Genomic DNA, 72,089 nt, shown 5'->3' with positions numbered 1-72,089 from the left:
CACTCAAAAGAAGGAAGAAAGTTCTCTGAAATAACCAGGAGTACAACAGGTGGCAAATTTCTTGCTGTTCCGATCTATTGATCAAGAAACACTTGGAGGCTGATGAAGGGATTAGAAATATGCTATGAAACAGTTGAATACATGGAGTTGCCAAACAGGAAGCCTGTTAATAGATTACAAATTAGATGTTAAATTTAAACAACAAAGCTAAACAAGCACCTATTTTCCTAATTTCCAAACTAGTTCAAGAGGAAACATTTAGCTGGGGATAGAGTCAGGGATGCAGCCAAATGATATAACAAAGAAAAACAGCTATCAACCTGGGTTGGAGGAATCCTAGTTATAAATGGATGGCTGAAGAATTTAAAATAAAAGTCAAGGACCAAGTACTCTAAAAAGGCCAGTAAATTAAGTTTACCTGTGGATGCTCAAAGTTTATGACAGCTAATCTGCAGCAAAGGGAATCAAAAGCAGGTGATATGAAAGCAATATCATTATTCCCCAGAGAAAGAAAGGAAAGAATGGGATCTATCTATCTATCTATCTATCTATCTATCTATCTATCTATCTATCTATCTATCTATCTATCTATCTATCTGTTTCTCAAGAGACAAATAAGATGGTCTGGTACTCCCATCTCTTTAAGAATTTGCCACAATTTGTTGTGATCCACACAATCAAAGGCTTTAGCATAGTCAATGAAGCAGAAGTAGATGTTTTCCTGGAACTCCCTAGCTTTCTCCATGATCCAGCGTATGTTGGCAATTTGATCTTTAGTTCCTCTGCCTCTTCGAAATCCTGCCTGTACTTCTGGTAGTTCTCGATACACACACTGCTGGAGCCTAGCTTGTAGGATTTTTCAGCATAACTTTACTAGCATGTGATATGAGTGCAGATGTGAAATGCTCCCCATTTGGACCGGATCACTCGATCCGGTAGCAATGGTGGCAGGTGGTTCGGAGAACCAGTAGTAAAAATCCCTGCCCCCCCCCACCCATGCCCAGTTGAGCCACACGATGATCAGAGGTTGTTTTTTTTTAACTTTTAAAAGCAAACATTCTCCCGGAAAATCATCAATCCCTCTGGCATCAGCCATCTGAAGCCTACTCCCTTCTGGTACAATTTGCTTGACAAAAAGTAATATTTCTTTCTCATTTCACGTACCTGTCTGGGAATCTGCCTCAGAATGGCTATCTCCCTGCCCCTATAAGTCAGTGCCCCACTCCTATGTTTTCTAAGAATTTCATCTCTCGTCTCTCTTCTCACAAATTTGACATGAACCTCTCTAGGAACTGCATGCGTGCGTGCATATTTTGAATTAACTCTATAAGCTCGATCCACATCCCAATTCATAAAGTCAACACCTCTCCCAAGAAATTCTCCCAACAGTTTAGTCACAACATCTCTCAAGTCTTCTTGGTCCACTTCTTCCAGATTTTGAAACCTAAGGAAATAAGACATTTTATCCATCTGTAGTCCAAGCACAGCATTGCCTGTCGTCTCCTCTCTTTTCTGCACTGCCCGCATCTCTCCTCAGACCTTCCACTTTCTGCTTGTTTTCTGCTGAGACTTGTTGAGTGTCCTTTAAATCCTTTTGGATAGTCACAATTTCTGCTCTTATTTCATCCAGTTTCTTGTCCATATTAGATAACTTTTCCAAAATTCTCTCCATTTCTCCAGCAGTTGGTCTCTGACCTTTGCCATTTAAAATTTTAAAATCCTCAGGCAAGCACAGTATCCTTGTAATTTCCTCCGGATCCACCAGGGGCACTCACAGGAGCAACGAGTCCAGAGTACAGTTAGTCAACCAGGAAGCCGAAGGAAGTGATGTCATCAAGATTCTCATAGTGAAGGCGGAAGCTGGACGCCACCATTGTTCCCCAGAGGGAGGGGGGGCCTCAAACCCTCCCTCCTAAATTTCTCCATCACCTCTTCTCTCCCGAGCTCCACAAAACCGGTAATCTTGTTATTTTAAGTTCTCCTCTCTCCAAAGTGATTCGTGCTCCTTCCTGTCGCGGGAGAGAAACCCCCGCACTCCGGAGCACTCCACTCACATTTGCCGATATCTCCTTCCCTTCTCCCTTCCTCAATTCTTCTCCGTTCCCTGTTCGCCACCAGGCTGCTGCAATTATAATTACAATTGCGGAGGCTGCGGCCTACGTGGAGGAACACAAAGCCCTCCTGGAATTAGATGACCCAGGAGTTGAAGAAGGGGAGGTTATAGACCATGGGGAGGAGGCGGCTGCCGCTGTTGCGGCCCTGGAGTTGGGTCAGGCTGAACCCAGAGTTCTGAGATCAAAAACTAGGAAGTGACAATGATATTTGGTATTGTGTTGGTTTTCCTTATTCTCCTTTGTATGATATTCTGATTATTCTTGACCCTTCTTTATTGCGTATGTAAGATTGATAAACTTAGCTACTTCGTATCACCTGCTTGCCATATGGCTGTTGTATGTGTTTAAAATTTTGAGTAAAATTCTTATCTTGTATAAGAAAAATGAAAATTTACCATACCTGATATGTATTTGTATAAACCTTTTTTGACCAATAAAAACTTTTTGGATAAAAAAAAAAAATTAAAAGCAAACATTCTGCCCCCATCCGGAGGAATCCAGGGGCTGGTTAACCTCTTTCTCAATAGCTTCTTCAGGCAAACCTAGGCAGAAAACTGGTAGCTTGGTTGACCTTGGCTTGTAGGGAAGCCCTGGTGAAATTGATGAACTAAATCAGGGCATGTACTCTGCATTTTACCACGAGTGATCTGCAAAAAATAGCCTTTCCAATGAATCAAGAACTGAATCCCTTTGCTTCTTTTTCTAGAGTCTAGAATTGTTTCCACCTCGTATTGTGATTCTCCCTCTACCATGACTGGTGATAGAGGGGGACTCTGTGATTGTATTGTGCTTGGGGGAACATCTTCAAAGATTAATGCTTGATGAAATACCGTATGCACCTCCTTTGAAGGGGATAATGGGATGTGGAAGGTTACAGGGTTGATTTGTCAGAGAACTTTGAACTGTTCAACAAATTTATCATCTGGTTTCATGGAAGCTCTTGAAGAAGCTTAAAACTCGGTAGAAAGTCAAGAACTTTGTCTCTTATTGCTATGCTGATCCCTCCTGCTGATGGGCATTTGCTGCCTTGTAAATCTGTTTTGCTTGGTTGAGCTGCTGTTTCCAAAGATCTTGGGCTGCAATTTGCTCCTATAAGAAATCAACCACTCCTGGGACAGTTAACTCCAGTGCAGGGTGATCTGGCAACATTTTAGGGTATGTGCATTATACAGCTTTAAATGGTGTTATTGAAGTTAGTGAGTGAAGCGAATTGGGGGAGATTGTCTTTGTCAGGAACAATCGTTTGCTTTGGCAGCCACTCCCCCAGCTTTGGAAACCCTCAGCCTTGACTCATGTTTCTGTCTGTGCCCTGCCTTGTGCCCTTGACTTGTGAACTTGCCTTGCCCTGTGGATTTTCCTTTTGCCTCATGGACTCACCTTGCTGAGTGGACCTTGACTCTGGACCTTGCCCCATGAGCTTGCCCTTGTCTTTGTACTTTCTCTCTGCCTTTCAAATTGGTTTGTTGCTTACTGGCTTTTGTTTGTGGGACTGTGGGTGGCTGCCTTCTGGGAAGTGTGCAGTGGAGCCTTACTGGCCATTGCAGGGCTGTTTGTTGTTCCATTTAACAGAGCAATAATAGAGACTATTGAAGCCTGCCCCTCCTAGGTGACCTGGGTCATAACAATATGTATAAGGTCTTCTGCATATGGTATATATAATCCATATTTTTGGACTTGGCTTTGATGCATGGATATACCAAGTGGCTTTTTCAAATAACTTTCTTGTCAGCTTGTGGTTAACCAATAGTTTCTTTGAGCAATAATGTGGTTAGCTCATTTCACTTTCAGACTGTTAGCAATTTCTTGTCCCTTTCCTTTCCTATTCAACATCTGAAGCAAAGCAATTCTTCTGTCCTACATTCTAATGCGAGGTCCACTCCTTGTGGTTAATAGTTCCCACATTTACTCTGGTAATAACATTCAGAATTCCCCAAATGCAGTCCAGTTTGGAATATTTCCAAAGGAATATATTCATTTCCAAAGGATATAAATAAATTTTTCTTGACCTGAGGAGGACAACAGGAGGTGATAAGCAGCTTGGAAAATGAGTGTGATTTGAAGATGTGAGATATAAGACCCAAATATTTTAATCCTCACAGTGCATAAACAAGTATGGTTCACAAAATCAAAGGTTTATTGGAGATAAAATGAAGAAAATAAAACGAAAAAAAAAAAAGCGGTTGCAAGCGTGGCCTCTTAGACCCTTCCCAAATGGATGGAGTTCAACAAACACAAGAAGCAGTTTTCAAGCTACACATTTTATACTCCTACACAATGCACGCCACACCTAAGAAACTCCCCCCTAAACCCTTTATTCTACTAAGAATACTTTATTCTACTTTATTCTACTAAGTCATTTCTTTAAGTCATTTCATTCTCTAAAGGGTCATCATGACAATTTCTTTGGAGAAACAGATATCTTATCTTGTTTACTAGTAGCTTCCTCCTGGGTGAATGTTCCCATCCAAGCCTTGCCTTGGATGTATGTTCCAGTCTCCAAAGAAAGATTTTTAGCAAGTCATCACATACTGTTTCACTGAATATGATTTCACAAATTTCACTGAATTTGTGGTCATTTTACAACAGTAAGAACATCATAGTTTTTTAATACATTACACTTCATACAAGAGTAACTTACTATTCATTTCCTTCAAAGAGAAATAGGATTAACTCGTGAAGAGGTGATTGAAAGGAGGATGGAAATGAATGAGTTAAAGTCCTTTCAATCATGGTTCAAACTAAAGCAAGGGGTGGAAGTGCAGCTTCCCTTGTCTTATTAGATCTCTTGGGGACTTTTGATACTATCAATCCTAATATGGTTCTGGGCTCCTATGAAAATTACTATTTGAGGGCATGACATTGTAGGTGTCTACTTAATATGTGAGCTTTTTAATTTTTATTTTATTTAAAAGATTAAAATACAAAATCCAAAAAAAATGCAACAAAACAAAACAGGACAAGAACATTAAAAATGTGAATTAAAAGGTAAAAAAACCTAAAAACACGTATTATCCACTCAGCTGAACATTGGCAGATATACTGCAAAAAAAAATCATCCCTTTTTGTAAAAAAAGTCCAAAATTTATAGACTTCTACATCTATTTGAAACCTAATTTGACTTGTCATACATTATATATGAGAAAGAATAGTTAACAGGTTAAACAATAGTAACATTAAACTTCAAGGTTTCTGTTAACCATGTGACCTGTAAAGTTCTCAATTTTTCCTTCTTGGTGATACAAAAATACGAAACTAAACTCACAGTTTAATCGAATCTATTCGGCCATGGAAAGGTTGTCTTTTTAGGGGATATACTGTAATTAAATTTTGTTTAGTAGAGATTACCAAGATATATTCTGTAGGTTAATAAAGAACTGAAAGGTGAAATTTGAGATGCTATTTTATTTATGACAGAGAAACAATAATTTCTATTACAATGAATCATCTTTCTTCATTTTTCATAATATTTCATTATCATTATAATAAGCTGTGCCCACGCGAAGGAAGGAAGGAAAGAAGGAAGGAAGGAAGGAAGGAAGGAAGGGAGGGAGGGAGGGAGGGAGGAAGGAAGGAAGGAAGGAAGGAAGGAAGGAAGGAAGGAAGGAAGGAAAAATGTTCTTTGAAATAACCTGAAATAGCAAGTATCTTGCTGTTTTCATCTCTTGATCAAGAAACATTTCTGAAGCTGATGAAGGGATCAGAAGATGCTGGAGGTTTACATGGAGTTGCCAAACCACTTTCATCAATGGGAAAACCTGTAAACGGATTACAAATTAGATGTTAACTTTACAAATTAGAGGTTAACATTTAACAACAATACAAAAGTAGCTAAACAAGTATCTATGTTTCTCATTACCAAACTAGTTCAAGAAGAAACATTTTGTTGGAGACAGCATCAAGGAAGCAGCCAAATGACATAATAAAGAAAAACGTCTGTCAGCCTAGGTTGGAGGAACTCTAGTTTTCAATGGATGGCTGAAGAACTTAAAATAAGTGTTCAGGACCAGCTGCTACAGGAAGACTGATGAAGTGCAACAATGCCAGCAAATTAGGTTTGTATGTGGTTGATCCAAGTTTCTGGTAGCTAATCTGAAGCAAAAGAATCAAAGGCAGGTGAAGTGAAAGCAATACCTGTATTCACCCAAGAAAGAAAGAAGGAAAGAAGGAAGGAAGGAAGGAAGGAAAGAAAGAAAGAAAGAAAGAAAGAAAGAAAGAAAGAAAGAAAGAAAGAAAGAAAGAAAGAAAGAATGGGGAGAAGATTAGGCTACAGGGCTAAAGGCAAGGGAGTATGGAGCATATTCCCTTTTTTTTCAAGACTATGATAATATGGAATCCAGAGCACGCTTGAGAAGAAAGTACTACCTGAATCCTGGAGTTTCTTATGCTGGGTCCACACAGCGCATTGCACAACAATAGTCACAACATTTCTTTTTTTTTTTACAACCATAATCTGTCCGGCATTCATTAGGCTGAGGTCCAGAGCAATCACAGATATCGATTGGACACACTCCTGGCTTCTGCTTAACTGGACCTTCTGGTAATGGCAGAGGGGAATCAGGGGAGGAATGTTGTCGAATTATTACATTATATGAGTTCATATCATATTATCAAATTATTATTATTATTATTATATTAATTATATTAATTACATTTATTATTACATTAATTACTTTTAATATCTATATAAACATATATATACACACACACAGGATAGGAAGGCCTGGAGGAACGTTGTCCATGGGGTCGCAATGGGTCAGACATGACTTTGCAACTAACAACAACAACAACAACAACAACACACACACACACACACACACACATAAATATCATGATTTTTTCCAATTCTTTTTTTTTTCAACTCAGGCATCTCTTGGTACTACAATGTCAGTAAATTGTGTGTTTCGTTTTTCAAGAACTGGCATGTTGTGTTCAAAATGACGATCCGTCTGTATTCGAAAGTCCCACAAGATCTTCACCTTCTTATTTTTGATAACTTTTTCCACTTTATGTTCCCATGACTTTTTGGATACAGGTAAGTCGTATTTTTTTTTCATAATAACCAGTGGATTAATTTAGCAACTTGGTCGTGTCTAGCTTTGTAATCAGTTTATGCAATTTTGCTGCATTCACATATTAAATGTGAAAGAGTTTCGACTTTGTTGTTGCAAAGTCGGTAGTTTGGATTGTCAGTGGATTTTTGTATCTTCGCTTTCATGGCATTAGTTTGTAGTGCTTGTTCCTGAGCAGCAAGTATTACATCTTCCGTTTCTTTCTTTCTTTCTTTTTTTAAAGTTTTATTTCCATGTTCCAACAACATATTCAGTGTACAGTCTATTATTCAACATTAATCATTCACTTTCATTTGTTACTAATTTGGGGCTGCTCAGCTACCACTTCCTTCCTTAACCCAACCTTTCCTCTTCCCTTCTTTACCTTCTTCTATTTTCTCCATCCTTCCTCTCCTTCACTTTTCTACTTCCTCTCTTCCTTCCCCACTTCTCTCTTCCTCCACCCTTTCTAACCCTCTCTCTTTCCCCTTTCTTCTTCCTCTCCTTTCCCCCTCTTCTACCTTTCTCTTTCCCTACCTACTTTCTTCCTTCACTCTCTCTACTCCTCTCTCCCTTTCCATTCCTTTCTAAAATGGCAGCTGAGCAGCCCCGAATTCATTTCAAATTATTCAAATTATTTCTATTTTTTAAATTACATATCTTCAATCATTCGTGTATATTATGATCTGAGATCGACAGATGGACAGACGCCAGGCTAAACAACTAACCTTTATTAACTGGCAATACACAAAACTGTAAACAACTCCCGAGCTTGCCAGAGACTTTCTGACAAGCAGAGCTCGCACTGACAGCTAAAAGAACCCGGCTGTCAGGGAGGAACCAATGGGCGCGCTTCCCACTTCCTGCTTTTCTTGTTGCCTGCGCCGCAGCCAATCAGAGCATTTTCTCTATTCTGGCTGCGGCAGACAGGTCGTAAGGGCGAGGACTTAACAGTGTACATTAATAATCCTTCATCTTCCACCCTCTCCCCCCTTCCCCCCGAGACCCAGAACAAAGTACAGGGTATAAAATTAACAATCATAAATTAAAATACAACATAAGTCATAATCCATAGTCACTCCTCATCCTTTGTACCCTCAACTCCTCTCCCAATTAAACATATAAACTAGTATAAAATTCCTAAATTCACTCATAAGCTATTTGGTACTTTTTAGTCTGATACTTATTTTGAATATAATCAATCCACATTCTCCATTCCGATACATATTTCTCTTGTGTATAGTCTTCCAAATACGCAGAGATTTTAGCCATCTCTGCCAAATTTGATACTTTAAGTGTCCATTCTTCAATTGTAGGCAAATCTTCTTTCTTCCAATACGGTGCAATCAAAAGTCTTGCGGCTGTTACTAAATTTAAAATCAATTTAGTCTCTATCACTGTACAGCCCGTGATTATTTCCAATAGAAACAACCGTGGAGTAAATTGAATCTTCTTTTTCAAAATATCCATTTCTTTCTTCTCTCCGTTCCTCTCTTAAGCCATGCCCATGTCAAGTTGTTATCACACTTTGCTCCAATGTTTTTCAAGTGTTTTCCATGCAGGGCTTTGGTTTTCCATCCATTTAATCTGTCATCCACCTGTTTTTCCTTACATTCTGCCTTTGTTTCTGTTGTATGTAAAGTGTGGTACATATTCAAGTTTGCATGTTTTCCGGTCCAGGTTTTCCAGTTCAGTCAAAGTCCAGTTGATGATTCCAGCTGAGTAGCATATCACTGGAACTGCCCATGTATTAATGGCTTTAATTATGTTTCCAGCATTCAGCTTTGATTTTAATATTTTGTGGACCCTCCCGATGTATTTCTTTTGCATTGACTCTTTCACTTTTCCATTCAAGATATTATCTGCTTCCAATATGCCTAGGAATTTGTAACCATCATCCTTTGCTAATGCTTTTACTGTACTATGCTTCCATTTCCCAGTTCTATTCCTTCTATTTTTCCATTTTTCCTTGCTGCATGGATAATATAGCCCATTTTGAAAGTCCAAAGTTCATTTTGATGTCATTGCTGAAAAGTTGAACTGTGTTGAGTATTGATTTAAGTTCAGTGGGGCTTTTTGCATATATTTTTAAGTCATCCATGTATAGTAGATGATTTATCTTGCCATGTTGGCTTGAGATTTGGTATCCCAGTTTTGTTTTTCGTAGAATTATTGTCAGCAGAATTAATGTGATGTTGAACAGTAGTGGTGAAACTGAATCCCCCGGAAGGTTCCTTGTCTGATGTTGACTTCCCCAGTGTTCTCCCCATTTGCTGTTAGAACTGTTTTTCATTTTTTCATGTTTGCTTTCAAAAATGTACAAATATTTTTGCTGATAACAAAGTTTTCCAGACATGTGTTAATCCAGCTGTGGGGTAATGAGTCAAATGCCTTCTTGTAATCAATCCATGCCGTATTTAAATTCGTTTTTCTTTGTTTTGCATTTTTAGTACCATTTTGTCAGTGAGAAGCTGATCTTTTGTTTCTCTTGATTTTTTTTTATAATTTCCTTTTTCTTCTACCGGATACAAACTGTTTTCCATCAGATGATTGAATACTGAATTTGCCAGTATTCTTGTAAAAAGTTTGAACGTTGTTGAGAGACAAGTAATTGGGCGATAGTTGCTTGGTTCTGTGACCTTTTTTTGATCTTTCATTATTAAATATGTTCGACCAGCTGTTAACCATTCTTTGCGTGTTGTATTTTGAAGCATTTGATCAAATTAAGTGGCTGTGCGATGATAGAGGCTGGTCATGTGCTTTAGCCAATATCCATGCAGTTCGTCCAGGCCAGGTGTACTCCAGTTCTTGACCTTCTTTGCTTATTTTGCAACCATGTCAGTTGTTATTACAATATTTTCCATTTTGTTTCATATTGTTTGTTGCTAAATATCTTTGATCCAGGAGGCAGTTTTGTTGTGTTCCATTGGGTTTTCCCACAGTTCTTTCCAAAAGTTCAAAGTTTTTTCTTTACATGGGTGAACATTAGTTTGGACTCAATTTTCATCAAGGGACCGGTAGAAGAGGTGTTGGTTTCTTCTGAGCTGGACATTTTCATGATATTGTTTAATTCGTCCTTTGTATCTTTCCATTTTCTTTGCTGTTGCTATTACACATTGTTTTAGTTCTTCCATGATTTCCGTTATTGTTTTTTCCTCCAGGTTGTATTTTTTGTGTAAACTATTTTTCAGCTTTCTGTTATTTAGTTTTCCTTCTTTCAAGTACTTCAGGTTGCTGACATCCCATTGTAGTTATTTTATTTTCAAGTCGAATTTTCCACTTTGGTGTTCCAGTGGGTTTCTTTTTTGTCATTTTATAACCCAGTTCTGCAGTTATAACGGCGGCTGTGCTATACATTAGTTGGTTGGTTTCATATGGTGTGCTGGATGGGATGGACATTAAAATGTTGTTCATGGCAGTTAACAGATCTTTCACTCCTTTGCTATGCACTTTGCGAATGGTAGGTAGTCTTTTTCTTTCTATGTTTTCTTTGATATGGTTTTCAATCTTTTCTTTCAGCATTTTTGCTAGATCACTTAGCTCTACACTTCCGAGTTGTTGCACAGGAGGATTTTCATCCTGTATGTTGGTTTCTTCCACTGGCTGGTCAGTTTGTTGAGGTGTTGGAGCAGTTTCTTCAGCTTGTTCATCATTACTTGTGGTTTTCTTTTTAATCAATATTTCTAGATATTGCATATCCACATCTGTGAAAACTTTATTATGGATGATGAAGCTTCTTTGATCCATTAATCTTTGTTCAGTTACGTCACTTTCTAGGTGTTTTTCCTTCCACAGTTGCATCATTCTTTTTTTAAATCCCCTGGCTGTTGGTTCTGCCTGGTAATAATATTTGATGATTTCTCAATTTTCTTCAGTCGTCCAAGTTTTGCATTTTTGTTTCAGTCACTTTGCAGTTGCACACCCTGGTTCTCTAGCAGTAACAACTGAGCCCTGTAGCCCCTTTTTCGACAGATGTCCAGGAGCCATAGCATCTGACATGGTCCTTATTGACTGGGGCGACGATCGATCCAGTGTGGAATTTTGTTGATTTCTTCTCATCATTAGTGATGGTAGGTGCCTAGGTTGGCTCATGGTGGCTAAGCCACTACTGATCAAAAGATGATAATCCCATAACCGTAGGAACTGCACTGGATAGCTGTCCAGGGCCAGCCATGGCAGTCTAACTTCCTGTTTAGTGGCAGTAAGGCAGGATAAGGAATGGGGGGAAGGAAAGCAACCTACCTGCCTGTTTGGTAGCAGAAATGCAGGATCAGGAAAGGGGGGGGAGAGAGGAAGTAGGCCTAACTGCCTGTTTGGTATTATTATTATTATTTACTCTATTCATTAAACATGAAACTCAGTCAACTTAACATTCAAAAATGCATCACAATTACCATTGACTGGTGCTAATGGTTGATACGGGTTGCTGCCAGTATCCTAGGTATCAACCAAGTACCTTCTTAAGAAGTACGATGTTCTAAGTAGCGCAGCTTTTTGCAGTTCTGCTGGTGTTATTGCAGGAAGCTGTAATTTGTTGATGTATCTTATCTTATTCTGACGTATCTTATAAAATGCTTGGACATGGTACCAAGTGCCCCGATGGCAATGGGTATCACTGTTACAAGTTTCATCCATATCCATGTAGTTTCGGTGGCCAGGTTGTGATATTTCATGATTTTTTCCAGTTCTTTTTCTTCAACTCTGGCATCTCCTGGTACCACGATGTCAATAAATTGTACATTTCGGTTTTCGACAACTGTGATATCTGGTGTGTTCTGTTCTGGGTGACGATCCATCTGTATTCGAAAGTCCCACAAAATCTTTACCACCACCACCACCTCCTCCTCCTCCTCCTCCTCCTCCTCCTCCTCCTCCTCCTCCTCCTCCTCCTCATTATTATTATTATTATTATTATTATTATTATTATTATTATTATTATTTCTTTTATTATTATTATTATTATTATTTTTATTCATTAAAAATGAAACTCAGTCAACTGGACATTTAAAAATGTGTCACAAATACCATTGACTGATGCTAATGGTTAATACCTGTATCCTGGTAGGTATCAACTAAGTATCTTCTTAAAATAATGTTAAAATGTTCTGAGTAGCACAGTTTTCTGCAGTTCTGCTGGTGTAATTGCAGAAAGCTGCAATTTCTTGATGTGTTTTGTAAAATTCTTGGACATTTATTACCACTACTACTACTACTACTATTATTATTATTATTATTATTATTATTATTATTATTATTATTATTACAATCAATACTAATGTAATGAACACTGTATTGATTACTATTTCCTAAAACTATCTGTACCCAGAAAACAAACTGTTTAATTGAAAATGGATTTTTTATATTTCATAATCCACTGGAGGATTAGTTGGTGAACTTGACAAGAAGCAGCAGGAAATTTCCCCAAGAGATATTGTTCAACATATTCTCAGTAGGATTCCTAAATTTAGCTTTGTTTCAAAGGCCAATTCAATCCACTAATTTTTTCAGGCTTCCAACTGCATATTTCACTTAAATCTTATCAACATGAATTGTAATTTTCTCTAACCTCAAAGGCCTGCAATATGTTATAGGTTAACAAAAAGTGTCAAAACAACCAATGTGAAGCTGGTTAAATAATCAGTTTCAACTTTAGAGTTCTTTATCATTCTTATTTCTTTTCAAATGTTATAAAATTAATATAGATTGATTGGAAATCTGCACCTTCAATTTATTGAGAGACAATGGAGATTATAGTTGAACAGGTTGCTATCTAGAGATGCAGCTAATATCTCTAGCATTGAGTACACTGAGTTTGAAATTTCTGATATATATAAACAAATGATATATATATATAAACATTGGCAACCTTTCTTTTCAAATATAATCTCCATTTACCCTCAATTATACGCACACACATATACATACACATATACATAAAATAAAACACAGATTGGTTTAATAATATCAACAATACAGTAAATTGTATGAAGAACTTCTCCAATAAAATTTAAATATGTGCATTTCTGAAAGTGCATTAGAGGTTAACATATGTTATCATATTTTCCCTAATAATAATGGTAGTAAAAGCTATATAAATTAATATTCAATCAGCTACATCAAATAGACAATTTAAAGGTACAGATGAAAGCCTAAAACTCAGTGAGGCTTCCTTCTCTTTCCTCCATCATCTCTCTTCACGAGACAGCTACTTTTATGTCTCACCTGTTGGGAGGTGGCTCCCGGTTGTGGAGGGGAATCCCATCCAAAGAGCTAGAAGGCCCACAAGGAGAAAGGTGGCGAACAGCTTCATGCTGTCCTCTAGATTCAGCAAATGACTTAGAATGATAAAAAAAAAATACTGCTGGGCAGAGCAGTGTAGGAACAGAAATGTGGTTAGGGCTCCACTTGCACAGAACTGCTATCAGAGTTCTGCCAAACTGGTTTGTATGCTTCAATTCTTTCTCCTCCCCCAAAACGTAAGCAATTCTTCTCATTTTTGTTGAAACAGAAGCTAGGGTTGCAACAGGTAGCAGCATTAGTAACTGCAACATTACTGTTTATTTCCAAAGGTTATAAACAAATTTTCCTGGGCCTGAGGAGGAAAACCTGGCAACTCCAAATCTCAACCAGCAAATGCTCTGTCTTACACATTGGGAAAACGAATCCAAACACTAAATATAAACTCGATGGACATTACCTTACATATGACCCCCACCCAGTCAAAGACCTTGGAGTCTTCATATCCAATGACCTAAGTGCCAAAGCCCACTGCAACTACATCGCAAAAAGGCATTAAGAGTTGTTAACCTAATCTTACATAGCTTCTTCTCCAGAAACACTACACTACTAACCAGAGCATATAAAACATTTGCTAGACCAATTCTTGAATACAGTTCGCCTGTCTGGAACCCATACCACATTTCAAACATCAATACAATTGAACGTGTCCAGAAATATTTTATAAGAAGATTTCTCCACTCCTCTGAATATAACAAAATACCTTATGCCACCAGACTTGAAATCTTGAGTTTAGAAAACTTAGAACTCCGCCGCCTTCGACAGGACCTATGTTTAACTCATAGAATCATCTATTGCAATGTCCTTCCTGTTGAGGATTACTGCAGCTTCAATCACAACAATACAAGAGCAAACAATAGAGTTAAACTTAATGTTAACCGCTTCAATCTTGACTGCAGAAAATATGACTTCAATAACAGACTTATTAATGCTTGGAATACACTACCTGACTCTGTGGTATCTACTCAAAATCCCCAAAACTTTAACCAAAAACTGTCTACTATTGACCTCACCCCATTCCTAAGAGGTCTGTAAGGGGCGTGTGTAAAAGCACAAATGTGCCTACCATTCCTGTCCTACTGTTTCCTTTCACTATATCCAATTTATATAGTTATTACATACTTATACTCATATATATGTTTATATATTATATAGTTAATTCATGCTTATGCTTATAAATACTGTTGTGGCAAAATAAAAAAATAAAAAAATAAAAATTAAAATAGAATTACCTGCATTAGGAGTACATCATTAGCAACCAAAAGCCAATATTATTAATGGCAAAATTACTAAAGTTTGTTAAAAAGATGAGCTGTGCTCATTTTCCTGGAGACTAACAAAGAGGAGATTAATTAGCTTCTGTGTTTCTTGCACATTTTCAGGGCTACCTCAAAAAGATTTCTAAGAAGGATGCTTTGAACAATTTCTCTTTCCTGAGTTCCTGTGGTACAACTACTACTTTATTCATTGAATACCTTGTTTTTATTTAGAATGTGATTTTTTTTCTTTGATACTTAGAAAGCATTTCTGACTCATATAAGAGTCACAATCAGCACTGAACAGCAAGAAATTTTGTCACAGCTATTGTTCAACACTTTCTCTGTGAAATTCCTGACCCTATCTTCCTTACAAAGGCCAATCTAATCCCGCTACTTTTTCAGACTTCTGACTTACATCTATGCAAATAAAATGGTGACATTTGAAAATGTTGCCATCTACAAATGTAGCTAATGTGTATAGAATGGAGTACACTAAGTTTGAAATTCCCAACATAGCCATGAGTTGAACTGATGTGTCTTAAATCAAATTCTACTGAACAAGTGGAAAAATTCTGAGGGTCCTCAGGTTGGTTGAATACTATAAGGACCACAATACATTGCATGAAGAGCGTCTCCAACAAAATACAAATATATATATATACATATATATACCAGCCATTTGGAAACCCGCCCTTATTGACAAACGAGTCCCTAACACGAGGAATGACACCAGACCCACACTCACGAGGTCCACACAGGATGTCACCACCGCACATCCACCCAGAAAGCAGACCCAAACCCACACTGATCATGAAGCACGACCAAGGACCAGAAGCCAGACCGCAGCTGCAACATTAGCCATTTCAAACCCCTCCAATCCATACATGCAGCAGACTGACACCCACTATGAAGATGTAGCACCACCACAAAGCCAAACAACAGCTATGCAGCTCACCAGCTCAAATCCCCCTGCAACACAGACTAAATTGAGCACAACCAAACCCCCACCCAAACAGGACACACCCCCAGCCAATCAGAGCACAAAAAACCCTCCATCCTATCAGAGCACAGCCAAGCTCCCACCCAGTCAGTTCAAACCCCCACTAGCAGTTAAAAGGAAGAAACAGCTGCGATCACACATTGCTCCCAGAAGCACGAAGCTGAAGCCTGAAGATGACGAATGAGACTTCATTGAAACGTTGCCAAGACATTTCCAATTTTACACGGGAGAAAAGCCGAACAACCAAAGACCTACATACAAACACCCGTGAAAACCTCAGAAAACAAATATATATATATATATATGTGTCTGTGTGTAGGTCTTTGGTTATTCGGGTTTTCTCCCGCGTAAAATTGGAAGTGTCTTGGCGACGTTTCGACGAAGTCTCATTCGTCATCTTCAGGCTTCAGCTTCGTGCTTCTGGGAACAATGTGTGATTGAATATATACAAATTATATATGCAAATCATAGATTAAAATATATTAATAGATTTCCTATAACAAAAATTGTAATAAATACAGCAACACAGAAATCAATATTTAATCGTACACAGAAAATAGATGATATTTCAATAAATATGTAGGCATAAAAATCAATAAGACCTCCTACTCTTTCCTTCATCCTGTTTTCTCACAAACAGCAAGTTTCATGTCTTACCTGTTGGGAAGTCCCTTCCAATTACAGAGGAAACTCCCATCCAAATTGCCAGAAGGCAAATTGCAAGGGGAAAGATATTCAGCATGTTGTCCTCCAGATTCAGGAAAAATTAAAAATAATCAAGAACTATAACTGAGCAAAGCCAATACATAAACAGAGATGTTCTAAGGAATGTAGTTGCAGTTAACTGCAATCAATAGTGTTGCAAAAGATCTTTATATGGTTTCACCCCACCTCATCCCACCCCACCTCACCCCAAACTTAAGCAATTGCCTTGGTCTAATTTCCACAGAATATATGCTGGGTTAAAAGATAGCCAGGGAACTGGTAGATACATCCATAACTACAATATTCTAGTGAGGTGCAGAATATAGTCACCCTTCTCTGTCCTGAGACCTGGGGTTCCCTCACCTCCAGCAAAAGCAGGAGATGTCCTCCTTTTTTTCCTCATATTCGGTCAATATTGTCCAGCCTCTTGCTATTTAATGAAAGTTTTTTGTTTTTTTTTACAAAACTGGTCACTCAAACTTTTGTGTACCTTGTAACTTGTCTACTTGTAACTTACTTCTTCCCACCCACCTCATCTGACAACAGACTAGGCAGCCAAAATATACCTTATTTAATATATTTTTTGATTCTTCAATTCTATGATCACTGTAAATCAGGAGTCTCCAACCTTGGTCCCTTTAAGACTTGTGGACTTCAACTCCCAGAGTTCCGAGTGACTCTGGGAGTTGAAGCCTACAAGTCTTAAAGGGACCAAGGCTGGAGACTCCTGCTGTAAATCACATGATATATCTATATCTATATCTATATCTATATCTATATCTATATCTATATCTATATCTATATCTATATCTATATCTATATCTATATCTATATCTATATCTATATCTATATCTATATCTATATCTATATCTATCTTGCTTAAAAGTCTGTGCTGAACAATTGGCCCGCATCTTCACCCGAATCTTCAATAAATCGCTAGAGATGTGTCATGTTCTTTGTTGCTTCAAACGCTCCACTATCATCATAGTGCCAAAGAAGCCCTCCATCAAGGAACTGAATGACTACGGACCAGTTGCTCTAACATCTGTAGTTATGAAAACCTTTGAAAGGCTAGTGATGTCCCACCTGAAAACCATCACGGATCAGCTCTTAGACCCCTTGCAATTTGCATACTGAGCAAATAGATTGACAGATGATGCTGTCAATATGGCTTTGCACTACATTCTACAACATCTTGAGTCTCCAAAGACCTATGCAAGGTTCCTCTTTGTAGACTTTAGTTCAGCATTCAATACCATCATTCCAGACATTCTTCTAACTAAACTAAATCAGCTAGCGGTTCCTGAACACACTTGTAAGTGGGTCACAAGCTTCCTAACAGACAGGAAGCAGCAGGTGAAGCTAAGCAGAATCACATTTGTACAATTAGCGCAGGGCCCCCACAAGGCTGTGTGCTTTCCCCACTTCTCTTCTCTCTATATAGCAATGACTGCATCTCAAATGATCCATCTGTTAAACTACTGAAGTTTGCAGATGACACAGCAGTGATCAATCTCATTCAAGACAATCATGAATCCACATACAGATGGGAAGTTGAACAACTAGCCTCATGGTATGACCAGAACAATCTGGAACTGAACACACTCAAAACTGTAGAAATGGTGGTAGACTTTAGGAGAAACCCTCCCATACTACCACCTCTTACAATACTAGACAACACAGTATCAACAGTAGAGACCTTCAAATGTCTAGGTTCTATCATATCTCAAGACCTAAAATGGACACCTAACATCAAAAACATCATCAAAAAAAGACAACAAAGATGTTCTTTCTGCGCCAACTCAGGAAGCTCAAACTGCCCAAGGAGCTGCTGATACAGTTCTTCAGAGGAACTACTGAGTATGTCATCTGCACGTCTATAACTGTCTAGTTTGGTTCTGCAACTAAAGCTGCATTACTATTGCTATTGGTCTTCTCATCGTTCCTGTTGCCCATCTCCTCCCACTTGTGATTGCATGACTTGTTAAAATAGAATAGAATAGAATTCTTTATTGGCCAAGTGTGATTGGTCACACAAGGAATTTGTCTTGGTGCATATGCTCTCAGTGTACATAAAAGAAAAGATACATCTATCAAGAATCATAAGGTACAACACTTAATGATAGTCATAGGGTACAAATAAGTAATCAAATCATATTAGGAAACAGTCAATATAAATCGTAAGGATACCAGCAACAAAGTTACTGTCATACAGTCATAAGTGTGAGGAGATGGGTGATAGGAACTATGACAAGATTAATAGTAGTGCAGACTTAGTAACTAGTTAGACAGTGTTGAGGGAATTATTTGTTTAGCAGAGTGATGGCATTCGGGAAAAAACTGTTCTTGTTTCTAATAGTTCTGGTGTGCAGTGCTCTATAGCGTTGTTTTGAGGGTAGGAGTTGAAACAATTTAGGTCCAGGATGTGAGTGGTCTGTAAATATTTTCACAGCCCTCTTTTTGACTTGTGCAGTATACAGGTCTTCAATGGAAGGCAGGCTGGTAGTAATTGGTAGGAAACTGGTAGCTTGGTTGACTTTGGCTTGTTAGGGAAGTGCTGGTGAAATTGATGAACTAAATCAGGGCATGTACTCTGCATTTTCCCAGGAGTGATCTGCAAAAAAATAGCCTTTCCAATGAATCAAGTACCAAATACCTTTGCTTCTTTTCCTAGGATTACTTCCATCTCATATTCTGGTTCTCCCTCTACTATAACTGGTGGTGTAAGGGGCTCTGTGATTGTATTGTGCTAGGGGAAACATCTTTGGAGATTAATGCTTAGTGAAATACTGGATGCACCTTCTCTGAAGGGGGTAATGGGATGTGGAAAGCTACAGGGTTGATTTGTCAATCAAATGCCGATGGGCATTTGCTGCCTTATAAATCTGTTTTAGTTGGTTGAGCTGCTGTTTCCAAAGTTTTTGGGCTACAATTTGCTCCTATAAGAAGTCAAACACTCCTGGAACAGTTGACTCCAGTGCAGGGTGATCTGGCAACATTTTAGGGTGTATGCATTATATGGCTTGAAATGGCATCATTGAAGTCAATGAGTGCAATGAATTGGGAAGAGTGCCTCTGTTATGAATAATTGTTTGCTTTGGCAGCCATTCCCCTGGCTTTGGAAAAACTCAGCCTTTACTCGTGTTTCTGTCTGTGCCTTGCCTTGTGCCTTTGACTTGTCAACTTGCCTTGCCCTTTGGATTTTCTTTTGCCTCATGGACTTGCCTTGCTGAATGGACCTTAACTCTGGACCTTGCCCCATGAGCTTGCACCTTGTCTTTGGACTTTCTCTCTGCCTTTCAAATTGGTTTGTTGCTTACTGGCTATTGTTTGTGGGTCTGTGGGTGGCTGCCTTCTGGAAGTGTGCAGTGGAGCCTTACTGGCCGTTGCAGGGCTGTTTGTTGTTCCATTTAACAGAGCAATAAGGGACTCTATTGAAACCTGCCTCTCCTAGGCGACCTGGGTCATAATAATATGTATAGGGTCTTCTGTATATGGTATATATAATCCATATGTTTGGACTTGCATTTGACGCATGGATATACCAAGTGCCTTTTTCTAATTAACTTTCTTTTCAGTTTGTGGTTAACCCATAGTTTCTTTGAGCAATAATGTGGTTAGCTCATTTCACTTTCAGGCTGTTAGCAATTTCATAACATAACATTAACATAACATCAGAGTTGGAAGGGACCTTGGAGGCCTTCTAGTCCAACCCCCTGCCCAGGCAGGAAACCCTACACCATCTCAGTCAGATGGTTATCCAACATTTTCTTAAAAATTTCCAGTGTTGGAGCATTCACAACTTCTGAAGGCAAGTCATTCCACTTATTAATTGTTCTAACTGTCAGGAAATTTCTCCTTAGTTCTAAGTTGCTTCTTTCTTTGACCAGTTTCCACCCATTGCTTCTTGTTCTACCCTCAGGTGCTTTGGTGAACAGCCTGACTCCCTCTTCTTTGTGGCAGCCCCTAAGATATTGGAACACAGCTATCATGTCTCCCTTAGTCCTTCTTTTTGTTAAACTAGACATACCCAGTTCCTGCAACCGTTCTTCATATGTTTTATCCTCCAGTCCCTAATCATCTTTGTTGTTCTTCTCTGCACTCTTTCTAGAGTCTCAACATCTTTTTTACATCGTGGCGACCAAAACTGGATGCAGGATTCCAAGTGTGGCCTTACCAAGGCATTATAAAGTGGTACTAACACTTCACGTGATCTTGATTCTATCCCTCTGTTTATGCAGCCCAGAACTGTGTTGGCTTTTTCAGCAGCTGCTGCACTGCTGGCTCATATCTAAATGGTTATCCACTAGGACTCCAAGATCCCTCTCACAGGTACTACTATTGAGCAAGGTACCACATATACGGTACTGGTGCATTTTGTTTTTTTGGCCTAAATGTAGAACCTTACTTTTTTCACTGTTGAATTTCATTTTGTTAGATAGTGCCCAATGTTCAAGTCTGTCAAGATCTTTCTGTAACTTGAGCCTATCTTCTGGAGTGTTGGCTATTCCTGCCAGCTTGGTGTCATCTGCAAATTTGATGAGTTCCCCATCTATCCCCTCGCCCAAGTCATTGATGAAGATGTTGAAGAGTACTGGGCCTAAAACAGAGCCTTGGGGTACTCCACTGCATACTTCCCTCCATGTGATGTAGTTCCGTTGAGGACTACACGTTGAGTGCGGTTGGTCAGCCAGTTACGAATCCATCTGGTGGTGGTGCTGTCTAACCCACATTTTTCTACTTTATCTAGTAGTAGGTTATGGTCTTCCTAATCAAATGCTTTACTGAAGTCCAAGTAAATTATATCGACAGCATTCCTCTGGTCTACTAATTTTGTCATTTTGTCAAAGAATGCGATAAGATTAGTCTGGCATGATCTGTTTTTGACAAACCCATGTTGGCTTTTGGTTATTACTTTGTTTGCTTCTAGGTGTTTGGTGATTCGTTGCTTGATTATCTTTTCCAGAATCTTCCCCGGTATTGAGGTCAGACTGATAGGTCTGTAGTTTCCTGGATCTGTTTTTTCCTTTTTGAAGATGGGAACTACATCAGCTCTTTTCCAGTCCTCTGGCAGCTCCCTGTGCTCCAGGATCTTTGAAAGATATAGTTCAGTGGTTCTGAGATCACGTCTGCCAGTTCCTTCAGAACCTTGGGGTGTAATCCATCCGGTCCTGGTGATTTGAACTCGTCTAGGGTAGACAGGTGTTCACTTACCATTTTCTTCCTATTTTAACTTGTGTTTCTAATCTGTTTTTGTAGTGCTGTTTTGATAGGTTGGATTGTTTTTCCTTTTGTGTAAAGACAGATGCAAAATATGAGTTAAGTAGATCTGCTTTCTCCTGTTGCTTGTCATCTTCTTGCCACTTTCTCCCAGCAATGGGCCAATTGTTTCCTTGACTTTTTCTTGTTTTTAACATGTTGGAAGAAGCTTTTTGTTATTTTTACTTTTGTCGCTAGCCTTTGTTCATTGTGAGCCTTAGCTTTCCTCACTTCATCTTTACAGGCTCGGGCTGTTGCTGATATTCTGCCTTAGTTATTTGCCCCTCTTTCCACTTTTTATATTTGTCCTTTTGTCTTTCAATTTGTCAGATAGTTCTTTATGCATCCATGCTGGTTTCTTTTGAGATCTACTATTTTTCTTCTTCATTGGTATTGTGTTAGACTGTGCTTTCATAATCTCACTTTTCAAAATTTCCCAAGCTTGTTGAGTTGTTTTCCCCCTGAGGATTCTCATCCATTGAATCCTTCTCAAGCTCTCTCTAAGTTTATTGAAATTAGCTCTCTTAAAGTCCAAGACTCTAGTTTGACTTTGTTCTACTACTTGTATTTGCTTAATGTCGAATTCCAATATTGCGTGGTCACTTGCCCCCAAGGTTCCTGTAGCTTCAACACCTTCTATCATTTCATCTCTGTTAGTGAGAATTAAGTCCAATATAGCTGATCCCCTTGTCGCCTTCTCTATGTTTTGGGAAACAAAGTTGTCTGCTAGGTTTGTTAGGAACCTGTTGGATCTTCCACTTGGCGCAGAGTTTGTTTCCCAGTTGATGTCAGGGTAGTTAAAATCCCCCATTACTACTGTGATGTGCTTCCTACATACCTTAGTTAACTGACTAGCAAAAAGTTCATCTACTTCCTCTGTTTGGTTGGGTGGCCTATAATATAGACCTATGGCAATATCGTTTTTCACCCCTTTTATATTGACCCAAATACATTCAAGATGATTTTCATCATTGTTGTGCTCTATTTCTGTAGAGATGTAGTTATTTCTTATATATAGTGCAACTCCACCTCCTCTTTTATTTGGTCTATTTCTTTTAAATAATTTATATCCCTCTAGCTGTATGTTCCATTTGTCAGTTTCATCCCACCAAGTTTCCGTAATGGCAACAATATCATATCTACCCTCATTTACTTGGATTTCTAATTCACCCTGTTTATTCCTCATACTCTGTGCATTGGTGTATAGACATTTGAGTCCATTGAGCAAATTTCTTGTCCCTTTCCTTTCTCATTCTACATCTCAAGCAAAGCAAATCTTCTTTCCTACATTTTAATGTAAAGTCCAGTTGGAAGAACCTAACAACATAGTAAAGATCTCCTTGTGGTTAATAGTTCCCATTTTTATTTTGGTAATAACATTGAGAATTCCCCAAATTCAGTGCAGTTTGGAATATCATAAAATTTTCAAAGTAATATACAAACTTTCCTGGACCTGAGGAGGACAACAGGAGGTGATATGCACTTTGGGAAATAAGTGTGATTTGAAGAGAAACAGGATTAACTGGGGAAGAGCTGATTGAAAGGAGAATGGAAATGAATGAGTTAAAGTCCTTTCAATCATGGTTCAAACTGAAGCAAGGGGTGGAACTATATATGGTTGCTCTTGTGAATGACCTCAGTTGAAACTTAGGTGCTTGGAGTACAGCTTTTCTTCTCTTATTAAATCTCTTGGGAACTTTTGATACTATCAACTCTAATATGGTTCTGGGCTCCTATGAAAGTTACAATTTGAGGGCACAGCATTGTAGGTGTCTACTTAAAATGTGAGCTTTTTAATTTTTATTTTATTTAAAAGATTAAAATACAAAATCCCAAAAAATGCAACAACAAAACAAAACACTACAGGACAAAAACATTAAAAAATGTGAATTAAAAGGACAAAAAACCAAAAGCACATATTATCCACTCAGCTGAACATTGACAGATATACTGCAAAAATAACATCTCCTTTTGTAAAAAAAGTTCAAAATTTATAGACTTCTACATCTATTTGAAACCTAATATGACTTGTCATACATTATATATGAAAAAGAATAGTTAACAGGTTAAACAATAGCAACATTAGACTTCAAGACCTCTGTTCAAAATGTGACCTGTAAAGTTCTCAATTTTTTCTTCTTGGTGATACAAAAATATGAGACCAAGCTCACAGTTTAGTGGAATCTATTCTGCCATGGGTAGATTGTCTTCTTAGTGGAAATATTGTAAATAAACTTTGTTTACTACAGATAACCAAGATGTATTCTGTAGCAGTGGTGGGATTCAAAACTTTTTACAATCAGTTCTGTGGTGGGCATGGCAGAGGAAGGATACTGTAAAATCTTCGTTCCCACCCCACTCCAGGGGAAGGATACTGTAAAATATCCATTCCCTCCCCAATCCAGGGGAAGGTTACTGTAAAATCCCCATTCCTTCCAGATCAGCTGGACTTGGGAGGCAGAGAATAGATGGGGGCGGGGCTAGTCAGAATTTTTACTACCAGTTCGCTGAACCACTCAAAATTTTGACTACCGGTTCTCCAGAACTGGTGAGAACCTGCTGAAACCCACCTCTGTTCTGTAGGTAAATAAAGAACTGAAAAGTGAAATTTGAGATACTATTTTATTTATGATAGAGAAACAATAATTTCCATTATAATGAATCATCTTTCTTCATTTTTCATAATATTTCATTATCATTATAATAAGCTGTGCCCACCCAAAAGAAGGAAGGAAGGAAGGAAGGAAGGAAGGAAGGAAAAGAAGAAAGAAGGAAAGAAAGAAAGGAAAGTTCTCTGAAATAATCAGGAGTAAAACAGTGTAGCAAATATCTTGCTGTTTTCATCTCTTGATCAAGAAACACTTCTGAGGCTGATGAAAGGATCATAAGATGCTGTAAAATTGTTGAAGTTTTACACAGAGTTGTCAAACCATTTTCATCAATAGGGAAGCCTGTAAATGGATTACAAATTAAATGTTAAACTTAACAATGCAGAAGTAGGTAAACAAGCATCTATGTTTTCATTACCAAACTAGTTCAAGATGAAATGTTTTGCTGGAGACAGCATCAAGGAAGCAGCCAAATAGTATAATAAAGAAAAACTTCTGTCAGCCTAGGTTGGAGGAACTCTAGTTGTTGATGGGTGGCTGAAGAACTTAAAATAAGTGTTCAGGACCAGCTGCTACAGGAAGATTGATGAAGTACAGTAATGCCAGCAAATTAGGTTTGCATGTGGTTGATCCAAGTTTCTGGTAGCTAATCTGAAGCAAAGGAGTCAAAGGCAGGTGAAGTGGAAGCAATACCTCTATTCATTTATTTTTATTTTATTTATTTTATTTTGTCACAACAGTATATATAAGCATAAGCATAAAACAATTATACAACATATAAGCGTATATATAATGAAAGGAAACAATAGGACAGGAATGGTAGGCACTTTTGTGCGCTTATGCACACCCCTTATAGTCCTCTTAGGAATTGGGTGAGGTCGATAGTAGACAGTTTTTGGTTAAAGCTTTTGGGAGTTTGAGAAGAGACCATAGAGTCAGGTAGAGTGTTCCAAGCGTTAACAACTCTGTTACAAAAGCCATATTTTCTGCAATCAAGATTGAAGTGGTTAACCTTAAGTTTGAATGTATTGTTTGCTCTTGTATTATTGCGATTGAAGCTGAAATAGTCTTTAACAGGAAGGACATTGCAATAGATGATTCTGTGTGTTAAACACAGGTCTTGTCAGAGTCGGCGGAGTTCTAAGTTTTATAATCCCAGGATTTCAAGTCTGGTGGTATAAGGTATTTTGTTGTTTACAGAGGAGCCAATTTTCACTATTTTATATTTTATATTTTATATTTATATTTATATATATTTATATTTATTTATTTATATTTTTTATATTTTTATATTATTTATATAAATAAATAATAAATTATTTATATTTATTTTATATATATATATATATATATATATATATATATATATATATATATATATATATATATATATATATATATATATATATATATATATATATATATATATATATATATATATATACATATATATATACATATTTATATTATATTTTATATTTTATATCAATATTCACCCAAGAAAGAAAGAAAGGAAAGAATAGGGAGAAGATTAGGCTACAGGGCTAAAGTTAAGGGAGCATGGGGGATATTTCCTTTTTCATCAAGACTATGATAATATGGAATCCAGAGCACCCTTGAGAAGAAAATACTACCTGAATCCCGGAACTTCTTATTTTGGGTCCACACAGCGCATTGCACAACAAGAGTAACAACATTTCTTCTTTTTTTCACAACCATAATCTGTCTCGCACTCATTAGGCTGAGGACCAGTGCATCTGCAGCGATCGATTGGACACACCCCTGGCTTCTGTTTAATTGGACCTTCTGATAATGGCAGAGGGGAAATGGGAGGAATATTGTCAAATTATTACATTATATTAGATCATATCATATAATCATGTCATTATTACATTAATTATATTGTATTAATTATATTAATTACTATATATATGTGTGTGTGTGTGTGTGTGTGTGTGTGTGTGTGTAGGTCTTTGGTTATTCGGGTTTTCTCCCACGTAAAATTGGAAGTGTCTTGGCGACGTTTCAATGAAGTCTCATTTGTCATCTTCAGGCTTCAGCTTCGTGCTTCTGGGAGCAATGTGTGACTTTAAGCCAGATGTCTTTCTGTTGGGAATTATACCTGAGATATATACTAGAGATGCAAAATATTTGATTGTGAACATTATTACAGAAGCTAGGATTGTGTTTGCTAAAAATTGGAAAAATGAGAAGTTACCTTCGCAAGATGAAATAATTAGAAAAATGATGGAATGTGCAGAGATGCGTAAATTAACATTTGAAATTAGAGAGCAAGAAGACAAGCAATACTATAAAATATGGAATTTATTTTATTTTTGGTTAGATGGAAAGATACGTTAGAAAAGACAATATAAAATATATGTATGAAAGAGATGTTTATTCTGTGAATGCACAAGAAGATATAACCCTAACCCATGCAGCACATTGTAATTGAATTGATATGATGAGTTTTTTCTCAAAAAAAAAAGAAAGAAAGAAAGGATTTCAATCTGCTGCTTGATAACAGAGAAGGGAAACTCTGAACAATTCCTCCTTCCTAAGTGAAGCCAGAACAATTGGAAAAAAGTCATGGAAGACTATTTCAATATATGATAATTATTGCAAGCTTAATATATGCACAGAGAAAGATTCAATGTTACCCATTTTGGAGGAATAGTTGGTGAACTTGAGAAGAAGCAACAGGAAATTTCCCCAGAGATATTGTTCAACATATTCTCCGTAGGATTCCTAATTCTACCTTTGTTTCAAAGGCTAATTCAATCCACTAACTTTTTTCAGGCTTCTAACTACATATTTCACTTAAACCTTGTCAAAATGAATTGTAATTTTCTCCAACCTCAAAGGCCTGCAATACGTTATAGGTTAACAAAGTGTCAAAACAACCAATATGAAGTTGTTTAAGTAATCAATTTCAATTTTAGAGTTCTTTATCATTCTTATTTCTTTTCAAGTGTTATAAAATTAATACAGATTGATTGGAAATCTGCACCTTCAACTTACTGAGAGAAAATGGAGATTATATCTTTTCAAATATAATCTCCATTTTCTCTCAATTAGATACACACACAAACACACATACATATATATATATACAGTAAAACACAATTTGGTTGAATAACTTTATTGCTATCCTCATAAACATCAACTTTACAGTCAATTGTATGAAGAGCATTTCCAACAAAATTTAAATATTTGCATTTCTGAAACTGCATTACAGTTTAACATATGTTATCGTATTTTCCCTGATAATAATGGGAGTAAAAGCTATATAAATTAATATTCAATCAGCTACATCAAAGAGACAATTTAAAGGTAAAGATGCAGGCATAAAACTCGGTCAGGCTTTGCTCTCTTTCCTCCATCATCTCTTCACCAAACAGCTACTTTTATGTCTCACCTGTTGGGAGGTGGCTCCCAGTTGTGGAGGGGAATCCCATCCAAAGAGCTAGAAGGCCCCCAAGGAGAAAGGTGGCGAACAGCTTCATGCTGTCCTCTAGATTCAGCAAATGACTTAGAATGATTAAAAAAAAAAACTACTACTGCTGGACAGAGCAGTGTAGGAACAGAAATGTGGTTAGGGCTCCACTTGCACAGAACTGCTATCGGAGTTCTGCCAAACTGGTTTGTATGCTTCAATTCTTTCTCCTCCCCCAAAACGTAAGCAAGTCTTCTCATTTTTGTTGAAACAGAAGCTAGGGTTGCAACAGGTAGCAGCAGTCGTAACTGCAACATTACTGTTTATTTCCAAAGGTTATAAACAAATTTTCCTGGGCCTGAGGAGGAAAATGGGAGGTGATATGGATTTGGAAAATAAATGTACTTAAAAAGAGAAACAGGATCAACTGGATAAGAGCTGACTGAAAGAAGGATTGAAATGAGTGAGTTAAAGCCCTTTCAGTCAGGGTTCAAACTGGAAACATGGGATGCCAATATATGTGGTTGCTCTTGGGAATGACCTAAGTTGTAACTTGATGCTTGGAGTGCAGCTTTCCTTAAAGCAGGGGGGGTCAAAGGCGGGCATCACATTTTTGTCATGTAATGTATCACAACCTTTTCCCCCTTCACTAAACCAGGGGTGGGAATGACCAGCGCATGATGCATCTGGCCCATGGGCTGCAAGTTTGACACCCCTGCCTTAAAGGAAAACCTGTAATTAAATGACCAATTACCATGATGGTATTCTGTATAATAAAAGAAAAAATGCAAAGTGAAATCTGAGAAGCTGATTTTATTTATGATAGAGAAACAACAATTTCCATTACAATGAATAATTTTTCTTTATTTTTCATAGTATTCCATTATTATAATCTGTGCCCACCCAAAAAAAGGAAGGAAGGAAGGAAGGAAGGAAAGTTCTCTGAAATAACCAGGAGTACAACAGGTGGCAAATATCTTGCTGTTCCAGTCTCATGGTGAAGAAACACTTGGAGGGTGATGAAGGGATCAGAAATATGCTGTGAAATAGTTGAATACATGGAGTTGCCAAAACTCTTTCATCATCTGGGAAGCCTGTTAATAGATTACAAATTAGATGTTAAACTTAAACAACAATGGAGAAGTAGATAAACAAGCACCTATGTTCCTAATTTCCAAACTAGTTCAAGAGGAAACATTTAGCTGAGGATAGCGTCAGCGATGCAGCCAAATGATATAATAAAGAAAAACAGCTAAACCTGGGTTGGAGGAATCCTAGTTGTAAATGAATGGCTGAAGAATTTAAAATAAAAGTCAAGGACCAAGTACTCTAAAAAGGCCAGTAAATTAAGTTTACCTGTGGATGCTCAAAGTTTATGAAAGCTAATCTGAAGCAAAGGGAATCAAAAGCAGGTGACATGAAAGCAATATCTGTATTCCCCAGAGAAGGAAAGGAAAGAATGGGAAGAAGATTAGGCTACAGGGCTAAAGTGAAGGGAGCATCAGTGATATTTCCTTTTTCACCAAGAATATGATAATATTGAATCCAGTGCATCCTTCAGAAGAAAGTATATGTAAAGTACTACCTGAATTCCAGAGCTTCTTATGCTGGGTCCACACAGTTCATTGAACAACAATAGTAACAACACTTCTTATTTTTTTCACAATCATGATCATTCCGGCACTTATCAGATTCCGGTTGAATGCAGTTGCAATAATTAATTGGACACACACCCGGTTTCTGTTGGATTGGATGTTCTGGTAATGACAGAGGACAGTACAGGGGGTAGAAAGTGGAATCAGTATGTATCTTTCTCTTGTCTGTCTGTCTATCCATCTATCCATCTATCCAACTATCCACCAATACCATCCTATACCATCCCATCCCATCCATCTATCTATCTATCCATCCATCCATGGCTTTTACCCATATGGGTAAGAGGCCTGGGAGTTTGAGGGTTCTGTCCTTCCATTGATCACTTTGGCCTCTACTATCCACATTCTCTCCAGTTTTTCCTTCAGGCAGTGATACTTCTTCAGCTTTTTATACTCCTTCCTGATGTTGCTGTCACTTGGTGGCAAGAGCGCTTGAGCCTGTGACTCTTAAGTTGGGAGAGAGAGTCTCCAATATCATTTACTACCCTCACAAGTCTGTAAAGCAAAAAAATGCTGTAAAGCAAAAAAATGCTGACAAAAATGCATAAGAGCACAAAAGTGCCTACCGTTCCTGTCCTATTGTTTCCTTTCATTATATCAAATTAATATAGTTTTTGCATACTTTTGCTCATATATATGTTTATATGATGTGTTGTTGTTTTATGTTGATGCTTGTGTATACTGTTGTGACAAAATAAAATTAAAAAAAAGTTTAAAAGCAAATTTGACTTAGTGCTTGTTTTGCTTATCAACCAAACTGATGGTCCCAATTATAGTTGCTCAGCAAAGACTATTTGTATTAGGTACATATTTAATTAGCAGCCAAAAACCCCATAGTTTCAACAACAAAATTATTACCCAAGGTTGCTGAAAAAAAGAGCTGAACATATTTTCCTGGGGACTAACAAAGAGGAGATAATTATCCTCTATTTTTGTCCCACACATTCAGAGCTACTCAGAAAGGATTTCTATCCACTGTGAGACTTACACCTCTGAGAAGGGAAATTCTGAACAATTCCTTCTTCCTAATTGATGCCAGAACCTTCTTCTTTTAGGATTAATGGATAAACAATTGGAAAAGAGCCAGGGAAGGTTATTTCAATAGATGATAACTGTCACAAATTTATTATATGCAGAGAGAAAGATTCAATGCTACCCACTTTAGAGGAATGATGGGTGAAGTTGATAAGGAGCAGCAGGAAATTTCCTGTCAGAAATGGATCAAAACCTTCTTGTAAAATTTCTAATTACATCTTTCTTTCAAAGACCAATACAATCCCCTGACTTTTTCAGGCTTCCCAGTGCAAATTTTACTTAAAGCTTTAGATTTCATTATTTTATTTTATTCTAATTCAAATTACACACCATAGCAAGGTAACTGGCCCCTTAGCCATGTTGCTACGAGCCAGGGCACTTGGTGCATGTGGTGCCCCAGGCTCAGCGTTCAGAGCTTTACAAAAGCTTGTATTGGTCAGCAGCAATAAACAAAGCCACTTTGTCATCACCCTTCAGCAATATAGTTTGTTTTTTGTTTCTTCCTTATCTGATGCAACACCTAAAAGCCTTAACAAAATAAATTGTGCAATATGCAAAAAAAGTGCTCAGAGCAACCAATGTGTAGGTGGGTTAAGTGATCGATCTCAACTTTAGATTTCATCATCATTTGTATTTCTATTCAAGTGTAATAAAATTAATATAGATTGATTTTGCACTGGAAATGTGCATTATCAATTTATTGAGAGAAATGAATAAAACTGAATGAAATTATATTTTAAAAGATTGCCATCTACAGATGTAGCTAATATCTTTAGCTAATGTGCTAAGGTTGAAGTCTGTGACAGAATCATAACTTGGCCTGACATGGCTTAAAACAAATTCTACTGGATAGATAGATATATGGAAAAACTATCAAGGTTCACAGATTGGTTGAATAATATAAAGACTACACTAAATTGTACTGCATTACAGTTTAGAATAAATCAGCATATTTCCCATGATAATAATGGTAGTAAAAGCTAAATAAATTAATATTCAATCAGCTACATCAAAGAGACAATTTAAAAGTAAAGATGAAAGCATAAAACTCGGTCAGGCTTCCTTCTCTTTCCTCCTGTTCACCAAACAGCACTTTTATGTCTCACCTGTTGGGGGGTGGCTCCCAGTTGTAGAGGGGAATCCCATCCAAAGAGCTAGAAGGCCCACAAGGAGAAAGGTACTGAGCAGCTTCATGCTGTCCTTCAGATTCAGCAAACGACTTAGAATGATAAAAAAACTACTGCTGGGCAAAGCAGTGTATGAACAGAAATGTGGTTAGGGCTACAGTCGCACAGAACTGCTATCAGAGTTTTGTCAAACAGGTTTGTATGCTTCCTATTTTGTCTCCTCCCCTCAAACAAAGCAATTCTTCTCATTTTTCTTGGAGCTTTGTCTACAAAAGGTGGGAATATTAGTAACTGCAGTATTATGGGATAGTCCAGATCATGAACACCCTTCCATATCTGTAAACGTTAGGTTCCCTGACGTTGAACAAAAAGGAGATGTCCTCTCTCTTGTCCTCTGTTTGGCAAGCAGAATCTAAAAATCAAATAATATCCTTTTAAAAAAAATGTTGAACCTTTTTGATAAGAGGAGTCATTCAAACTTTCATATATAGTGGCCTTGTAAAATGTCTGCATTTTAATCATTCATTGAGTCAACAGACTCAAGAGCCAAGATTTATGTAATTTATTTCCTGATTCCAGTAATTACCTTTAATCTGGCCCCTTCGATTATTTAAATTTAACAGAGGTCTGTAAGGGGCATGCATAAGAGCACCAGTGTTCCTACCATCCCTGTCCTAATGTTTCTTCTATTTGTATCTATTTTATGTATCCAATCTATGTTTATACTTATTACCTAATACGTTCTTGACAAATTAATAAATAAATAAAATGAAATAAATAAATTGATGGCCCAAATGGCTATTTTTTTCTTATTAGGTCTCTTGACAGTTTGTGGTTAACTGGCACTTTCTAGAAATTGTAATGTGGTTAGGTTATTTCACATTCACTCCATCAGCAATATCCTGTTACCTTTTCCATTCAACAGCTCAAGCAAAGCAGTTCTTGTCTCCTACATTCTGATGGGAGGTCCAGTTAGAAGAATCAATCGACGAAGTAAGAATCTGCCTACACTCCTTATGGTTAATTGTTTCCCATATTTACTTTGGACATTCAGAATCTTCAAACACAATCCAGTTTCAAATGTCATAAGCTTCACATAGGATGTTAACAAACCTTCCTTATCCTGAGGATGCTGAAATGAGGTGATATTAGATTCAGAAATGTTATATTAGAAGAGAATCAGGACAATCTAACCTGACTGAAAGGAGGGATAAAATGGATTGTGTAGAACAGGGGTCTCCAACCTTGGTCCCTTTAAGACTTGTGGACTTCAACTCCCAGAGAAAAAGCTGGCTGAGGAACTCTGGGAATTGAAGTCCACAAGTCTTAAAGGGACCAAGGTTGGAGACCCCTGATGTAGAACCCTTTCAGTCAGGAAACGATCTGAAGCATTGGGTGGAGGCATATGTGATTAATATTGTGGAGGATTTCAGCTACAACTTATGTGGTTGGAGTGTAGCTTTCCTTGTCATATTAGCTCTCTTAAGGACTTTAAATAATATCAGTTCTAGTGTAATTTGGGAATTCAGGGCACAGTATTACAACTGTCTATTTATACTGTAATTCTTTTCCCCACACAAGCCTAAGATTTTCTTTCTTTGAGGTACGGAATTGTGAGATTAACATCACAGTTCAATAAAATCTATTCTGTCATGATTTTATTGTCTTTTTAAAAAATGATTAAAAATAACCAAGATGACGTTCTGCAGATAAATAAAGAAAGAATTGAAAAGTGAAATTTGCAAAAGTAACTTTATTTATAATAGGGAAATAATCATTGGCATTGTAATGAAAATCACATACAGTTTTATTCATTTTTCATTATCCATTGATTATCCATTGAATATATATATATATAATAGCAAGCTGTAAGACAGAAAGTGGGAAATTCACAGAAAGAGACAGAAAGAAAAGTTCCCTAAAACAACAAGGAGTAAAGCATTGTGGCAGATATCTTGCTCTTCTCATCTCTTGTTCGAGAGACATTTTTGAGGCTTATGAAGGGATCAGAAAGATGCTTTCATATTGTTGAATACATTGAACCATCAAACCATTTTCATTAACTGGGAAACCTGTTATGGGTTAGAAATAACATGTTAAAACTTAAGTAAACAACGCTCCAGAAGTCACTACATGAGGATCATATTTCTAACAACCAAACTAGTTTCAAGACTACGGTACACATTTTGCTGGAGAAGTTGTCAAAGAAGCCAAAGCCAAATGATACAATAAAATTATCTGTCAAGTTGCCTTGGAGGATTCTAGTTGTAAATGGCTTGCTAAAGAATTTAAACTAAGAGTCAAGGACTGGCTTTATATAGGAATTTTAGTGAAATATAACGATACCAACAAATTAGGTTTGGCAGTACCCGCAGCAGGGGGAATCAGAGGCAGGCAAGGTGAAAGCAATAGCTATATTCCCCACAGAAAAAAAAGGAAAGAATGTGGGTAGAAGGCTAAAGTGAATTGTAGAACAGGTCTCAACCTTGGTCCCTTTAAGACTTGTGGACTTCAACTCCCAGAGAAAAAGCTGGCTGAGGAACTCTGGGAATTGAAGTCCACAAGTCTTAAAGGGACCAAGGTTGGAGACCCCTGATGTAGAACCCTTTCAGTCAGGAAACGATCTGAAGCATTGGGTGGAGGCATATGTGATTAATATTGTGGAGGATTTCAGCTACAACTTATGTGGTTGGAGTGTAGCTTTCCTTGTCATATTAGCTCTCTTAAGGACTTTAAATAATATCAGTTCTAGTGTAATTTGGGAATTCAGGGCACAGTATTACAACTGTCTATTTATACTGTAATTCTTTTCCCCACACAAGCCTAAGATTTTCTTTCTTTGAGGTACGGAATTGTGAGATTAACATCACAGTTCAATAAAATCTATTCTGTCATGATTTTATTGTCTTTTTAAAAAATGATTAAAAATAACCAAGATGACGTTCTGCAGATAAATAAAGGAAGAATTGAAAAGTGAAATATAAATAACTTTATTTATTTATTTATAATAGGGAAATAATCATTGGCATTGTAATGAAAATCACATACAGTTTTATTCATTTTTCATTATCCATTGATTATCCATTGAATATATATATATATAATAGCAAGCTGTAAGACAGAAAGTGGGAAATTCACAGAAAGAGACAGAAAGAAAAGTTCCCTGAAACAGCAAGGAGTAAAGCATTGTGGCAGATATCTTGCTCTTCTCATCTCTTGTTCGAGAGACATTTTTGAGGCTTATGAAGGGATCAGAAAGATGCTTTCATATTGTTGAAACCATTTTCATTAACCAGGAAACCTGTTATGGGTTAGAAATAACATGTTAAAACTTAAGTAAACAACACTCCAGAAGTCACTACATGAGGATCATATTTCTAACAACCAAACTAGTTTCAAGACTACGGTACACATTTTGCTGGAGAAGTTGTCAAAGAAGCCAAAGCCAAATGATACAATAAAATTATCTGTCAAGTTGCTTTGGAGGATTCTAGTTGTAAATGGCTTGCTAAAGAATTTAAACTAAGAGTCAAGGGCCAGCTTTATGTGGGAATTTTAGTGAAATATAACGATACCAACAAATTAGGTTGTGCAGTACCCGCAGCAGGGGGAATCAGAGGCAGGCAAGGTGAAAGCAATAGCTATATTCCCCACAGAAAAAAAAGGAAAGAATGTGGGTAGAAGGCTAAAGTGAAAGAAACATGGAGGCTGTTACAAAGAAGATGAACCAAGATTGTCCATGAGAAATATGCATATGAAGTACTACCTGAGTCTAAGAACTTCTTACCTTGGCTTTACACAGCGCAGTGCACAACAAATGTAACAACACTTCTGCCTTTCTCTGCAATCATCATCTCTCTCGCACTGATTAGGTGTAGGACGACCACATTTGCGAAAACCCTTTGGACACTCCCCCGGCTTCTGTGGACTTTGCTTTCCTGCAATAGCGGAGAATAATGCAGAACAACGGTGGTTAATCTTAAAATATAATGTATAGGTAGTAGTCATTTGTCAACTGGTTTCTTTAGTGATTAAGCACAGTTACTAGTATGATGAAAAAATAATGACTAAGCCCTGCATTTATGATTTTGCAGATTTGCAAAACAAAGGGAAGCTGAAGGACAATCACTGTTGCATTTGGGGACTGCTTTGCTTATCAAGAGAGTTGCTAAAAGAGAATTACCTGCATTAGGAACACATAATTAGCAGCCAAAAGCCAACATTATCAATGGCAAAATTACTAAAATTTGTTAAGAAGATGAGCTATGCTTATTTTATTGGAGACTAACAAAGAGGAGATTAATTAGCTTCTGTGTTTCTTGCACATTTTCAGAGCTACCTCAAAAAAGATTTCTGAGAAGGGAAGCTTTGGCCAATTTCTCCTTCCTGAGTTCCTGTGGTACAACTACTATTTTATTGATTAAATACCTTATTTTTTATTTAGAATGTGATTTTTTTCTTTGATACTTAGAAAGCATTTCTGGCTCACATAAGCGTCACAGTTAGCATTGAACAGCAGGAAACAGCTATTGTTCAACACATTCTCTGTGGAATTCCTAACCCTATCTTCCTTACAAAGGCCAATCTAATCCCCATACTTTTTCAGGCTTCTGACTGAAATCTATGCTAACAAAATGCAGAGGGAGATGGCTGAATGACATGACCTGTTGCTATCCATGGGTAAAAGTAGCTTGCTCTTTGCTTCAGCAGTTAGAATAGAATAGAATAAAATAAAAAATTTTATTTGCCAAGTGTGATTGGACACACAAGGAATTTGTCTTGGTGCATATGCTCTCAGTGTACATAAAAAAAAAAAGATACGTTCTTCAAGGTACAACATTTACAACACAATTAATGGTCAATATATCAATATAAATTATAAGGATTGCCAGCAACAAGTTATAGTCATACAGTCATAAATGGAAAGAGATTGGTGATGGGAACTATGAGAAGATTAATAGTAGTGCAGATTCAGTAAATAGTTTGACAGTGTTGATGGAATTATTTGTTTAGCAGAGTGATGGCCTTCGGGAAAAAACAGTTCTTGTGTCTAGTTGTTCTGGTGTGCAGTGCTCTATAGCGTTGTTTTGAGGGTAGGAGTTGAAACAGTTTATGTCCTGGATGCGAGGAGTCTGTAAATATTTTCACGGCCCTCTTCTTGATTCGTGCAGTATACAGGTCCTCAATGGAAGGCAGGTTGGTAGCAATTATTTTTTATATGAAATTTATATACAGTTTATATGAATTTATATATATGTATATATAAATTTATATACAGTTTCAGCAATTTAGCGTGTTCTTCATTCTTTTCTCACACAACACTTATAAACTTTGAAAAAGTGAAATGAATTGTAATTTTCTCTGACCTGAAAAGCCTCCAATGCACTAGATGTAAAAAAGATGCTCACAACAACAAATGTGGGGTAAGTTAAGTAACTAATCTCAGCTTTATAATTCTTTCATTTTTATTTAATTCCTTTCAAGGGTGGTAAAATTAATGTGAATTATTTTTATAATGGAAATGTGCATCTTCAACTTACTGAAAGAAAATAGAGACGTTTGAAAATGTTGCCATCTACAGATGTAGTTAATATGTATAGCATAAAGTACATTGAGTTTGAAATTCCCAACATAGTTGTGAGTTGAACTGATGTGTCTTAAAACAATTTCTATTGGGCAAATGGAAAAACTCTGAAAGTCCACAGGTTTGTTGAGTACTATAAGGACCACAGTACATTGTATGAAGAGCATCCCCAACAAAATACAAACATTTACATATATATGCAAATTATATATGCAAATCAAATCAAATCAAACATGTATGTTAATAGGTTTCCTATGATAACAATAATTGTAATAAATGCAGCAACACCGAAATCAATATTCAATCGTACACAGAAAATAGATGATATTTCAATAAATATGTAGGCATAAAAACCAATAAGACTTCCTGTTCTTTCCTTCATCCTGTCTTCTCACATAAAACAGCAGGTTTTATGTCTTACTTCTTTGGAAGTCCCTTCCAATTATGGAGGGGACTTCCATCCAAATCGCAAATTGCAAGGGAAATATAGTCAGCAGCTTTATGTTGTCCTTCAGGTTCAGGAAAAATTAATAATAATCAAGAACTATAACCGAGAAAAGCCAATACATAAACAGAGATGTTCTAAGGAATATAGTTGCACTTAACTACAATCAATAGTGTTGCAAAAGATCTTTATATAGTTTCACCCCACCCCACCCCAAACTTAAGCAATTGCCTTGGTCTAATTTCCAAAGAATATATGCTGTGTTAAGTGAACTGGTGGCTTCATCCATAACTGCAAGATTCTGGTGTGGTATAGACTATATTCACCCTTCCCTGTCCTGAGACCAGGGGTTCCCTCACCCCCAGGAAAAGCAGGAGATGTCCTCCTTTTTCATCTCATGACCTCTGTCTATATTGTCCAGCCTTTGTGGGTTGTTTTATTTAATGGAAGTTTTTTTTTACAAAAGTAGTCACTCAAACTTTTGTGTATTGTGACCTTGTAAATTGTCTGCTTCTTTCTTTCCCTCATCTAACAACAGATCAGACAGCCAAAATATAACTTATTTAATATATTTTTTGATTCTTCAATTCTATGATCACTGTAAATCACACGATACAATGGGTGAAATTTGAAAAATGATCATGGTCGATCATGGTCGATCATGGTCGATTTTACATTATCGCAAGAAGTTTTTCCGTCTCTGAATAATGATCACTTCCAGTACTTTGATTGGAAAGAATCTAAATGAATATTCTCAAAGTAGAAAGTGCTCAAAATGAAGCTTCTGTTCCTATATTACAGAATGCGTGGAAAGCTTTATCAAGATATGAACTTTCTTGCATGAGGGTTCAATGGCCTGAAATAATGGATGAACCTTTTTTTAAAAAATTTGAATTTATATCCCGCCCTTCTCCGAAGACTCAGGGTGGCTTACAATGTGTTAAGCAATAGTCTTCATCCATTTGTATATTATATACAAAGTCAACTTAATTGCCCCCAACAACCTGGGTCCTCATTTTACCTACCTTATAAAGGATGGGAGGCTGAGTCAACCTTGGGCCTGGTGGGACTTAAACTTGCAGTAATTGCAAGCAGCTGTGTTAATAACAGACAGACTTAGTCCGTTGAGCCACCAGAGGCCCTTTTTTGAAGGGGGTAATGGGATGTGGAAGATGACAGGATTGATTTGTCAGAGAATTTTGATCCACAAATTTATCATCTAGTTTCTTGGAAGGTCTTGAAGTAGCTAAAAACTTGGTAGAAAGCCAAACTTGCCCTGCAGACTTGCCTTTTCCCCTCATGGACTTGCCTTGCTGAGTGGACCTTGACTCTGGACCTTGCCCCATGAACTTGCACCTTGTCTTTGGACTTCCTCTCTGCCTTTCAAATTGGTTTGTTGCTTACTGGCTATTGTTTGTGCATCTGTGGGTGGCTGCTTTCTGGGAAGTGTGGGGTAGAGCCTTACTGGCTATTGGAGGGCAGTTTGTTGTGCCATTTAACAGAGCAATAAGGGGCTCTATTGAAGCCTGCCTCTCCTAGGTGACCTGGGTCATAACAATATGTATAGGGTCTTCTGCATATGGTATATATAATCTATATGTTTGGACTTGGCTTTGAGGCGTGGATATACCAAGTGGATTTTTCTAATTAACTTTCTTTTCAGTTTGTGGTTAACTGATAGTTTCTTTGAGCAATAACGTGGTTAGCTCATTTCACTTTCAGACTGTTAGCAATTTCTTGTCCCTTTCCTTTCCTATTCAACATTTGAAGCAAAGCAATTCTTCTGTCCTACATTCTAATGCGAGATCTAGTTGGAAGAACCAAACAACATACTGTAGTAACGATCCACCCACAGTCCTTGTAGTTAATAGTTCCCATTTTTATTTTGGTAATAACATTCAAAATTCCCCAAATGCAGTTTGGAATATTATAACATTTCTAAAGGATATAAGCAAACTTTCCTGGACCTGATGAGGACAACAGGAGGTGATATGCAGTTTGGAAAATAAGTGTGATTTGAAGAGAAACAGGATTAACTGGGGAAGAGCTGATTGAAAGGAGGATGGAAATGAATGAGTTAAAGTCCTTTCCATCATGGTTCAAACTGAAGCAAGGGATGGAAGTATATATGGTTGCTCTTGTGAATGACCTAAATTGTAACTTAGGTGCTTGGAGTGCAGCTTTCCTTAGATCTCTTGGGGACTTTTGATATTATCAATCCTAATATGGTTCTGGGCAAAATTACAATTTTAGGGCATGGTGTTGTAGGTGTCTGCTTAAAATGTGAGCCTTTAAAATTTTTATTTTATTTAAAAACATTTTAAAAATTGATTAGCAAAAATACATATTATCCACTTAGCTGAACACTGACCAATATATTTCAAGAATAATATTTTCCCTTTTGAAAACTTTATAAACTTCTACATCTATCTGAAACCCAATTTGACCTGTCATACGTACATTATATATATATAAAGAAAGAATAGTTAACAGGTTAAACAAGAGCAATGTTAAACTACAAAACTTCTGTTAACAATGTAACATTTAAAAGCATTTTTTTAAGCTCTCAATTTTTCCCACTTGGTCATACCAAAATATGAGACCAAGCTCACAGTTTAGTGGAATCTATTCTGCCATGGATAGATTTTCTTCTTAGGGCAAATATTGTAATTAAATTTTGTCTACTAGAGATTATCAAGATGTATTCTGTAGGTAAATAAAGAACTGAAAACTGAAATTTGCTAATTTTATTTATGACAGAGAAACAACAATTTCCATTACAATGAATCATCTTTCTTCATTTTTCATAATATTTCATTATCATTATAATATGCTGTACCGGAAGGAAGGAAGGAAGGAAGGAAGGAAGGAAGGAAAAGTTCTCTGAAATAATCAGGAGTAAAACAGAGTAGCAAATATCTTGCTGTTCTAATTTCTTGATCAACAAACACTTCTGAGGCTGATGAAGGGATCAGAAGATGCTGTAAAATCGTTGTGATTTACATGGAGTTGTCAAATCACTTTCATCAATAGAGAAGCCTGTTAATGGATTATAAATTAGATGTTAATTTTAAACAAACAACAATGCAGAAGTATATATCAAAAGTGGCGTTCCCCAAGGTAGTGTTCTGGGACCAACACTCTTCATACTATACATAAATGATCTCTGTGACCTTATCTCAAGTTATTGTGTTCTCTTCGCTGATGACGTCAAACTATTCAATACCACTAACAATACTTCTACCCTTCAAGATGACCTTGACTTTGTTTCCGATTGGTTTAAAACTTGGCAACTTCAAATATCAACCAGCAAATGCTCAGTTTTACATATTGGTAAAAAGAACCCTAACATCAAGTACAAGCTTGATGGACATTACCTTACTGATGATCCCCTCCCTGTCAAAGACCTTGGAGTTTTCATATCAAATGACCTAAATGCCAAAGCCCACTGCAACTACATAGCAAAAAAAGCTCTAAGAGTTGTAAGCCTAATTTTACGTAGCTTCTTTTCCAAAACTCTACACTACTAACCAGAGCATACAAAACATTTGCCAGACCTATTCTTGAATACAGCTCATCCATCTGGAACCCATACCACATCTCTGACATTAATACTATCGAACGCATCCAGAAATATTTTACTAGAAGAGTTCTTCGCTCTTCCAAAAACAACAAAATACCTTATACCACCAGGCTTGAAATCCTGGGATTAGAAAACTTAGAACTCTGCTGACTCCGACATGGTCTGTGTTTAACACACAAAATCATCTATTGTAATATCCTTCCTGTTAAAGACTACTTCAGCTTCAATTGCAACAATACAAGAGCAAACAATAGATTCAAACTTAATGTCAATCGCTTCAAACTTGATTGCAGAAAATATGACTTTTGTAACAGAGTTGTTAACGCTTGGAACTCACTACCTGACTCTATAGTCTCTACTCAAAACCCCAAAATCTTCAACCAAAAACTGTCTACTATCGACCTCACCCCATTCCTAAGAGGACTATAAGGGGCGTGCACAAGAGCACAAAAGTGCCTACAGTTCCTGTCCTATTGTTCCCTTCATTATAATATTATATGCATACTTTTACTTATACTTTTATTTATATATATTTTTTCTCTCATGATGGGTTATTGTTTATGTTGATGATTGTATATACTGTTGTGACAAAATGAAATAAAAAAAAGTAGCTAATCTATGTTTCTCATTACCAAACTAGTTCAAGAAGAAACGTTTTGCTGGAGACAGCATCAAGGAAGCAGCCAAATGATGTAATAAAGAGAAACTTCTGTCAGCCTAGGTTGGAGGAACCCTAGTTGTCAATGGATGGCTGAAGAACTTAAAATAAGTGGTAAAGACCAGCTGCTACAGGAAGATTGATGAAGTGCAACAATGCCAGCAAATTAGGTTTGCATGTGGTTGATCCAAGTTTCTGGTAGCTAATCTGAAGCAAAGGAATCAAAGGCAGGTGGAGTGAAAGCAATACCTATATTCACCTAAGAAAGAAAGAAAGGAAAGATTGGGGAGAAGATTAGGCTACAGGGCTAAAGAGAAGGGAGCATGGAGGATATTTCCTTTTTCATCAAGACTATGATAATATGGAACCCAGAGCACCCTTGAGAAGAAAGTACTACCTGAATCCCGGAGCTTCTTATTCTGGGTCCACACAGCGCATTGCACAACAAGAGTAACAACATTTCTGGGTTTTGTCACAACCATAATCTGTCCAACACTCATTACCTGGCACACCCCTGGTTTAGGTTCATTTGGATGGTCTGACTATGGCAGAGCAGAAACAGAGACAAAACGTTGTATAGATCATATGATATGATATCATACATCATATATGTCATGTATGAAATAATATCATTCCATATCATAATCATCATATATCATATCATATCATTATCGTATATATTATATGAATGGAAAAGTCAGTGATGCTAAGAATGGTTAGTGGAACAAAAAGAAGAGGTAAACAAAGAACACGTTGGCATGATAACAGACAAAGATGAACACCCAACAAGTGAAAGAAGCTGTGCTTGACAGGGTACCATAGAGAGCACTTGCCATGTTGCCAAGAGTTGGATATGACTGATTGGTTAAAACAACAAATAGTGTAATGTTTAGCTTAACTTGTTGACTGCTTTTTCTTCTTTGTTTCAAAGACCAATTCAATCCACTGACTTTTTCAGGCTTCCCACTGCAAATTTCACTTAAAGCTTTAGGTATCATTATTTTATTATCTTATCTTATCTTATTTATTTATTTTATTGATTTCTATAGGTATCCATCTCAGTAAATGACTCTGAGTAGCTTGCAGATTAAAAAATATATTATTATTAAAAATTAAAAAAACAATTTAAAACCATAAAAAACAGTAAAACCATAAAAAACAGTATAGAACATTAAAACATCAAATTCAAACTACACACCATAACAAGGTATCTGGTCCTTTAACAATGTTGTCTGGAGCCAGGGCCCTTGGTCAGTGGTGGGTTTCAAAATTCTTTACTATCGGTTCTTTGGGTGTGGTTTGGTGGGCATAACATGGCATGGCTTGGTGGGCATGGCTTGGTGGGCATGGCAGGGGAAGGTTACTGCAAAATCCCTATTTTCTCCTGGGACCTGGGAGGCAAAGAATAGATGGGGGAGGGGCCAGACAGAATTTTTACTACTGGTTCTCCGAACTACTCAGAATTTCCACTAGACTGGGCATGGACAGCATCGTGGCTCCACAGTGTGGATTCTGGAGCTCGGGAAGAGCACATATCCCAGCTGTTTAGGGGATCCCCAGTGGATCATAGCTGTCCCATAGAGACAGCGAAGAACAGAGGTGCAGGCTGGTGCGAACAGGAAGTTGCAAATTCCCTGGAGCGCCGGCATCAGCCTCCAACCCAGGGGAGAGGAAAGACAGCCATTAGGAGCTGTCAAAAGCCGGGGCAGCCACACGGAAGAAGGAAAGAAAAGGAGAGCAAGACTGGGTGAGAAACTGAAGTCTTGAAAACAAGATTCCTTTTATATTTTCATCTCTCAAACTTTAAAAAACTTTTTGAAAAGTTATGGCAAGGAGGAGAAGGGAGGCAGAGAAATAAGACTCCCCACTTCCGGAACAATGGCGAAAAAGCGGAAGCCATTAATAAAGACTAATTACAGCAAATTGAAAAATTAATTTAATGAATTGAAAGATTGGACAAAGAGATTTTTTTTTTTATTGAAAGAGTTTTAAAAAACAAAAACATTTTCCCCCCTTTTTTCCCCCCTCCCTCCCAAAAAACCCCTTCCCCCCTCCCTCCCCCGGCTTCCCGGGTCAATCACAAGGTATTGTTATACATAAACCAAACATAGAATAAAATTTTCCCTTCCAATCCAAATAACCACATCCAAAGCTTTTCATCTCCCAACCCCCTCCCCATTACATAAAATAACTTTCTAATTATTCAAAGGCAATCTGATATTTCTTAATCTGATATCTGCTTTGTAGATAATCAATCCATTTTTTCCATTCAATTAAATATCTTTCCTGCGTATTGTCTTTTAAAAACGCTGAGATTTTAGCCATCTCAGCCAAATTAATAACTTTCAATATCCATTCTTCTATTGTAGGTATCTCTTCTTTCTTCCAGTATTGTCCAATCAACAGTCTTGCTGCTGTTATTAAATTCAGAATCAATTTAGTCTCAATCCCTGTACAATCCGTTATAATTCCCAAAAGGAAAAATTGTGGCAGGAACTTTATCTTCTTCTTCAGTACATTTTGAATAATCCACCAAATTCTTATCCAAAAGACCTTAATTTTCTTGCAAGTCCACCAAATATGAAAATATGTAGCATCATCACAATCACACCTCCAACATTTCGCTTGGATATTAGGATACATACAAGAGATTTTGCATGGCTAAAGAATTGTTATTTAAAAATTAGAATTTCGGAGTTGGAAGCTTAAAGTGGAAAGAAGAAAAGCTTATTGTTATATTCAAAAGCATTTTAAATAAACTGCAGTGCCATCTAGTGGTGACAGAGAAATTAAATAGGAGTACTGTACAGAAGAAGATGAAAGCAGAATGACCTTGGATATTGTTTTGGGAAATGGCAAGAAGTTTTTGATAAGAAGTGGTCGTGTGATTTTATAACAGAAGGAGGGGAAAAAGAAGAACGAAAATTTCTGTAAACTATTTGGACTAAGCTGTTTGTTTTGCTTTTTGCTTTTTTGCTTTTCCCCTTGTTTGAATATAAACGGATTAAATTCAGCAATAAAAAGAAGGAAGATATTTAATAAATTAGAGAAGTTAAAATTAGAAATTATATGTTTACAAGAAGTTCATATTAGAAAGCAACATAAAAAATAAAAAAACACAAAGGGAAATAGAGGAAGAATATAAGAAATTAGAGAAAGATTTACAAAAAAATCCACAAGATAAAAAAATTAAAAACCTAATGGACTTGAAAAAACATTAATTGAACTTAATTGAAAATGAAGATTTGGCAAGAAAAATAAAATTAAAAAAGCAAAACTTTTTTGAAAATGCAAATAAACCAGAAGATGGTTGGCATATAAAATGAAAAAGGAAAAAGAAAGAAATTGATAACTCAATTATTAGACCAAGATGGAAAGTTATCAAAATGAGGAAAAGAAAAAAAATAATTGAGGAATATTACAAGAAATTATACTAACAAGAACAGATACCAGAAGGGAAAATAGATCAATATTTGGAAAAAGCAATGATTCCTAAAATACCAGAAGAATTCAAAAAAGCACTAGAAGAAAGAATATCAATGATGGAATTGATAGAGGGGATTAAAAGACAGAAGAATGGAAAAACCTTGGGACCAGATGAATTATATAAAGAATTGCAAAATGTACTAAGTGATAAAATGTTATAAGTATTTAATGATTTATTAATAGAAGCCAAAGCTCCGAAGTCATGGATGGAGGCATATATAACCCTTATATCAAAAGAAGAATCAGACTTGCAACAAATAAAGAATTATAGACCAATTTCACTACTAAATGCAGATTATAAAATATTTGTATCAATTACGGCAGAAAGAGGTTGCTGAATGAATTTATACATTCAGATCAAAATGGTTTTTTGCCTAAAAGACAAATTAGAGATAATATACGAATTATATAGGAAACATTGGAATATTATGAAGCACATTCAGAAAAACAAATGGCGTTGCTATTTTTAGATGTGCAGAAGGCATTTGATAATGTGAATTGGCAATTTATGACCACACAATTATAAAAGGTGGACTTTGAGGATAGATTTGTAAACATGGTTAAGAATATATATAAAGACCAATCAGCAAAGGTAATAATAAATGGTGAAATGACAGAAAAAGTAGATATCAGAAAAGGAACTAGACAAGGATGTCCGTTATCCCCATTGTTATTTATTTTGATGTTAGAAGTTTTAAATAGAAAAATAAGACAAGATAAAGAAATAAAAGGAATGAAAATTAAAAGAGAAGAATAGAAGCTACAAACATTTGTGGATGATTTAATATTCATTATGGAAGAACCAATGGAAATGGGCCTAAAGCTAATGCAACAAATAGAGGAATATGGAGAACTAGCTGGATTGAAAATAAATAAAGACAAAACCAAAATTATATTTAAAAATATGAGAGAAAAACACAAGAAGCAGAATTTAGATATTCAAATATTGAAGAAAGTGAGGTATTTGGGCATTCAATTAACTTCAAGATGCATTACATTGAAGGAAGATAACTACTACAAACTGAGGAACCAAATTGAAATAGATTTGGAAAAATATGCAATTATTGTTAATGGGAAGAATAGCATTAATTAAAATGAATGTATTGCCAAGAATTTTGTTTTTCTTTCAAACAATTCCGATAAAATTGGAGAAGAAATATTTTGAGAATTTGAATAAAATGATGTCGAAATATATATGGCAAGGAAAAAAAGCAAGAATTAATATCAAATTGCTTCAAGACTCTAAGACTAGAGGAGGATTTGGTCTACCAAACTGGGAACTTCATCACCAAGCAGCGATGTTAACCTGGGTTAAAGAATCGATATTATTGAGAAATACAAAGCTATTGACTTTGGAAGGACATGATTTGCAATTAGGTTGGCGCGCTTTCTTATAGTATGGCAAAAATAGGATACATGGATGTTTCCAGAGACATTGTGTAAGGAATGGCTTGTTAACAGTATGGGAGAAAGTGAAAGAAAAACATTATATGGAAATACCAATCTGGCTTTCAACAATAGAAGCGTTGACACATCCGAATATGATCAACATGAACAATATTGTACGTTATAAAGGCATTTTAACTGAGAAGGGACAGTTAAAACAGAAGCAAGAATTAGAAAAACAAGGGATTGAGATTGATTGGTATGCAAAATTGCAAATACAATCAAGATATGATAAGGACTTGAAACAATATGGTTTCAATTTGGGGGAATCAGAGTTGGACCAGATATTGACTGGAAAGGATGAAAAAATTATTAAAAGATTGTATAATTACTTATTGCAAGTTAGATTAGAAGATGAAGAAGTAAAAGAGACAATGATAACACGGGCGAAAAAATTTCGTTATGCAATAGAATTAGAGAAATGGCAACAATTATGGGAAAGGAATTATAAATTGACAATGGCAACTGCATATAAAGAAAATTTATATAAAATGTTTTATAGATGGCACATGCCATCAGAAAGGCTAGCAAAAATGTTTAAAGATAAATCAGCTAAATGTTGGAAATGCTTGCATTTGCCGGGATCATATTACCATATGTGGTGGACATGTACAGAAGCAAAAAACTATTGGTTTAGAATACAGACATGGTTAAAGGAAATGCTACAAAAATCTATAGAATTAAAGCCAGAGATTTTCTTATTGGGTATTTTGCCAGAAAGATATAGCAAAGAAGAAATGTATTTAATTATACATGTAATAACAGCAGCAAGAATTGTATTTGCGCAGAATTGGAAGTTAGAGAGAATCCCATCAGAAGGTGAAGTAATAAAAAAGATTTTAAACTGTGCGGAAATGAATAGATTAACTTTAAGAGTAAAAGATAAAGAGGAATCGGTGTAATTCAAGACATGGGAAAGATTCTATGTATGGCTAGAAAAGAGATAGAAATAAAAGACAATAGGTAGATAAACAATGTTAATAAATGGAAATTAAATGAGGGAAACAACAATGAAGAAACAGAAATCCAGATATCGCCAGAGTAAATGGAAAAGGGGGATGTGGGGGGGGAGGAGGGAAGATTATAAATATAAATGTACAATTATGAAATGATAGATTGGGTAAAACAGAAAAGAAACTGAAAAGAAAATATATAATATCAGAAGATTGGAGTTGCTTGGTTACCAAATAAGGGAAATATCATACAACAAAGAAGAAAGAAAGAAGATAGGAATAGAGGGTTTGAAAGAGGAGGTGAAGGAGAGAGAGGGATCGAGGAAAGGAGAAGGAGAGGAAGATAAGTTAGGGGATAAGAGTAGGAGAGAAGGTGAGAAAGGAGGGAAAGAGGAGAGGAATGGGGGAGAGGAAGGGGAAGTAGGTATGAGGAGGGAGAGGAGAAGGAAGAAGGTAGGAAAGGAGAAGAAGGAGGCAGGGAAAAGAGGAGAAGAAGGTTTGTTGTAAAATGGAGGGAAAGAAAGGGTAGAAGAGCAACTCCAAATGCAATTAAAATGTTTTATTTTTGTACTTTCTTTGGAGAGAATATGTATGATTATCTATGAATAAGAAAATGTACATTTACAATATGTGTATAAGAAAATAAAAAAGTTTTTATATATAAAAAAATTCCACTACCGGTTCTCCAGAACTGGTCAGAACCTGCTGAAACCCACTTCTGCCCTTGGCCCATGTGGCAACCCAGGTTCGGGAACATGGTGAAATGTTTAGAGCTTTACGAAGGGTTAACACAATTGGCTGTATGGCTCGGCAGCTTCATGAACAAAGCAACCTTGTTTTCACCCTTCAGCAATAGAGACTGTTCATTCCCACCTTGCTTTCAACACTATCTAATGCAACATCTACAAACTTTAACAAAGTGAATTGTAATTTTCTCCAAAAGCTAACCAACTTCTCGGAGTTGGTTAAGTGATCAATCTCAACTTTGGATTTCTTTATTGTTCTTATTTCTTTGCAAGTATTATGATATTAATACAGATTGATTTTACACTGGAAATGTGCATCTTCAACTTATTGTGAGAAAATGAAGGTTATATTTAAAAAGGTTGCCATCTACAGATGCAGCTGATATGTGTCTAGTATGGCTATGCTAAGTTTGAAGTCTCTGACAGAATTATGAATTGGTTGAATAATATAAAGACTACATTAAATTGTACTGCATAGCCATACTAGACACATATCAGCTGCATCTGTAGATGGCAACCTTTTTAAATATAACCTTCATTTTCTCACAATAAGTTGAAGATGCAGATTTCCAGTGTAAAATCAATCTGTATTAATAGTTTGTTTAGAATAAATTAGCATATTTTCCATGATAATAATGGTAGTAAAAGCTATATAAATTAATATTCAATCAGCTATATCAAAGAGACAATTTAAAAGTAAAGATGAAAGAATAAAACTCGGTCAGGCTTCCTTCTCTTTCCTCCATCATCTCTCTTCACCAGATAGCTACTTTTATGTCTCACCTGTTGGGATGTCGTTCCTGGTTGTAGAGGGGAATCCCATCCAAAGAGCTAGAAGGCCCACAAGGAGAAAGGTGGTGAGCAGCTTCATGCTGTCCTCCAGATTCAGCAAATGACTTAGAATGATTTAAAAAAAAAAAACTACTACTGGGCAAAACAGTGTAGGAACAGAAATGTTTAGAGCTTTACGAAGGGTTAACACAATTGGCTGTATGGCTCGGCAGCTTCATGAACAAAGCAACCTTGTTTTCACCCTTCAGCAATAGAGACTGTTCATTCCCACCTTGCTTTCAACACTATCTAATGCAACATCTACAAACTTTAACAAAGTGAATTGTAATTTTCTCCAAAAGCTAACCAACTTCTCGGAGTTGGTTAAGTGATCAATCTCAACTTTGGATTTCTTTATTGTTCTTATTTCTTTGCAAGTATTATGATATCAATACAGATTGATTTTACACTGGAATGTGCATCTTCAACTTATTGTGAGAATGAAGTTATATTAAAAGGTTGCCATCTACAGATGCAGCTGATATGTGTCTAGTATGGCTATGCTAAGTTTGAAGTCTCTGACAGAATTATGAATTGGTTGAATAATATAAAGACTACATTAAATTGTACTGCATAGCCATACTAGACACATATCAGCTGCATCTGTAGATGGCAACCTTTTTAAATATAACCTTCATTTTCTCACAATAAGTTGAAGATGCACATTTCCAGTGTAAAATCAATCTGTATTAATAGTTTGTTTAGAATAAATTAGCATATTTTCCATGATAATAATGGTAGTAAAAGCTATATAAATTAATATTCAATCAGCTATATCAAAGAGACAATTTAAAAGTAAAGATGAAAGAATAAAACTCGGTCAGGCTTCCTTCTCTTTCCTCCATCATCTCTCTTCACCAGATAGCTACTTTTATGTCTCACCTGTTGGGATGTCGTTCCTGGTTGTAGAGGGGAATCCCATCCAAAGAGCTAGAAGGCCCACAAGGAGAAAGGTGGTGAGCAGCTTCATGCTGTCCTCCAGATTCAGCAAATGACTTAGAATGATTTTTAAAAAAAAACTACTACTGGGCAAAACAGTGTAGGAACAGAAATGTGTTTAGGGCTACAGTTTAATAGAACTGCTATCAGAATTTTGTTAAACTGGTTTACATGCTTCTGTTTCGTCTCCTCCCCAAAATGTAAGCAATAAATCTCATTTTTGTTGAAGCAGAAGCTTGCGCTACTACAAGTGGGAACATTAGTAACTGCAATATTATGGGATAATGTACATCATCATCACACTTCCATGTCTATAAATCTTAGGTTCCCTGATGTCCAACAAAAGGGGATGTCCTCTTTTCTGTCTTCATGTCCTCTGTCTGGCAAGCAGAGTCTTAAAAATAGAATAGAATAGAATAGAATAGAATAGAATAGAATAGAATAGAATGGAATAGAATGGAATGGAATGGAATGGAATGGAATGGAACGGAATGGAACGGAATGGAACGGAACGGAACAAAATAGAATTCTTTATTGGCAAAGTGTGATTGGACACACAAGGAATTTGTCTTGGTGCATATGGTCTCAGTGTACATAAAAGAAAAGATACGTTCATCAAGAATCATAAGGTACAACACTTAATGATAGTCATAGGGTACAAATAAGTAATCAAATCATATTAGGAAACAGTCAATGTAAATCGTAAGGATGCCAGTCATACAGTCATACAGTCATACAGTCATAAGTGGGAGGAGATGGGTGATGGGAACGATGACAAGATTAATAGTAGTGCAGACTTAGTAAATAGTTTGACAGTGTTGAGGGAATTATTTGTTAATATCTTTTTTAAAAATTTTTGAAAATTTTTGATAAGGGTAGTCATTCAAACTTACTTTCATACATTGTGGCCTTGTAAAATGTTTGCTTCTTTCCTTTCCTCAACAGCCTCAATATCCAAGATTTATATAATTTATTTACTGATTCTAGCAACTGGCATTAATCTGTCTATGATCTCTGTAGTCTGTAGATCACCTCATTCATTTCCAAGGAGAAATTTTAAAAGCCATCATACAGTTGATTCTATATGATTGCTAGCAATTTTTCTTTCTATTACTAATAATTTTCAATTATAACTGACGACAAGAACCCCAGAGTACAGAAGATTTCACCACTTGTTTTTGAAGGAAGGAATCAAGGAAGATCCATTAAACAAGAAGAGGCAGATGTTATATAAATGAAAAGGGACAGGTCTCTTGCTATTCTCATGTCTTCTTCTAGAGACATTTCTCAGGCTGATGAAGGGATCAGAAAGATGCTGTATAATTGTTTGAATACATGGAGATGGCAAACCAGTTTCATCAACCAGAGAATCTGTTATGGATTATAAATTACATATAAGCTTAATTAAACAACAATTCTGGCCTCTGTGGCTCAGGCTGCTAATGCAGTCTGTTATTAACAGCAGCTGCCTGCAATTACTGCAGGTTCTAGTCCCACCAGGCCCAAGGTTGACTCAGCCTTCCATCCTTTATAAGGTAGGTAAATGAGGACCCAGGTTGTTGGGGGCAATAAGTTGACTTTGTATATAAATATGCAAATAGAATGAAGACTATTGCTAATATAGTGTAAGCCACCCTGAGTCTTCGGAGAAGGGCGGGATATAAATGCAAATAAAAAAAAATTCTGCAGCGGGAACCAGGTGTCTATATTTCTACCTACCCAACCTGTTTCAAGAGTACACATTTTACAAAGACCTTGCCAAAGAAGCAGCCAAAGATTTAACAAAGAAAACCCTTTGTCAAGTTGGGTTGGAGGAACTATAGCTGTAAATGGATGACTGAAGAGTTTAAAATTTAAAATAAGAGTCAAAGACTAGCTGCTAAGGGAAATTTAGTGAACTCTAACAATGCCAACAAATTAGATTTTCATATGGCTGCTCTGAAGTTTAGGAAAGTTCATCCCAAACAGGGTAAATCAGAGACTTCTAAGGTGAAAGCAATTTCTGTATTCTACAGAGAAGGAAAGAAAAGCATGGGGAAGGTTAGGCTGCAAGGCTAAAGTGAAGGAGAATATCTCCTTTATTATCAACCTGGAACCTAGTGGATCTTGAAAGGAAAGTACATATGAAGTCTTACCTGACTTGAAGAATGTCTTGATTCATAGATTTGATGATTATGTAAGATAAATTATAGAAAGAAGAATAATATGATGCCATTTTTGAGAGATAAGTAAAAGTATATTTGTACTTATATTTGCAGTTTCATTTGTTTATTTGTTTGCCCGGGGCCCATAATGCTGTTAAGATGGCCCTGCCTCCTGCAACTCTCAGCTGAGCATCTTAAATGCTGATTGAATATCAACAAAAGTTAGAGTTTGTAAAGAAACTGTCTGAAAGAGAAAAGAGAGAAAGAAAAGAAAAAAAAATACTTGTATTTCCTGCAAGAAGTTAAGTTGGTTCATGAAGAAGACATGAAATATTTGGCAAAGAGATTAAACCCTTTTGTTGAACTTCACAGTATTTTCTGGACATGTTTATACACAAGGAAGGACAGTTCATTTCATTCTCTGTTACCATGAGTTCTGTACCTGAAGGAAAAGGCTATTATGGTGGATGATGCACAGTTATTTGCCACTACTGCAAAATCAAAGTATTAGTAAGGAACAGAATGATCACTGTCTTGAAGATCTCTTGCATGCACAGCGGTGTTCCTACTTCAAAAGCTCAAAAATGCTAATTGTTTTCCTGATTTCCTAAAAGTCTGAGAATTCTCCTTCAGCATTTCTGAACACAATGCTAATTTGAAGGAGTATTATCTTTCATCAGTACACGGTGGACAAAAGAAATGTAATCTGTTGAATCTGTCAAAGGAATCATCATGAAGAATGTTATCTGCGAGAAAGCCATACATTACAATTGAATATACAGTCTTGATCAAGATGGAAAAAATGATTTAATATCCATATAGATATAATTTTTGCAATTTTACCTATTGACAACTATCCAAGGAAGGCAGGTTTGGGTTTGGGTTCAAGCAAGGAGACATTGCATCCTCTACCTTAGGTGGCCAATCGATTCCAAATGGTTCCAGCCTACCTTTACCTTTGGGAAGGAAGATGATGTTGAATAACATAACCTGTTTCTCTTAGGGGGGCAGCATGTAAGGCCCCATAGATCCTTATTCAGGACTCTGCCATTCCCTCCAATGGGATTTCTCCATGTATTTTACCTGGAAAGGTAGACAAGCTGGATGGAAAAAGTCAGCACTCTCCTAACTATACCGATGCACTGCAAATTCACTTGCAACTTCCATTTTGCTCTATGAGTTCATGGGGACCTAACCCTATCCCTTATTGGGTTTACCCTCCAATGGGATTTTTCCATGTATTTTATCTGGCAAGATAGAAAAGCTGGACTGAAAAAGTCAGCACCTTCCTAACCATACCAATGCACTGTGAATTGATTGGCAACATCCATTTTTCTCTACTAGTTCATGGGGATGTAACTGTTATGTATTAATGCTGTACCTTTAAATATTTGAGCGGGAAATCAGCACGTTGCTGATTGGTCAAAACCTCCAACAGAACTATATAAAAGGAGAGGGTTTTCGCCCAGCCTGTTGCTGGGTTCACCCTATATTAAAGAGCTGTTGTCTACCTGGTCTCCAGCCTCACATTCTTCCAACCTAACATTCTCCTCCCAGAAAACACTTTGCCTCTATTTACATATTTATTTACATGTTATTTTTCGACGTAGTCACGCAAATAACCTGGGCGTCTCTAGTCCTTTCTGACCTCGCGGTTCAGTTCTGGGTGGTGTTTTGAGCTGGTCGGAGGGCTGTTTTCTCCTCCCAGCTCTTTCTCTGGGCCAACGGGCTCGGATTATTAGCCGACTCTTTTCTTGGCCATCCGGCCTTGGATTACTTTTTCAATTTCCTGCTGTTTCCCTCGGGAACCTGATGGCGTCGCTGGAACTCTGGGACCTCAGCTAAGTCTTGCGCCTCCCGGGTCATTGTCAGCTGTGGATTCAAATTGGTATTGGTCATGATTGTCTCATTTGGTTCGGTTTGGTCAGTTATTCGTTTCCTTAACTGATCTATGTGGCGCCTCCACACTCGGTTGTCTGGTAGCTCTACCACGTATGATTTTGGGCGGTTATCTTTATTATTTGTCCTGTGAGCCAACTAGGGCCGTCCCCATAGTTTCGGGCCCACACCGGTCGCCTATGCTCATTTCCTTGTCTTTTCTAGTTTTCCCCTTGTAACCCTCTGGTGTGTAAATTCAAGCGGTCAAGTGGGCACGGAGTTTCCGTCCCATTAGCAATTCGGCGGGGCTTTTGCCGGTGCCCGTACTTGCGGATCTGTGCTGGGCCGGTAGGAAAAAGTCTATTTTGTTTGCCAGTCACCTGGCTTTAGCCTGGACAATGCCTCCTTAAGCGCTCGGACGGGCGCTCTGCAAAACCATTCGGCGCAGGGTGGAAAGGCGCAGAGAGGGCATGTCGGATGCCTTCCTCTGCCAGGTATTCTTCAAACTGGGCTGCCGTGGTGGGGCCCATTGTCGGACACCAGAGTGTCCGGCAACCCGTGAGTTGCGAATAGGTGGCGCAGGGTTGCGATTACTGCTTGGCCGTGGTGGATTTCATGAGTATGATCTCCAACCATTTAGAAAATGCATCCACAACTATTAGGAATGTTTGGCGTGAAAGGGCCAGCAAAATCAATGTGGATTCTTGACCAGGGCCCTTGGGGCTTTTCCCATTCTCTGACTGGGGCCGTTGGGGTAGAGGTCTGGACTCTTGGCAAGCCTGGCATTTCCCTACCCTCTCAGCAATCTCTCGTCCATGAGTGGCCACCATACATAGCTTCTGGCTAACCCCTTCATCCTACGATCCTGGGTGACCCTCGTGGAGGAGGTCCAATACCTTTCCCTTAACTTTTCAGGAATTATTACACGATCACCCCATAACAGGCACCCCTTGAGCGAGAGCTCATCCCGTTTTTAACAAATTCTTTGAACCTTTCGTTAAGCGGTGGACACCTCTCTGTACCCAACGAGTACAGTCCTTAACACAATGTCGGTATGATGCCGAGCCACTTCCTTAGATGTGACTGGGCCAGAGTCAAAGAGTCAATAAGTAGGATGGGTGTCCCGTGGGGTCTTGGTCGCCCCTGGTAGTGGGCATCGGCACGTCTGCATGCCCACTTCTTTTCCTGGTCGATGCTGCAGCTTATGCGAATAGCGGCTAAGAATATAGTCCATCGGGTCAAGCGTGGCGAAAGTGCCACAGGCGTTGGGCGGTCGCCAGCCAGTATCCCTAGTAGCGGTCTGTGGTCAGTCACGATTTCAAAATTCGCCCAAAACATACTCGTGGAATTTTTTGACCCCTGACACAATGGCTAGTGCTTCTTTGTCTAATTGGCTGTAGTTCCTCTCTGGGGAGGACATCGTTCTAGGTAGAAAAGCTATAGGGGCTTCTGTGCGTTTGGAAGTCTATGGCTGAGTACAGCCCCACCCCATAAGGAGGCGCGCATAACCAACACTAGGGGTAATGAGTTGTGATATTGGATGAGCAGGCTATCACTTGAGAGCAGGTTCTTTACTGCTTCAAAAGCCCTATTTTCTGACTTTCCCCAAGACCAAACAGTATTTTTCCTAAGAGCCTATGCAGCGGTTCCATAGCAGTTGCTTTGTTCTTTAAAAAGACCGCATAAAATTAACCAATCCTAGGAATGCCTGCAGCTCTGCTTTGTTTTTGGGCGCTGGAGCCTTCTAATTGCCTTAACCTTGCTCTCAGTAGGGTGAATTCCTTTCTTGTCTATCCGGTAGCCCAAGAAATCGGGATTCGACCCCTATCTGGCATTTGTTTGTCTTGACTTTTAATCCGGCTGTCCGAAAATGCTCAAAACCTTTCTTAACCTCCCCAATTCCTCCATGTTTTCCCTGAAATTAGGACATCATCAAGTAGGAACTACCCTGGGAGCCCCTGCAGTAGTCGTTCCATCAGGTTTTGGAACAGCCCTGGTGCCACACTGACCCCAAATTGCAATCGGGTGCACTTGAAGGCCCCCTGTGCGTTACAATCGTTTGGGCTTCGGCTGTGCGGGCGTCTACGGGCAGTTGCTGGTAGGCTTGGGCCAAGTCTAACTTCGCAAAGACTTGCCCTTGCCCCAAGAGTGCAATAAGTGTTGCACCACGGGAACCGGGTAAGCGCTTTTCTGTAAGGCTTTGTTAAGCGTCGCCTTGTAGTCAGCGCAAATTCTAATTGACCCGTCCGGTTTTATGGGGTGACGATTGGCGTCTCCACTTTGCGTGATCGACTGGCACCAAGATCCCTGATTTATGAGCTTATCAGCTCCTTATCAATTTTGGTTTTAGGGCAAAGGACTCTCCTCGCCTTAAGCCTAATAGGGGCTACCTGGGGTCTAAGTTGAAGGAAATAGGGGTCCCCTTGTACTTGCCCAGGCAGTCCTTGAAGACATCTTGAACTCGTTAAAGAGAATGTCTTTCAGGTTACAGTCACTTCTGTAGATGCCAGTCACTCCCATGCCCAGGGCACGAAACCAGTCTAGTCCCAACAGACTGGGCAGAGTTCCTTCGGCGATCGTGATGGGCAGGGTCTTTTTGTGTGGACCGTACTCGACTCGGACGGAGGTGGTCCCTCGAACAGGGATGCGATTCCCTGGTAGTCGTGGACTCGTAGCGTGTGCTTGCAGGTGGCGCTTGCGACACGGCAGCGACTTGCCAAAGTGTCCCAGGACATGATGGTGATCGCTGATCCCGTGTCTACTTCAAGCCTGCACCTACTCCCTCGATCTTGGGCTTTGTGAAAATCTTCTTTCCACTTTGGTTGCGCCTATAATGACAGTCGTTTGGTTAGACTTGGAATCGCCTTTCTTGTTTGAATAATCGCGGGCCGCCTTTCCGGTTCCAGCTCTTTGATTGGCCGATTTGAATTTTCGGCGGGAAGGTTGGGCGCTCGACAAACTTGAGCTAAGTGCCCTTTCTTCCCACACCGCCCGGCATGTTGCGTCTTTAAACTTGCAGCGTTGGCGCTGATGTTGCCCTCCGCAGCTTCCGCGCTCGTCACGGTCCTCAGTCGCGTTTCTCGGTCCGGCAGACCCCTTCCTCATCTCGTCACCGTGGATTCGGACTGAACCTCCTCCTGGTGTACTGGCGTTGAGCTCGCCTTGGATTGAAGAGGCTTTTGCAGGGTCTCTGCTGCTTTAGTAGACATTTCGTGTGCTCTGGCTTCGTCCAGGCGTTGGCTAGTGTCAGGTTGCTCTTTGCTAGCAGCCGTCGCCGTGCGGATGTCCTGACCCTCGGATGAGTTGCTCGAGTAGCACCTCGTCTGGTCTCGGTATCCGCAGTCCTTGGGCGCTCTTCTTAAAGCGCCATGTAGTCACCGATGGATTCGCCCTCCATCTGTCTACGTTCTCCAATTCAAACCGCTGCACGTATTTGGGCCGGCGTTGAAATGGTTCTTCAGCAAAGTCTGCAGAGTTGGCCACGATACCGACTGCAGCGTTGGCTCTGCCAGGGCTTCCGCAATCTCAATGACCTCCGGCCCACAATGGCTTAAGAAATAAGCCGCTTGCGGTTATCTGGATCCTGCAGTTCGTTGGCTTCTAGAAAGCTTTTGAAGCGGGTCATATCGTTCCCCATTTCTCCTTGACCGGGTTGTACGGTGCGGGTGGCGTGTTTGCCATTTCCGCGTTTCTGCCCTGAGTTTGCTGGGTTCGGGTCTATCGTGCTTCAGCTCGGTTCTGGTTCTCCTTAGCCTCGAGATCCCACCTTCGTCGCCAATGTTAAGTTCGGGAAGTAACGAGGCTGGAGACCAGGGTAGTGACAACAGCTCTTTAATATAGGGTGAACCCAGCAACAGGCTGGGGGAGAAACCCTCTCCTTTTATATAGTTCTGCTGGAGGGTTTGACCAATCAGCAACGTGCTGATTTCCCGCTCAAATATTTAAAGGTACAGCATTAATACATAACAGTAATAATTGGTGCCATTGCATGTGGAGATCACATGAAATGAATAGTTAGACTGCCTCAGAGTGGTCAGGTGACTTGAGATTTTGGAACATGTTTCTCCAGGAGTGAGGAACAGGAATCTGCAGTATCTTTGATGCTGACTAAGCCACACCCACAGAATCAGTGGAATTAAGCATGACTCTAATTTAATCTCTTTTACTCAATGGGATTTTCCATGATTTGAGATAGAAAATCTGGCCATTCAGAGCCTACCATACTGAAATTGGTCAATCTCATGACACACCATTTTATTCTTCAGTCATGGGGACATAATAAATAAGTGTCTTGTTTATTATATTGTTTCTTGCAGGATTATATTTTCAGCTGATTTTTCTATAGTGCCAAAATGGCGCATGCAAATTTTATGCAGAGCAAGATACTAAAGAATAAATCATTTGTGCAATTGGGACTTCTGATCCCCACCTGCCCTTCCCTTTGTTTCCTTCCTGATGGCAGAGACAAAGGTGAGCAGTAAGCCATCAAATGAAGTACAGTTCCAGAAATATAGCTTTTACCTAGTTGTACTGAAACATGGATGATACGGCCTGAAAACTAAGCTACATCTTGGAGTAGCTGGCTGAAAAACTGGGAATTATCTTAGCACTGGTGAGGAAGTGATGAAGCATTGTACTACACAGATCACCAGGATAATTTCTTTTACAAGCCCACTGCTGGTCCACCAGGTTTGAGCATTGACTAGTTCCTATCCCATATTAGCCTTCTCTTAGCTGCAGAGCAGGAGAGTGCTAGCCTTGGCAAATAAGGCCAGCAGCAAGGGAGGGAGATGCGCTCCAGGCCCACCACAGTCTGCTGAAGGCATAGGCTGGCAGGTAGGCTGGTTAACTAATCAAGGCAATATGCACAGCCTCATGGTCTCTGGCTGTCCTTCTGCCTGCTGGCAGCTGGAGGCTCCTCCTCCCCAAGTCCCTGTCCATTTTCCTTCTCAACAGCCAGACAAACCTAGGCAAAAAGCCAGAGGAGTGGTTAAGAGAGGATTTCAGGTGAGGGCCAGCCAATGATGGGATCGGCTGATCACAGAGGGATGCAGAAAGGTGCCATAGTCATGTTCACTGTAGAACTGCCACCTGATTCAATCAGATTAGTGTGTCAATGATCAAAGCTGTGTCTTTTCAGTCCATTTCAGTTTTCGATGTAAAAAAAACTCCCATTGGAGGATTAGGTTCTTCTTAATTTGATAGAGCCTGGATGTCACCAGTGAATTTGAGCTGATGTAGGAGGGCAATTGATTTTTATTCCAGCCTTTCTGCCTTTCCAGATAAGCACATGGAAATCCCATTAGGGTAAACCACTTAGGGAAGCAGATAGGCCACCCATGAACTTGTAGAGAAAATCATCTCTTACCATGAACCTTGAGATCATGGTTTTTATTTTTTAAGTGTCTCTTCAATTTTTTCATTCAGTTGTTATAACTATATTTTTCAAGCCATTAGCAAAATTTCATCTGTTACTTTTCACATTTAACATTTGAACTTACACAATACTTGTCTCCTATGTACATCATAATGAGAGATTCAGTTGGAAAAACCCTTACATGATCGAAAGTTTAAAGGAAAGGGAAACATATTTTCTGGAGGAGACCTTTCACAATCATCAGATTCTCTATAGCAATATTGTAAATTCTTACATTTATTTTACAAATTTCTTTCTTCTGTACATTTGTTTATTTTGCTCAAATGGAATATTGAAAACTAAATGTTTTGAATAAATTGAAAACTAAAAGTCTTTTTTGTAAAGGAGGAGTTGTGAAATTCTTGAGCAAATTATTTATTCATGATAGCATAAATTTGAAGGAAGGATTTCAATATTAAGAAAGAAAGAAATATATTTATTTTGAGAAAGAATTAGAAAGAAAGAAAGAATAAAAGAAAAAAGAAAGTAAGAATGAAGTGGATTATTAAGATCCCTTTCGGTCAAGGCTCAAATTAAGGCCTTGGATGGAAGCAGATGTTGTTGCTTACATGGTGGGAATGCATTTGCTCTCTTAAGGACTTTTGGTATTATCAATTCTGGTACATTTCAGGGCTGCTATGAAAGTATGAAGGTATGAAGGATTATATTCCTCAACTTGCAATGTGACTCATGAAGCACTTTTTTTCAAGCTCTCAACTTTTCCTTCTTTTCAAAACCCTTTTGTTGCACTTTATTTTCTGGATTAGTTTGGACATAAGGACGACAATTCATTTGATGTGTTGTTACCATGCATTCTGTACCAGAAAGAAAAGGCTATTACTATGGATGGTGAACAGTTACAATATTTGCCACTCATGCAAAATTAAAATTGTTGTGTTCAAGTTTCCACTCCAGTCCGCATTCCTAGGGGGCGCTATGCTTACTGCTTATTGGTTTATGTGTTTGAGAACACAATCACATTACAAGCACATAAATAGCTGGCTGGCCCGAACTCAGCTGTTGCTGACAGCTGAACGGGAATTAGTCAGCTGCCTCTCCAGCAATCCTGTTAGAGAATTGTTAGCCACAGGTCCAGGATGGGTCTACTTGCCGGACTTTTAGCATGCGGACATTTACTGCGGCTGACCTTCTTGCCTTCTGAGATTCCCTCTCAGGGTTTGGCCTCCATATTGAGGGCCCATCTTGAGGAGGTTTGGAACCCGAGATGGCATGCCAAAAATAGGAGACTCAGGGTTTTTAATTAATTGTTTTAATAGATTTTTAAGGGAATTTTAATGGGAATTTTAAGGGAGGTGGGGAGGGATTCGACGGGTGGGGAGAGAACCCGTCGGGGAGGGTGGGAGGGTTAAGGCGGGCGTTGGGGTAGCCCGTGGGAGGAGCCAGTCCTGTGCTCGTGTTTTTAATAGGTTCGGAGGTTAGGGAGATGCGTTCCTGTTGGTGAGGGTGGCCTGATTTCCACGGTAAGTGGAGGGGCAGATATGGCGGAAGGGGGATCATATCGTTCTGGGGCGCGCCCGATGTGTGCGCTGTGCGCCCGATCCCTCCTTTTCCCGTTCCCGGATGGTCAAGACCCCAGAGCCTGGGCCTTGGCTGATGTTATGCAACGCACGGTCCGTAGTTAATAAGGCCCCCCTAATATACGACCTTATCCAGGGAGGCGCTGCGGACCTTATAGGCGTTACGGAAACCTGGCTGGGCACGGAAGGGGGTGTGCCCCTTGTTGAGATGTGTCCACCGGGTTTCCGTGCATTTCATCAGCCGAGGGCCCAGGGTAGGGGTGGGGGGGTGGCGGTTGTGATTAGAGAGAGCCTAGAGCCGAGGGAGACCACTGTACCTCAGATTGCCGGGTGCAAATCCCTCTTTGTGAGATGGGGTCATAGGTGCCAGATGGGTCTGCTGATCACGTACCTGGCTCCTTGCTGCGTGACAGCTGCCCTGCCCGAGCTCCTGGAGGTGCTGGCCGGGGTGGCAGTTGAGACCCCCAGACTTTTAGTCATGGGGGACTTTAACTTGCCATCGTCCGGCTCATCGACAGCTCGGGAGTTCATTCTTCCATGACCTTGGACCTGACCCAAGTAGTTGATGGCCCTCCTCACATTGGGGGTGCCACTCTGGACCTGATTTTTGTCTCTGGTCAGTGGTTGAGAGATCTGGACTTAAAGGAAATAGTCACTGAACCTTTGTCGTGGTCAGATCACTCTCTTCTTCGCCTGGACTTTCTGACCGCCATTCACCACCGCAGGAGAGAGCCGACACGTTGGTTCCGTCCCAGGCGCCTGATGGACCCGGAGGGGTTCCGGACGGAGGCCATTTCCTGAGAGTCTGGCTCACGGCTCGGTTGAGGAACTTGTTGCGGCCTGGGAGCGGGCGCGGGCGGGGCCTTAGACCGGTCGCCTGCGACCTCTGACCCGGCGCAGGTCCCAACCGGCTCCTTGGTTCTCGAGGAGCTGAGAGGGATGAGCGCGAGAAGATGCCTAGAGACTCCCTGGAGGCCTAGCCGTTCAGAAGCTGATCGGACACTAGTGAAGTCCTATACTAGGACTTACCTAGTGGCATTGAGGGAAGCGAGGCGTAGCTACGCCTCCTCCCTCATTGCATCGGCAGATAACCGCCCAGCCGCCCTGTTTCGGGTGACCCCCTCCCTCCCACACCAGCGGGAGCGGGATGACCCTGCAGGACGTGCTGAGGAGTTTAACGTTATCTATACGATAAAATCGTTCAACCGGGATGGTTTGGACCAAGATTGCGGTGATACGGGTGAGACGGCTGAGGGTGGTCTTGGTGACATTTTATGGGATGAGTTTGACCCTGTCGCTCCCGAGGACATGGACAGGTTGTTGGGGAGGCTGAATGCCACCACATGTTTACTGGACCTGCCCTCCTGGTTGGTGCTGGCCACGCAGGAGGTGACACGAGGCTGGCTCCAGGCGATTACGAGCTCTTTGGTGGAGGGTGTCTTCCGCCGCCTTGAAAGAGGCGGTGGTGAGGCCCTCCTCAAGAAGCCTTCCTGACCCGCTGTTTTAGGTAATTATCGTCTGGTCTCCAACCCGCTCATGCGAAGGTTGTTGAGAGTATGGTGGCATATCAGTCTTTGCACCTGGATGAAACTGTCTATCTAGACCTGCTCCAGTCCGGTTTCCGCCCGGTTACAGCACGGAGACGGCTTTGGTCGCTGGTGGATGATCTCTGGAGGGCCAGGGATAGGGGTTGTTCCTCTGCCCTGGTCCTATTAGACCTCTCAGCGGCTTTCGATACCATCGACCATGGTATCCTGCTGCGCCGGTTGAGGGATTGGGAGGGAGGCACCGCTTATCGGTGGTTCTCTCCCATCTCTCCGACCGTCGCAGTCGGTGTTGACAGGGGCAGAGGTCGGCCCCGAGGCGCCTCACTTGTGGGTGCCGCGGATCGATCCTCTCGCCTTCTGTTCAACATCTACATGAAGCCGCTGGGTGAGATCATCAGTGGTTCGTGTGAGGTACCAGCTGTACGCGGATGACACCCAGCTGTATTTTCCACACCGACCACCCCAACGAAGCTTATCAAGTGCTGTCCCGGTGCCTGGAGGCCGACGGTCTGGATGGGGAGAAACAGGCTCAAGCTCAATCCTCCAAGACAGAGTGGCTGTGGATGCCGCATCCCGGTACAGTCAGCTAACCGCTGCTGACCATCGGTGGCGAGTCATTGGCCCCGATGGAGAGGTGCGAACTTAGGCGCCTCCTGGATGAACGGCTGTCTCTAGAAGATCATTTGACGCCTCCAGGAGAGCTTTCACCAGGTTCGCTTGGTGCGCCAGTTGCGCCTTTCTGGACCGGGAGGCCCTATGCACGGTCACTCACGCCTTGTGACGCCTCGCCTGGATTACTGCAACGCCTCTACATGGGCTTCCTTGAAGGGCATCCGAGGCTGCAGTTAGTTCAGAATGCGGCTGGTGATAGAGGGAGCCCTCGTGGCTCCCGTGATAACACCCATCCTGCGCAGGCTGCACTGGCTACCTGTGGCCTTCCGGTGCGCTTCAAGGTTTTGGTGACCACCTTTAAAGCGCCCATGGCATAGGGCCGGGTTATCACGGGACCGCCTACTGCACCAGATACCTCTCACCGACCCGTGCGCCTCACAGAGAGGGACCTCAGGGTGCCGTCAGCTAGGCAGTGTCGTTTGGCGACGCCCAGGAAGGGCCTTCTCTGTGGGGCTCCCACCTCTGGAACGAACTCCCCAGGACTCCCAACTTCCTGACCTTCGAACCTTCCGTCGCGAGCTCAAGACACATTTATTCATCTGTGCAGGACTGGCTTAGATTTTAAATTTAGAGGGGTTTTAAATTGATTTTAATATTTATATTTTATATTTATATTTCTATTTTTAATAATTCGGGCGCTAGAATAAGTTTTTTAAGGATTATTTTAATTTGTATATTGATGTTTTATATGCCTGTGAACCGCCCTGAGTCCTTTGGGAGATAGGGCGGTATATAAATTCGAATAATAAATAAATAAATAAATAAATACCTTGTTAGAAATAAACTTACAGTTAGCCTGTTAGCCTCCGTCTTGCCTCTGTTATTGCCCATCATTCACGGAATATAAAGCTGGCGACAAAGGTGGGATCTGCATGAGGTAACGGAAAAAGCCAGTCACTGTCAGAGGGAAAGTCACTTGACATCTTTGAGTGGAGGGAACGAAAGTCACTGTCACCTCCGAGGGAATTGGCGACAAGAAGTTGTTAGAAGAAGTCAATCTCCACAGACAAATCAATCTAAACTACTAGGATTAATAAAAGAATGTCCACATTAACAACATTCATGACATTCAAATCTGCCACTGAAACTTGGGATTCATATATAGCTTAATTTGAATGTTTCCTGCTATCTAGAATGTTTCCTGATTCATATATAGCTTAATTTGAATGTTTCCTGCTAGCTAATGATTTTGGTGAACTGTCAAATAAAAGGAAAAAGGCATATTTCCTTAGTTTTTGTGGAAATGCTGTATTTGAAGCAGCACAGGCTCTAGTGGCACCTCAATCAATAATAGATGTTGATTGGAACATATTACTAACCAAATTACAAGGTCACTATGCTCCCAAACTATCACGTATTGCATGCAGGCATACTTTTCACCGCAGGAATCAGGCTGAGGGAGAATCCATTAATCAATTTATGGCAGCTTTGAGGGCAGCTGCTCTATACTGTGATTTTAGGGCTCTCAAAGATGTCCTGTTGGATATATTTGTCTGTGGAGTTCAAGACCTCCAGTTGCAGCGCCAACTCTGGGCTTAGCGTGACTTTACCTTGCAAATGGCATTGGACGAAGCACGAGCAACCAAGATGTCAGAAAATTCTATAGCTGTCATCCAGAAGCTGAACAGCCCGAGTCTTGACAGATGCTTCATTCAACAAAGAATGTTCTTTCTGTGCCAACTCAGAAAGCTCAAACTGCCCAAGGAGCTGCAGATACAGTTCTACAGAGGAATTATTGAGTCTGTCATCTGCACCTCTATAACTGTCTGGTTTGGTTCTGCAACCCAACAAGACAGATACAAACTTCAGAGGATAATTAGAACTGCAGAAAAAAACTATTGCTACCAACCTGCCTTCCATTGACCCCTCATATCCTGGACATAAACCGTTTCAATTCCTACCCTCAAAATGATGGTATATAGACTTTTCTCATTCTTTTATTACCTGAAGAAAACCTGCAAACTTTAACAAAGTGGTTTGTATTTTATCTACCACTCTAAAATTCCTGCAGTGTGTTATAAGTAAAAATGGTACTGACAACATCTAATGTAGAGTTGGTTAAGCCGTCCACCTCTGCTTTAGAATTATCATTCCTATCTAAGTTTTTTCAAGAGTTGGAAAATTAATAAAGGTTGCTTTTATACTGGAATTAACTTATTGAGAGAAAATGGAGACTATATTTGAACAGATCCAGGTAATATTTATAACATAGAACACAATGAGTTTGAAATCCTTGACATAACTGTGAATTGTCCTGACATGGTTTAAAACAAATTTTATTAGACAAATAGCTTTATGGGAAAACTCTCAAGGTCAAAAGATTTGTTGAATATAAGGACTACAGTAAATTGTAAGAAGAGCATCTTGAACAAAATATAAACGTTTGTATTTATATCTGCATTTTAGATTAAAATATGTTATAGACTTTCTCTGATCATAATAATACTAATAAAGGCTATAATTCAATATTCAATTGCACACAGAAAATACATAACTTATGAATGAAGATTCAGGCATAAAACTCATTGAGGTTGCCTGCTTTTTTTCCTCCACCATCACAATTCACCAAAAAAGCTACTTTTACACCTCACCAGTTGGTGGTTGGCTCCTGCCTATAGTTGGGAATTGCATGCAAAGAGCTAGAAAGCCGGCAAAGAAAAAGTTAGTGATCAGCTTCATGTCATTTTCCAGATTCAGCAAAAGATTAAGAATGATTAAGAACGACAACTGAGCAATATATAAGCAGAAATGTGGGCGGGACAACAGTTGCTCCAATCATAGTTTTGACAAACAGGTTTATATGCATCTTTTCTCTCTTCTCCCCTCAAATGTAATCAATTGTTTTGCACTCATTTTTGCTGAAACAGAGGCCAGGACCGGAACTGGTCTCCACATTAATACCTGCAATATTCTGAGGTAGTGTAGAATAGAATCACTTTTCCATTTCTTTAAATCTAGGATTCCCTGACATTCTGGCAAAAAAAATGTGATAAAAGAAAATGTTCTCCTTTTCATGTTCTCTGACCGGCACTCAAAGCCCTAAAATCAAATATTCTAGTCAGCAATCCCACTGGTGCAGTGATGCACATAGGTGATGGGAACCACAGCCCAGGTGGGGTTGGGATTCCTTTCTTTTCTGGATGTGTTTGGACAAAAGGAAGGACAATTCATTTGACGTGCTGTTGCCATGCATTCTGTACCAGAAGGAAATGGCTATAACTGGGGTGATGCACAGTTGTTTTCCATTAAGGAAAAGTTAAACTATTTGTAAAGGAGCAGAATGACCACTGTTTTGAAGATCTCTTGCACATACAATGATGTTCTGCCTTCCAAAGCTCAATATGACAAAATCTGTGCATTCTTCTTCTGGACATAAATACTATTATGAGAGTCCAGGGATATTTTATGAGAAAAGTCCTCCATTCTTCTACCCATAATAAATTATCGTATGCCACCAAACTCCAAATTTTGGGCTTAGACAATTTAGAACTATATCGACTTCAGTCTGACCTAAGCATAGTGCATAAAATTATCTGCCACAATGTCCTACCTGTCAATGACTACTTCATCTTCAACCACAATACTTGAGCAAATAATAGATACAAACTCAAACGCTCCAAACTCATTTGCAGAAATATGACTTCTGTAACAGAGTGGTCAATGCCTGGAATGCACTTCCTGACTGTAGTTTCTTCCCCCAAACCCCAACACTTTAAGCTTAAACTGGGGCGTGCATAAGTGCACCTGCGTGCCTACTGTCCCTATCCTAATATTCATTTTTACTTACTCTTTTCAGATATCCAAATTATGTTTATACTTTTACCTGTTATCTTATATATGATTGACAAATAAAAATAAAATAAAATAAACCATGTGATTTTGAAGGGCTATTTAAATGGGCCTCTGTGGCTCAGACTGGTAAGACAGTCTGTTATTAACACAGCTGCCTGCAATTACTGCAGGTTCTAGTCCCACCAGGCCCAAGGTTGACTCAGCCTTCCATCCTTTATAAGGTAGGTAAAATGAGGACCCAGATTGTTGGGGGCAATAAGTTGACTTTGTATATAAATATACAAATAGGATGAAGACTATTGCTAACATAGTGTAAGCCGCCCTGAATCTTCGGAGAAGGGCGGGATATAAATGCAAATAATATATATATATATGTGTGTGTGTGTGTATGTATGTGTATATATATATATATATATATATATATATATATATATATATATATATATATATATATATATATATATATATATGCTTCTGGGAGCAATGTGTGATCAGCTGTTTCTTCCTTTTAACTGCTAGTGGGGGTTTGAACTGATTGGGTGGGAGCTTGGCTGTGCTCTGATTGGATGGACACACCCCAGCCAATCAGAGCACAGAAAACCCCATCCAATCAGAGCACAGCCAAGCTCCCACCCAATCAGTTCAAACCCCACTAGCAGTTAAAAGGAAGAAACAGCTGCGATCACACATTGCTCCCAGAAGCACGGAAGCCTGAAGATGACGAATGAGACTATATATATATATATATATATATATATATATATATATATATATATATATATATATATATATATATATATATATATGTACATACACACACACATACACACACACACACACACACACATGTTGGTACATTTTGTGTAGCCTTGTCTTGTAGGCAATCCTGAAAAAAAGGAAAGATTGATAACTTTCAAGATTTTGACCCAACAAGAAGACATTTGCATTAGAACAACATATGCCCAAAGGTGCCCTCAGGAAGGAAGTTGGCATTGCTGAAGAAGACAACTAGGACAATAGAACTCTGTGTTTGACAGGTGATAAATCTTAGCGTAGCTTAAACAAATGACAATCCAGATTGGCTACACAAATATCTGTATTTCTACCTGGCCAATCCATTCCAGAATGCATATTTTGAGAGAAATACTTCCCCAAAAGCCTAACCTCTGTCAATCTCGATTGGAAGAACCCTAGTTCAGCCATGATGGCTGAAGAATGAAAATAAGAGTCAAGGATCAGCTGCTATTAGCAACATTCTTGAACTCTAACAATGCCAACAAATTAGGTTACAATATGGCTGCTCTGAGGTTTAGAGCAGTTTATCCCAAGCTTTAGAGGCTTCAGAAGTAAATTCAGCAGTTTATCCCAAGAATTAGAGGCTTCAGAAGTAAAGGCAAGATTATACAACACTTTTGTGCTAGTGAAATAATGAGATTGTTAATGGATGGATGAAGAATTTAAAATAAGAGTCAAGGACCACCTGCTATGGGAAATTTCATAAACTCTAACAATGCACTAGATTTGGTTTCGATGTGGCTACTCTGAATTTAGGTTAGTGCATCCCAAGAAGTGTGAATCAGAGGCCTCTGGGGTAAAAACATTATCTGGATTCCCCAGAGAAGAAAATGAAAGAATGTAGATAAGATTAGGCTACCTGTCAAAAATGAAGACCATATAGAGAATATTTACTTCTTCACCAAGAACAAGACAGCTTGGAACCCAGTGTGTGCTTAAAAAGAAAGTACACATAACGTCCTCTTATCCTGAATTCAAATAGTTCATTGCATAACAAATGGGAAAGCAATGTCACCTCTGTCAACCTAGAAGAACCCTAGCTATAAATTGATGGCAGCTGGAAATTTCTTCACAGATTTTGTTCCACACTGTCTCCATAGAATTCCAAATTCTATCTTCCTTTGAAAGGCTAATTCAATCCACTGACTTTTTCAGGCTTTCAACTGCATATTCCATTTAAATCTATGCTCAGTAAAAGCAGAGGGAGATGGCTGGCTGACATGACCTTTTGCTATCTTAAATGTGGCTAAATATGGCTTGTTACTTTTATGGTTCAGCAACTGATTTGAACTCAGTCAGGTAGTCTCCACTCTTCACCATTCTTCACTATTCTTCATTCTGTTTTCACCTGCATAGAACCTCCTTGATACAATATCTATAAACTTGAACAAGTAATTTACTCTAACCAGAAACAACTGCAATATGCAATATGAAAAAAGGTGCTCATAAGAACAAGTGGGGGTTGATTAAGTAATAATGATTAAGTTTTAGAATTCCTTATCATTCCTGTATAATTCCTCTGTATGTTGTAAAATTAATATACAGATTGATTGTATGCCAGAAATGCATCATCAACTTATTGAGGGAATGAGATTCTTTTTTGAAAATACTACCATCAGTTTGATTTTATACTGGGAATGTGCAGCTTCAACACTGAGAGAAAATGGAGATTATTTGAACATGCTATCTACAGATGCAGCTAATATCTATAGCATGGGTGTCAAACTCAAGGCCTGGGGACTGGATTCAGCCCATGGGGTACTTAGATTTGGCCTGCGGAGCCACCCTAGAAATAGTGAAGGACTGGCCCGTGGTGCTTCTGCCAGTGAAAATGGGCTCCCAAGCTCCGTTTTCAGCTGCCACAGCCTCCTGCAACCCTCTGCCAGCGAAAACAGAGTTCAGGAGGACCACACAAGTTATTCTTTTTGTTAATAATTTTGCAATTGCAATCATATACAATGGTGCAATTGCATGTACAATGCAGGAGTGAAATCTAAAAATTTTCCCTACCGGTTCTGTGGGCATGGCTTAATTGGTGGGCGTGGCTTGGTGGTCAGATGGCTTGGTGGGCGTGGCCAATAACAATAAATAATAAAAATAATAAACAAATTATAAGAAAACAAGAGGTACCAAAAACCAACGTTCACACTTTACACACACACAACACAGCACAACACAACTGACTCACACACAATGTAAAAGCAGCTGCACTTCACACTTCACATAGCCACAAAAAGCTCAAAAACCAACTTTCACACTTTATACACACACACATACACACACACACATACACACACACACAATATGCCACATACAGCTTTCTGAGATTTTGTGTGTTTGTGTAGTTAGAGTGAAACACTACAGGAACACACCAAATCTCAGAAAGCTGCAAAATTTTATTTTATTTTATTTTATCGTGGATTTCAAATCCCAGAGTTCCTCAGCCAGCAAAGGCAGCCAGTTGATCACCGAGGAAATAGATTAGCTGAGCGATTGATTCTGTCTGGCTGAAACTGAAACTGCTTTCGGGCTGGAAAGAGAGCCATGTGTTCATCAGTAATCAGGTAAGTGCCTTAGAATCTCTACTCTTACTTGTAGAAAACATATTTTCTACAAGTAAGAATACAAGTAAGGTTCTGCTGTTTTTTACTTTTAAAGGCCTGTTTTGGCTGAAGCAAAACCGGCTTTTAAAAGTAAAAAAAAAAAACCTCTGCAGATGGTGCGGCTCAGCAGAGGCAGGGGGGCAGGGCCAGGGATTTTTGCTACCGGTCTTCCGAACCAGCAGCCGCCATCGCTACCGGATCACGCGAACCCATCCGATCCGGGAGCATTTCACCCCTGGTACAATGGTGTTCTTCCTTCAAAAGCTCAAAATTGCAAAAAATTTTGAATTCTTCTTCTGCATTTCTACACACAGTGTGAGTTTGAGGAGTTATTTAATATACATGTCAGTATATTTTTGTAAGGTTATCTTGTTGGCAACCCTTGTTGGCAAGAAAGGAAAGATTGATAGCTTTCAAGGTTTTGACTCAACAAGAAGACATTTGCACCCTCACCATGAATGTCCAAATGACCAACTAGCTGGTTCTAGCTATACCTTCATAAAGGAAGTTGGCATTGCTGAAGAAGAGTAGTAAGACAATAGAACTCCTACAAATCTTAGCCATATTTATATGGTCTCCGGAAAGCTGAAATAGAATAGAATAACAAAGTTTCAAGGGACCTTGGAGGTCTTCTGGTACAACCCCTGCTCAAGCAGGAAACCCTATGCCATTTCAGACAAATGGTCCTCCAATGTCTTCTTTAAAACTTCCATTGTTGGATCATTCACAACTTCTGGAGGCAAGTTGTTCCACTGAATAATTGTTCTAACTGTCAGGAAATTTCTCCTTAGTTCTAGGTTGCTTCTCTCCTTCATTAGTTTCCATCTATTGTTCCTTGTCCTGCCTTCAGGTGCTTTGGACAATAGGGTGATTCCCTCTTCTTAGTGGCAATCCCTTAGATCAGGGGTCTCCAACCTTGGTAATTTTAAGCCTGGTGGACTTCAAGTCCCAGAATTCTCCAGCCAGCAAAGCTAGAAGTTGAAGTCCACCAGGCTTAAAGCTGCCCCGGTTGGAGACCCCTGCCTTAGATGTTGGATGTTGGAACACTGCTATCATGTCACCCGTAGTCCTTCTTTTCATTAAACTAGGCATACCCAATTATAGCAAACGTTCTTTATATGTCTTAGCCTCTAGTCATCTTTGTTGCTCTTCTCTGCACTCTTTCTAGAATATCAATGTCTTTTTTACATTGTGGCAACCAAAACTGGATGCAGTATTCTATGTGTGGTCTTACCAAGGCATTATAAAGTGGTATTAACAATTCTCAAGATCTTGATTCTATTCCTCTGTTAATGCAGCCTGCATTGGCTTTTTTGGCAGATATATATACGAGGTCCACACAGGATGTCACCACCACACATCCACCCAGAAAGCAGACCCAAACCCACACTGATCAGGAAGCACGACCAAGGACCAGAAGCCAGACCGCAGCTGCAACATTAGCCATTTCAAAGCCCTCCAATCCATACATGCAGCAGACTGACACCTA

The 72,089-nt window shown here is 38.8% G+C and overlaps 3 long non-coding RNA genes across 5 annotated transcripts in view; all 3 read right to left on the bottom strand.

Moving 5' to 3' along the window:
- Positions 1-13,554, bottom strand: part of LOC131195112 (uncharacterized) — a 25,121-nt gene extending 11,567 nt beyond the window's left edge. The window contains exons 1-3 of one of the 2 annotated variants that reach the window (XR_009154366.1): positions 13,385-13,554; positions 6,477-6,648; positions 5,744-5,869 (exon numbers count right to left, since the gene is read on the bottom strand). This is a non-coding gene — a long non-coding RNA (uncharacterized LOC131195112). Of the gene's footprint in view, positions 1-4,284; positions 5,870-6,476; positions 6,649-13,384 lie in introns of those variants that run through there. The other variant, XR_009154365.1, reaches the window with a different exon arrangement.
- Positions 13,555-24,290: 10,736 nt separating this feature from the next.
- On the bottom strand, positions 24,291-28,247 carry LOC131194819 (uncharacterized). The gene is made up of 2 exons (XR_009154321.1): positions 27,710-28,247; positions 24,291-24,633 (listed from the first exon to the last, which is right to left on the bottom strand). It is a non-coding gene; the product is annotated as an uncharacterized LOC131194819 (long non-coding RNA).
- Positions 28,248-33,426: 5,179 nt separating this feature from the next.
- LOC131195916 (uncharacterized) lies at positions 33,427-66,101 on the bottom strand. Of its 2 annotated transcripts, none has more exons than XR_009154576.1 (4): positions 66,002-66,101; positions 64,200-64,278; positions 35,332-35,482; positions 33,427-33,616 (listed from the first exon to the last, which is right to left on the bottom strand). It is a non-coding gene; the product is annotated as an uncharacterized LOC131195916 (long non-coding RNA). The 2 variants fall into 2 exon arrangements; XR_009154577.1 differs by lacking the exon at positions 66,002-66,101 and adding an exon at positions 64,961-65,106.
- Between the last annotated feature and the right edge of the window lie 5,988 nt (positions 66,102-72,089).

Source organism: Ahaetulla prasina, chromosome 3 (assembly GCF_028640845.1).
Source record: "Ahaetulla prasina isolate Xishuangbanna chromosome 3, ASM2864084v1, whole genome shotgun sequence".
Lineage (NCBI taxonomy): Eukaryota > Metazoa > Chordata > Lepidosauria > Squamata > Colubridae > Ahaetulla > Ahaetulla prasina.
The sequence above is the reverse complement of the archived record's forward strand: the minus strand, read 5'-3'. Positions and strand labels throughout refer to the sequence as shown.